At 36.3% G+C, this 54,519-nt stretch overlaps 1 protein-coding gene, 1 long non-coding RNA gene and 1 pseudogene across 2 annotated transcripts; 2 read left to right on the top strand and 1 right to left on the bottom strand.

The window, feature by feature from the left end:
• Positions 1-17,921: 17,921 nt before the first annotated feature.
• On the top strand, positions 17,922-21,296 carry LOC126627670 (uncharacterized). The gene is made up of 2 exons (XM_050297181.1): positions 17,922-20,303; positions 20,488-21,296. The coding sequence occupies exons 1-2, from the start codon at positions 18,401-18,403 to the stop codon at positions 20,634-20,636; spliced, it is 2,052 nt and encodes a 683-aa protein (XP_050153138.1). The 5' UTR covers positions 17,922-18,400; the 3' UTR covers positions 20,637-21,296.
• Positions 21,297-21,555: 259 nt separating this feature from the next.
• Positions 21,556-26,992, bottom strand: LOC126627668 (protein SUPPRESSOR OF PHYA-105 1-like; annotated as a pseudogene).
• Positions 26,993-27,547: 555 nt separating this feature from the next.
• LOC126627730 (uncharacterized) lies at positions 27,548-30,037 on the top strand. Its single transcript, XR_007625120.1, has 4 exons — positions 27,548-27,769; positions 29,192-29,250; positions 29,583-29,674; positions 29,820-30,037. It is a non-coding gene; the product is annotated as an uncharacterized LOC126627730 (long non-coding RNA).
• The last annotated feature ends 24,482 nt before the right edge of the window (positions 30,038-54,519 follow it).

Here is a 54,519-nt window from a genome sequence, read left to right on the forward strand (position 1 = left end):
CATACCGATGAATTTTTCAATTAAAATTGTTTTTCCACGTGGCTTGTTTTTATTGGTTTCCCAAGGATTTGTTCACACGAGAGAACTCCTCCCTGAGTCCCTGCGTAAGAAAGCTCACTTCTCACTCGAAGAAAACTCGTATCTCTGGTTGGTGGTCTCTCTCTCAGTCTTTCTGTGTGTTCATCCACCACTCCTCCTCCTCTACAATCTCTCTCATGGTAAGTCAATCTCTTGAATTTGTTTGCATTTTATAAAATTAGGGTTTCAAATTGGGATTGGAATTGGGGGTTTCTCTAAAATTGTAAGATTATGATGAGGCTTTTGAGTTTGTCCATTGGATTTTGTAGTTTTGATGTAGTTAATCTTTGTTAGTTACATCTTTCATGACTACACTTTTCACAGATTCAATTAGTGAACTGTGTTGGTTGGAATTGGTTAGTGCACTTGCATTTTTCTTGGTTAGTTCTGGATGAGTTCTTGGTTGTTTAGAAATTGGGTTTTCAATTTTTCATATATATGTAATAGGTATAGCTATATACGTATATATATCTAGTAGTAGTTTATAGCTATATGCATATACCTGCCGCTAAGAGGTGCAATATGTTAGCGGCTTTTCCCAATCTTCTCATATGTTGGAAGTAGATACTTCCAACATATATACGTTCAAAGGACTTTGTAATAGGTCCTCTACTTTTGCTTATATGAAATTCTTTTATGGAGTACTTTGATTCTTTGGCAACATTATAGGTTTTTACTTATCTGAAATTAACTGTGCCACAGTTTTTGTTGGAATAGACATACAGACTATAGTCTCTGTTTTCCTCAAATCTTGTGGGAATTAGCTGGATAGGAAAATGTGCTAAATGGTACCCATGTTTAGTTGAACTTATTACGATGTAGAAAAAATGTTTTTTGAACACGAATTAGCACATGCATCATCTCTTTGTGGTGGTAGTTTCTCACAAATTAATTTTCGTCTCTGTTAGTCATGCAGCCTTCAACATTCCCATTAAGTTATTAAGTATCGAATCTATCGATTGATATGCAGGACAAGGTTTTCAAGAATAGACTCATTATATGTGCCATCTCCTTCAGAAATGATATATTTTGAACTACACATTTTAGGGAAATGTTTTGGTTTGGTGTTATATTTATCTTTGGAGCTGCATGGTACAAGTTAATCTCTTATTGTACTTTTGTTTATTCCTTAACTTGTTTATAGCTATATGCATATGATTCCTTAACTTGTTTATTTTTTTTTTGGTTTTTGGTTTTTGTATATCTTTAAAGATCAAACCTTTTAAAAGGTTTCTTATTTATTTCCAACTTGGTGCCCCTTTTTTAACATAAGAAACACAAGAGATATCAACAACTAGTGTCAATTTACTGCCACTCAATGTGCAAAATAGGAAGAACAGGTAAAGGGAGCCCAAAGCTTATTTCTACTCTTCCGTTTCTCTGTGTATGATGAAGGAAAAATTTTGTCCTAGCTAAGAACAAGTATGAACATTTGAATACATATGCATACTATTAACTCATTAATATAGGCATGCATCCAAAAACAATTCAATAAAACCCATGACTTTCAAAGCCTAGTATATGGTGAACCAAAATGAACTCTTTAACAACATTAAAGAGAAAGAAGAATTTAGTGATTCTTTACCCTTGAAGCTCATCCTTGTTTACACAAGGAATTCACCCAAGTGGAGGGCCTTCAAGTCACCTCCAAGCTCCTTGAATCCTTCTTGTGTTTTCTTCCCTTTAGTGCTCCTTTGATGATTTGAGGAAAAAGGATTTGTTCTCCAAAACACCAAAAGCTTGATGTCTCTAAGTCTCTTCACCAAGGTTGTATCTTGTGAAGATGATATGGATGATTAAAAGAAGAAGAGATTGCTAGATGTTTCTTCCTTTAATGGCCGGCCTCTTAGAAGAAATAGAGAGAAAATGTCTCATCAAATTTCAACTTACCAAACCCTAAAGCTATAAAGTTGAATTTATACTTCATTTCTTTGGTGAGTGGCAAACTTGCAATTAAGCAAACTTTGCCCATCCAACCCTAATGGCCGGCCTCCTTGGTGTTATTGGGCTATTTGCCCATTTTGTTTTAGTTGTCATACAACTTAAACATAATGGGCCTTTTGGACCAAAACGCTTTTGGGCCCCGAAACCCAAAACCAACATATAAGCCCAATACGAACCTTTCGTATAATTAATTAACTAATTAATTAATCTTGACCATTCTTCAATTAAACCATTTAATTGCTTATCCATTTCATTTGATTTCTTCACATACATCCTTACTCGGTGTACGATCCATTAGGTTCTAATTAGCGAGACAGTGGGCGATGTTACTTTTAACTATCGATTATGAATTGAAACCACATTTCAATTCTCCCTTTCATTGATTAGTGTTTGCTAACCATTAGGGCTTCCACACACCATGGTTGACGCCTAGCAGCATGTCATGGTTACCCAAGCTAAGTAGAATTGGTTGGAGAACCTATCCAGTTACAACTACAATGCAATACGGTCCTTCTCTAATACAATACTCTTAATCACATTGTTTAAGTGATAGTTTGTTTCATGTCTACTATCCAATGTGATTCTTTCTTATATGATTCCCTTGAATATGATTTGGAACAACCTTCCTTTAGTCATATTCATTTGCTTTGGCCAAAGACTTTAGAATCATATCTTAGAGTATTCTCCCTCCACCATGGAAGGTTAGAGATCCCTTGTTGTACATTCATATGCCTACATGACTAGATAGCTTGACCCCAACAATGCCGTGGACACTCCGAGGGAATGCCGTTGACAGGATCAAAGATCAAGGACCTAACCATTAGACATCTATGATGCCTCAGGTCAAAGGACTACTTTGCATATTGCAACCTTAGAGTTCTTACATGACATGTATGTTCAAACTCTGATTTGATCGTAGTTCAGTGTACTCGATTACTATTTCGAGCACCTATGTGTCTGTCTTAGTGTCCAACACCAAATCACTTGAGACTAGTCATACTCACACTTGAGTCAACATAACACATACTAACCTTAGCGGATTGTCAATGCCCAATTGGCAATCCTATGGCTAGGAACGTTTTAGGAATGAACATAAGAGAAAGGTCTCGATAATCTAACTCACTTAGATCACTTATCTCTTAGAACAAATACATTCCTTGGATTCACTTATTGCTTAAACACATGATACAATAAACAGTGATTAACAATAAGATTTGCCCTCCATTAAACATATAAAAGTTTAACATAATAAGTATTCCAAAAAGCTATTACATCAAATGAGTGGCTTTGTGGGCATACTTCCAACAATCTCCCACTTGCACTCAAAGCCACCTTCCCATGTATCTTATACCCATCTTTTCCATATGACGGTTAAGCTGGATTTGAGACATTGGCTTTGTCAGTGGATCTGCTACGTTATCGGCTGAAGCAACTTTGAGGATGTTTATTTTCCCCTCGGCAGCATATCTTCTAATGATATTAAAGCGTCTGTCAATATGCTTGTTCTTTTGATGTGCCCTGGGTTCCTTGGCTTGAGCTATCGCCCCATTATTATCACAGTACAAAGTTACTGGTGATGTAATGGTTGGAACCACTCCAAGTTCAGTAATGAACTTCATCATCCAGAACGCTTCTTTGCCGGCTTCAGCTGCAGCGACATATTCAGCCTCTGTCGTGGAATCAGCAATTACACTTTGCTTCTTGCTTTTCCAACTGACAGCCCCACCATTCAGAGTGAATACATATCCGGAGTTGGAACTTCTATCATCGACGTCAGATTGGAAATCTGCGTCTGTATAGCCTTCCACTCGCAACTCTGATGCTCCTCCATATACGAGGAACATGTCCTTTGTTCTTCTTAAGTACTTAAGGATCGTCTTGACAGCTATCCAGTGTTCTGATCCTGGGTTAGATTGATATCGACTAGTAATGCTCACAGCATATGCGATATCAGGCCTCGTGCATATCATGGCATACATGAGACTCCATATGGCAGAAGCATAAGGAATATAACTCATTTGCCGTATCTCTTCAGAAGTTTTAGGTTCCATGGATTTAGAAAGGTGAATTCCATGTCCAACAGGAAGAAAACCTTTCTTAGATTGTTCCATTTGGAACCTACTTAGCACCTTATCAATGTACATAGATTGGGATAATCCAATTAATTTTCTGGATCTATCACGATAGAGCTTTATCCCAAGTACATAAGATGCATCTCCCAAATCTTTCATGTGGAAGGTTTTGGACAACCACACTTTTACAGAAGAAAGTACTGCAGTGTCATTCCCGAATAGTAATATGTCATCTACATATAACACTAGGAATACAACTGCATCCCCAACGACCTTTTGATAAACACAATTGTCGTCTTCGTTTTGAGTAAAACCAAACGTTTTGATCTCATTGTCGAAACGAATGTTCCAGCTCCTGGAGGCTTGCTTAAGTCCATAAATGGACCTTTGAAGCTTGCATACCTTAGTCTTTTCAGACTTGGACACGAAACCCTCGGGTTGAGTCATATAGAGCTCTTCCTCTAGGTAGCCGTTCAGAAAGGCCGTCTTCACGTCCATTTGCCATATCTCATAATCATGGTACGCAGCTATCGCAAGCAAAATCCGAATGGACTTAATCATGGCTACAGGAGAGAAAGTTTCTTCATAGTCAATCCCTTCTCTTTGCCTGTAACCCTTGGCTACTAGTCTAGCCTTATAAGTCTCTACGTTCCCATCAACGCCTATCTTCCTCTTGAAGACCCATTTGTTTCCAACAGGTACAATACCTTCTGGAGGGTCTACAAGAGTCCAGACCTGATTTTGATACATGGAATCCATCTCGGATTTCATGGCCTCTTGCCATCTCTTTGAATCAATGTCGGACATTGCTTCAGTGTAGTCTCTAGGGTCCTCCTTTGTTTCATTGTCACCTAGAAGGTACAATTCATCAAAGTCATTGTCTAAGCCATACCTCTTAGGTGGCTTACTAACCCGTTCAGATCTACGTGGAGCTTGGGGTTCAGGAACAGGGTTGTCAATATGTCTAGTGCTTGTTTGTGGTTCATTATTAATCTCATTAATTTCCATCTGTTTGCTTATAGTCCCTTTGAGAACGAATTCGTCCTCTAGAAACTTAGCAGTTCTGGCGACAAAGACTTTCTGGTCGTCAGGATGGTAGAACTCATATCCCATAGTTTCTTTAGGATATCCCACAAAATAGCATCTTACTGATCTCGCTTCAAGCTTAGTAGCTTCAAGCTTCTTGACATATGCTTCACAACCCCAAATCTTAATGTGTTTAAGACTTGGCTTTCTTCCATGCCATATCTCATAGGGCGTTTTTGGAACTGACTTGGAAGGTACTCTATTAAGCAAGTAAGCTGCTGTATATAGAGCGTATCCCCAGAATGTTACTGGTAGATCAGCAGAACTCATCATAGAACGAACCATGTTCATCAAGGTTCGATTTCTCCTTTCAGAAACTCCATTGAGTTGTGGAGTTCCCGGTGGAGTCCACTGTGATATTATTCCACACTCTTTGAGATAATCTAGGAACTCATTACTCAGATATTCACCCCCTCGATCCGATCTTAGAATCTTTATCTGTTTCCCAGTTTGCTTCTCAACTTCATTCTTGAATTCTTTGAACTTTTCAAAGGATTCTGACTTGTACTTCATAAGATACACATAGCCAAACCGAGAGTGATCGTCGGTGAATGTGATATAGTAGGAGAAGCCTCCTCTCGACGTAGTAGACATAGGTCCACATACGTCAGTGTGGATTAACCCTAGAATTTCAGTGGTACGCTCTCCTTTTCCAGTAAATGGAGATTTGGTCATTTTCCCTTTCAAGCAACATTCACAAGTACCCATCTGGTCATTACCCAATGGGTGGATATATCCGTCTTTCGACATCTTGCGAATCTTATCAAGGTTCACATGTCCAAGTTTAAGATGCCACGTCTTTTCTTGGTTAACATCTTCTCTAGCCCTTTTGGGTTTTGAGGTATTCCCGCTTTCAATACAGTGCAACCCACTATTCGTCTCTAGGTGAAAAAGTCCCTCTATCATATTACCATGAGAGATAATACGACCGTTCAAGTATAAAGTGCAACTCAATTTGTCAAACAATACTGAGTGCCCATCTCGTAAAAGCTTAGAGATGGAAATCAAATTCTTTATACATGAAGGAAAATATAAACAATTTTTAAGTTCCAGGACTTCCCCAGAGGGTAGGTTAAGCATGTAGGTGCCTATTGCTTTTGCTGAGATTTTAGTGCCGTTCCCAACTCGCACAATCATCTCCCCATTGCTCAGTGACTTGCTTCCTACTAGTCCCTGCATCGTATTACAGATATGTTGACTAGCGCCTGAATCAAATATCCAGGAATTGGAGCTCACTGTAAAAGCACTCTCTATGACAGAAATAGTCTCTTCAAAAGTTCGTGTCATAAGGCTCGCAATGCGCATCCTGTATTTCTTCTTCCAACGTTCATCATTTCCACAATGAAAGCATGTTCCTTTGGATTTCTTTGCCTTCTTCTTATGCAACATTTTCCTTATGTTTGCATTCTCACTCCCACTGTCCATTTTGAAACCTTTTTCAAATCTACAGCACATGTCAATCATCTCTTTCAAAGAATGATCGAATCTATTCACTTTATAGTTTACAATAAACTTAGTGAAATCATCCGAGAGAGATGCAAGGAAAAAGTCTTGGGCCATTTTCCCATCGATGGAAATTCCTAAACTTTTAAGATTTTTAAATATCTTTTCCATCTTTTGTCCATGTTTATGAACCGATGCCCCCTTTGCCATCTTGGCATTCATTAGACTACAAACATTTGAGAATCGTACATTACTAGTCTCAATGTCATGCATCTTATGCAAACTCTCAACCATGGCACAAGAAGTGTCCATGTGCTTATGTAGCTTCATAAGCTCCTCACTAAGTGAAGTAAGGATTAAGCATTTGGCTTGTAAGTCATCCTCATAGTGTCTAACATAATTTTGACACTCCTCATTTGAAGCTAGTTTCGTAAGAGGTACATGAGGAGGGGATTGCTTAAGCACATACAATATGTCTTTCACCTTTGAGACATTCTCAATATGGCGATACCAAGCAAGGAAACGTTGGCCCTTAAGGCCACTTTTGTCAAGTATAATGGTGGGTATAATTTTAGGCATGTCGATCACTACATAACATAACAGAAATCGTATTAGATTGTTTGTTTAAAACTATTTGATTGGGTCTTTGAATCAAATAGTACCACCCACTATTTTTGGCAAATTCCACATCCCTCAATAGAATTCGAGAGTTATATTGAACTCTTAGCGGGTTATGGGAGACTCACCATTACCAAGCCCACCTCACGATGATACGATGTTTGGCTAGCAAAAATAATGATGAGAGAATAACGCATTATTCATTTACAACTTTTGTAATTACCCATCCGTTTGGCCTCTAGAGAATGTTGCCTCACGATGATACGATGTTGGCACCATTGCACTTAGTTTAAGTTATTCCCACCATGCTTAGTTTGTGAAGGGGTTCAAGAATAGCCTCACGATGATACGATGTTTGGCTACCCTCGTTGCCTACACTAACCTCATCATATGTTTATGGACTCCTCCTAGATGTAAGCACATACTTTGTACTCCCCCATGATAGGGTGAAGCCGGTGTATGAGTCACAAACGCTTGGAGCCCACCACGGTGGAAGGCCTACGAAGAGATATTCTAAACATCTCTCGCTTATCAACTTAAATCTTCATTTTGAGGGAGTAGTTTTGGGCTACATCAAAACATTTTAATCATATTAAAAGAACTTGGGCCTATCAAAACTATTGGTCCAAGTTAATATGAATTAGTAGCATATAATACTCCCACTATTTCGAAGAAATAAGTGAGACTATATGGAACTACTAACGAATGCATTGCATCCTCATATGGACTATATAGTCATATTAGGTCTTAGGATGATTATGAACCGTTCAATTTGATCCAACACGAGCCTTGTGTTGGACCTTGGGTCTAAGGTAGGTAGTTGTTGATTTTAGTTACGTGTTTAATCCAATTAAACCGTTATTTCCTATTGGGCTTTGGACCCAACTATTCCATTTTGCATACATATAAACAAAAGGAATACATGAAATAATAAGAAGGGCTTATGCCCTTTTACAACACAAATCAAATGATGGACTTATGTCCATTTACAACAACTTGAATTAATCAAATTACATTCAAATCTATACTACTAAAACCCAAACATTCATAATGTATATCGGCCAATCACATAGCTCAATTATTGAGGCCTATGGTTCATAATCACCCTTTTCTTAATCAATCACATTAACTAATAAAACAATTTTAAACAATTGGTTTTTGGATCCATAGAATTGATTTAAATGGAACTAAATGAAATGAAAATCCAATTCTCATTAAAGAGACAAAACAATTTTGTTCTCATTCTTTTGGGGTCACTTTGTAAAAACCTAAACTTTTGGGCCAAAATGCAAATACACAAAAGTATCTAAAACTTTATGTAATTGCACAAAAGGCCCCAAAAACATCCACACTTGGGGTGGCCGGCCATTTAATGATGTTTTGAAAAAAAATCTAAAAAATTTTGAAAGTTGTTTTTGGTGGGTGAGGAAAAGGGTGAAAGTGATGATTTGTTTGAAAAATAAAGTCTATGACTAATTATGACAAATATTAAAACCATTCCATCACATCTCACCAATAACCTCAATCATCAAAATTTAAACCAAAACTTTATGAAAAACATAAAACTTTTGAATCAAAAACTTCAAAACTTTATGTTCTTGGCAAGAACTTCAAGAACATTGAAGAACACTCATGAAAACTCATAATAGCTCCATGAATGTTTTCACTTACCAAAACTCATTTTTTTCAACACTCAAAAGAGGGCTAACATCCTAGGGTACTTAGGGGTTCCAAAAGTCACTTTAAAACCATTTTAACAAGACAAACATGAACCCAAAAAATCACCCTTTGGATTTGGCTGAATTTCCCAAAACACATGGCACCAAATTTTAGTTCCAATATTCATGCTTAAATGAAATACATCTACAACATTTGAGATGCTAAATTTTCTAGCAAAATTTATAAATTCAAAAGCAAGAACAAAGCTTGTAACATTTACAACATTTAAATCACAAAATATGAAAGTCACAAAACCCAAAAGGATTCACCATAAACTAGGCCTAGGCTCTGATACCACTTGAAGGAAAAATTTTGTCCTAGCTAAGAACAAGTATGAACATTTGAATACATATGCATACTATTAACTCATTAATATAGGCATGCATCCAAAAACAATTCAATAAAACCCATGACTTTCAAAGCCTAGTATATGGTGAACCAAAATGAACTCTTTAACAACATTAAAGAGAAAGAAGAATTTAGTGATTCTTTACCCTTGAAGCTCATCCTTGTTTACACAAGGGATTCACCCAAGTGGAGGGCCTTCAAGTCACCTCCAAGCTCCTTGAATCCTTCTTGTGTTTTCTTCCCTTTAGTGCTCCTTTGATGATTTGAGGAAAAAGGATTTGTTCTCCAAAACACCAAAAGCTTGATGTCTCTAAGTCTCTTCACCAAGGTTGTATCTTGTGAAGATGATATGGATGATTAAAAGAAGAAGAGATTGCTAGATGTTTCTTCCTTTAATGGCCGGCCTCTTAGAAGAAATAGAGAGAAAATGTCTCATCAAATTTCAACTTACCAAACCCTAAAGCTATAAAGTTGAATTTATACTTCATTTCTTTGGTGAGTGGCAAACTTGCAATTAAGCAAACTTTGCCCATCCAACCCTAATGGCCGGCCTCCTTGGTGTTATTGGGCTATTTGCCCATTTTGTTTTAGTTGTCATACAACTTAAACATAATGGGCCTTTTGGACCAAAACGCTTTTGGGCCCCGAAACCCAAAACCAACATATAAGCCCAATACGAACCTTTCGTATAATTAATTAACTAATTAATTAATCTTGACCATTCTTCAATTAAACCATTTAATTGCTTATCCATTTCATTTGATTTCTTCACATACATCCTTACTCGGTGTACGATCCTTTAGGTTCTAATTAGCGAGGCAGTGGGCGATGTTACTTTTAACTATCGATTATGAATTGAAACCACATTTCAATTCTCCCTTTCATTGATTAGTGTTTGCTAACCATTAGGGCTTCCACAAACCATGGTTGACGCCTAGCAGCATGTCATGGTTACCCAAGCTAAGTAGAATTGGTTGGAGAACCTATCCAGTTACAACTACAATGCAATACGGTCCTTCTCTAATACAATACTCTTAATCACATTGTTTAAGTGATAGTTTGTTTCATGTCTACTATCCAATGTGATTCTTTCTTATATGATTCCCTTGAATATGATTTGGAACAACCTTCCTTTAGTCATATTCATTTGCTTTGGCCAAAGACTTTAGAATCATATCTTAGAGTATTCTCCCTCCACCATGGAAGGTTAGAGATCCCTTGTTGTACATTCATATGCCTACATGACTAGATAGCTTGACCCCAACAATGCCGTGGACACTCCGAGGGAATGCCGTTGACAGGATCAAAGATCAAGGACCTAACCATTAGACATCTATGATGCCTCAGGTCAAAGGACTACTTTGCATATTGCAACCTTAGAGTTCTTACATGACATGTATGTTCAAACTCTGATTTGATCGTAGTTCAGTGTACTCGATTACTATTTCGAGCACCTATGTGTCTGTCTTAGTGTCCAACACCAAATCACTTGAGACTAGTCATACTCACACTTGAGTCAACATAACACATACTAACCTTAGCGGATTGTCAATGCCCAATTGGCAATCCTATGGCTAGGAACGTTTTAGGAATGAACATAAGAGAAAGGTCTCGATAATCTAACTCACTTAGATCACTTATCTCTTAGAACAAATACATTCCTTGGATTCACTTATTGCTTAAACACATGATACAATAAACAGTGATTAACAATAAGATTTGCCCTCCATTAAACATATAAAAGTTTAACATAATAAGTATTCCAAAAAGCTATTACATCAAATGAGTGGCTTTGTGGGCATACTTCCAACATATGAATGGTTGTTGCTGTAAAGTTTGTGTTTTTATGGTTTTGGTTGGGTAATTTGCTGTTGGGGCTTTGATCTTTGATGATTATTAATAGGAGTTTTGCTAGATTGACTTGTAATTGATTGGATGCAGGTTTCAGACCGTGTAGATGATGTAATTAATTTGGAATATGAATTGGGGGGAAGCAAATGTGAGACCGAAAGTGAAGGAGATCAAGATGAGGTAAATGTCTCCCAACTCCTACAAGGTAAACGTAGTAAGGTTTGGGAGCACTTTAGGCCTTATCAAGTTAAGACCCTAGTAAGCCTTAAGGATCGAGAAGGGAATGTTGTAAAAGATGAAAACGATGAACTAGTAATGGTTCCATATGTAAGACTTAAGGCTAAACGTGTCTATTGCCCGGAACATACAAATGATGGTGACTATGCGGCCGATTCAAGCATTAATGGTACATCCGGAATGAGAAAACATCTTAATCGACAATGTAAATATTATCAAGCCAACTTGAGGAAAAAACAAAAACTTCTTTATGAGGAGAAGAAATGGGGTAAAACTTTGGCTAATAGGAAGTTTAACCAATCCGATTGTTTGGAAGCATGTGTAGAGATGATTGTTCTTGATGAGGTACCCTTTAGTACCGTTGAGAAGATAGGGTTCAATAAATTTTGTAGTGTTGCATGTCCATTGTTTCGTGTGCCCTCTAAGAGGACTCTTGTTAGAATTTTCATTAGAATGTATGCCCAATCTAAGGATAGTTTGAAAAAGGAATTGCATGCACATCGAATTTCTCTTACCACTGACACTTGGACAAGCATTCAAAACATCAATTATATGGTCCTCAACGCACACTTTATTGATGATGAATAGAATATGCATAAGAGAATAATTAATTTTTGTCTTATTGCTAACCACTCGGGAGCCACAATAGCTAAGTTGATTGAAACTTGTTTGTTGGAATAGGGCATAGATAAAGTACTCACCATCACGGTGGACAATGCTTTCGCAAATAAAGTTGCATTGGAACAACTTAGGTCAACGATGAATAGGTAGGAAAATTCACAAGCCGTGTTGCATGAGGAGTATTTACATATAAGGTGTATTGCTCACATAACCAATTTAATTGTGGGTCAAGGGATGAAGAGGCTAACCAAATGCCTTTTAGCCATAAGAAATTGTGTGAGATTTGTGAGGAGCTCTCCACAAAGGTTAAAGTATTTCAAGCAAGCCGTGTTTGTGGAGAAGTTAACATGCAAAGCAAGTGTTTGCTTAGATTGCCCCACAAGATGGAATTCCACATTTCATATGTTGGAAGTAGCCACAAAGTTTAAGAAGGCCTTCGCTAGGATGGGGGAGGAAAGTGATACTCCTTTTAGCGTGTACTTCAAAGAATTTGAAGAAGAAAAAGATGAAGATGGAATAGTTGCTATTAAAGGTCAAAGAAGGGTTGGACCACCAACCGAAGAAGATTGGGAAAAGGCGGAGGTGTTTGTTCGGTTTTTACGGGTTTTCTATGAGGTAACTTTGAGGGTGAGTCATTCTTTGATCCTCACGGCTCATACCGCTCTCCATGATGTCATCAAAATAGAGACGGCTACCAAGAATTTGGTTCCCCCACCCAATGTGCAAATTGGTTCACCAATTGAGGTACTTTTGAAGCAAATGGCAACCGACATGAGAGCAAAGTATGACAAATATTTTGGTTCTTACCTTCAATTGAACAATTTGCTACTTGTTGCTCTTATTTTAGATCCAAGGTTCAAGTTAAGGCATGTCACTCATCTCCTTAAAAAACAATTATTGGAAATTGATGTTCATTTGAAAACTAGGGAGATAAGAGATGTGTTGAATGCCCTTTACAAGGAATATGCCCCAAGGGTTGATGGGGGGAAGCACATGAAGGTCCCTACACCTCCTCGAGAGTCTTCTTCTACTTCACATGTTGAATCATTTGAAGATGATTGTGTACATGATTTGATTGATTTTGTAGAAGAGAGTGAGGAGCAACTAGTAGGAAATGAGGTGGATTCATATTTGTTGGATCCTTTGGAGAAGGTGGACAAAGAAACCAAAGGTACTTTTAAAATTCTCTCATGGTGGAAGACTAATGGTTGCAAGTATCCTATATTGGCGGCCATTGCAAAAGACATATTTGCTATTCAAGCATCTACCATGGCTTCGGAGAGTGCTTTTAGTACCGGATGGAGAGTAATTTCGGATGTTAGGAGTTCTTTAACTCCTAAATATGTGGAGGCCTTAATTTGCATGCATAATTGGATGAAGGGTGATGGTATTATCACCTTAGAAGATGATGCACCTTCGTTGGAGCACTTAGAGTTCTACAAAAGTATTGAAGCGAGTAATTTCTTATTTCTCTTCTTAGTTCTTGTTTGTTATAATTTTTTAGATTTTATTCTTTGTGTTTATAACTTGTGTATATTTTTGTATTATGTGGAGTTGTTGACATCAAGCATTTCTTCTCTCTCTATTAATAATCCGGAACAACAAGCCTCATCTTCACAACCTCTTACCCGGCCTTCTCAAGTATCCGCTTCACAAGCTTCTAACCGACCTCCTCGAGCTTCAAAAGGTGCTCAATCAAAGGTCCCTTCAAATCCTCACAAACCTCTAACCACCAAGGATGTCAAGCATAAGGTCCCTAAAGGATAATTGCTTGGCATTTAGTTTGATTACATTTGGATTGTATTAATGCCATATAAGGCTTTGACTTAGAACTTTGATTTTTCATTTTGGTTTGTACTAATGCCATAAGGCATTTACTTAAACTTTGTTGTTGGATTGAATTTGTTTATGTTTAATGTTGTTGGATTGAATTTTTTGATGTTTAATGTTGTCGGATTGAATTGTTGATTGAATTTGTTGATGTTTGATGTCATTGGGATTGAATTCGTTTATAGCTGCTCCTAAACATATCATTGTTTTTTGTATGCTCAGATTAGTCATGTAGCAGAAGCAGGGAGAACTCAAATTTTGTATGCTCAGATAAGCAGGGTGAACTCATTGAGTCGGATTAGTCATGTAGGCTCTGAACCGATTTGGGCTTTGTTATTTTTTTTTTTTTTGGTTGCATCAGTCAGATATGCACAGTGCAGTTTGGTAATTTTGGGCCAAAACTGATTTGATTTCGGCTTATATTTGTTGTATCAAAAATTGATTTGGGCTTTTTTTTTCTTTCACAAAAACTAAAAAACACTAAAACAGGCCTTCTTCCTTGAAGGCCCAGAACCGAACCAAACCAAACCGAACCTAGTAGGTTCGGTACTAAGTTGGTACAACTATTCATATCGTACCGAAATTTTGTTACGGGTTCGGTTTCGGTACTACCTTGGTACCAAACCATACCGAACCGTGCCCAGGCCTATGAAAATGTATTTGTTGATATGCCCAAAGTTATCCCTTTCTTAAACTCCTCTCTCTCAAGGACCCAAAATCAAGCAGCTATGGCGGTCAAGAAAAAGAAAGTGCAGGCTTTAGGTTCTGGCGTTGGCTTCTTCGACAAGCTTTTATCCCACTCTGCCGTCCTTCCCCTTCAACCTCTTTTTACTTGATAAAAACTCCACCTCCAATCCCTCCAGTTCCAATCAGGGCCGGCCCAAAAGGTAGCCCAAGTAGGCACCCGCCTAGGGCCTCCACTTCAGAAAGGCCCTCAAAAAAATTTATATCCTGTAATTAACATATAAATACAAAAAAAAAAGTAAGAAATATCATGATTCATTTGTTAGTACAGTGGAAATGTTGGCTTCATTTTTCTTTGGGGTGTTGAGTTTGAAACACGAAGCTACATTTCAGTCACTAGATTTTTCTTAATTTTTTTTGTTTTTCAAATTTACTGCCAATCCATCTGTCAAACTCCCAATCCTTCTGTCCAAATGCATATAAAGTTATAAAACTCAAATCTCTTTGCAATCTTTTTTCTTTCAACTTCTCATTCTCTCAATTTCTATCAAATATGTTTAAACCAACTTCCTATTCTCTCTATTTCTATTGAATGTTTAAACCAACTATTATATGGTCTTAAATATTGTACTTTAAGGTAATCAAAACTTTGAATTTTATATATTTCTTTTCAGTAACTTTTTATTCAATGGATTATTTTAATATTCAATTCGTTAGCATGATGTTGATTTTAGAAGAAAAAAAACACAAGAAAAATAATTGGCGTTGAATTTATTATACTCGTCAATCAAGTTTTATTATTATTTACTCTCGTGATCATGAAGTTTTATTGTTCTTTACTCTCAATCTTAAACTCTTAACTGCAAACATTTAGTACATTTGTGTCTAAAAATATGAATCGTGCAATGTTTAAATAATGTTTGTATGTTTATCTTCTTTTGATATTATTTTTAATGATATTTGATGTGAAAATAGAACTTTTTATGTATTTAGCGAATTCCTTTTTATATAAATCAATATACAAAGGACCGGAGATCAAAGAAATTTAGGGCCCCACTTCGAAGGCTCACCTAGGGCCCCTAAATTCTCAGGGCTGGCCCTGGTTCCAATCCATATACCTTTCTGCCCCATCATGTCAGATACCAAAAGACACCTTTCTAAAACCCAAATCCAAATTCAGACGAACTCCAAATCTTTCGAACAAAAAGTTGTGAGTTCATGCGTTGGATGATGGAGACAGATCCATAGGGTCTCGTAGGAGAGAAAGAAATCAATTTGAAGCAAAAAAGGGATTGGGTTTGAGGGACGATGGAGATCGGCGAAGCCGTTTCTGGTTTGGTGATTAAAGAAGATGGCAGATGGAGTCGTTTCTGGTTCGAGGGATGATGGAGATCGGTGAAGACATTTCTGGTTCGAGGGTTTTATTGGACTTTAGAAAGTTTCATTAAAGATGCACTGTACCTCCGCGTGCTTTGAAAAAAATTTAGTTTTCAAAGCAGCATTTAGCTGCTTCAGCTTTTCTGATGATTTCAGCTGTTAATCACAACAGCTTCCAAAAAAAGGGAACTTTAACGAAAAGCTCCCAATACTGTTCACTTTAACGAAAAACCACATTTTTACACTAAAAAGTCAATCCTGGTACTATTCACTTTACCCTTTATTTTGTCCTTATCGTTAAAACTCAAAGTTTTCAAACCCTTTTCATTAGTTTTCCTCCAAAATAATCCTTTTTTTTTAGTTTACCAAACACCTTCAACATAAAAACTTTAAAAATAAGCAATTTTTTTTAAGCACCTCAATGCCAAACCAGAGCTTAATACTACGGTTTAGTGATATTTCACCTTACTTGCAAGTGAGAGGCTTTAGGTTCAATTTTTGCCAAAGGCAAATTTGAACCAAATTAAAACCAAATTATTATGGCTAGCCCATTTTGAGGCTCAGCCCACTCCTCCATCCTTTAGTGTAAGATAATATTGTATGTATTAAAAAAGGTACGAAAAACTACCTGACCTTTATGGGGTGATTCCAAATCAGTCTCAACCTTTTAGAGCATTCCAAATAACTACCTAACATTTTAAAAATTAGACATCTATTTGGTCACCGGGGACTTTACCAACATTAAATGATGATGATACTAGAATTACACGATGAGGTGGACAAATACTAAAATTGGTTGGCTTTTTAGCCAAAATAGTCCATGAGATTGACATAACTCAACATTTTAGTTCTTGACAATGAAAATCGATAGAAGTAGTCCCTGAGTTTGTCCACCGAAAATCATTTTAGACCTTATGTGAAAAGTTTGTCAATATCCTCGTTAACTAGAGAAGTTCGCTAGACAAAATACCCTTAAAAGGGGGTCACGTAGTCGTTCACGTGACAATTTAACATGCATATTGACAAATTTTTCATGAAAATACCAAAACGATTTACGGTGGACAAACTCAATGACTACTTCTATCGATTTTCATTTCCAGAGACCAAATTGGCTTTCATTAATTGTCATCTTAAGATCTAATCCCTTAAATTGACCCATTTTAGCCAAGTTAAATTGTAAATTAGCTAAAATGCATCGATTTGGAAATTCAAAGATCCATAAATGACTTGAGAGTTAAAACATGCTTTAATATTTGTCCATATCATTGGTAAACGCTAGTGAACCTAACTGATTCCATTTATATAAGTAGTTATTTGTTGTTAAAAAAAAGTAGTTATTTGAAATGTTTTAAAAGGTTAGATCAAGTGGCGAATTTGAACTACATTATTGCTAGCCGTTGTGAGGCTATACCCACCTCCAGTGGCGGAGCCACATGGAGACCAAGATGGGCACGCCTAAAGTATTAGTTTATATACTTTATCTGTTGGTTTGGTAACTAAAGAATGTGCGGCTTGGTGGTTGAAGGGGTTTTTGTGTTCCTGCATGTCAGGGGTTCGAAACTTGCTGGTGAACCTGCTCCAAGTTCTCTATCAGCAATTCTTTTTTGGTTAGTTGATACGAAACAAGGTTAAATTATGTTGAAGAAAAATCTCATAATAATAGTATTGAGCTATGATTTTAAATTTAAATTGTGGTTTGAAATTAATGTTAACTTTGTTCTTGTTGTATTTAAAGGCCCCTCCTAGTCTAAATTCTGGCTCCGCCACTGCCCATCTCCTCCCTATTAGTTGTTGAAACCAACCCTTATTTTATTTTATTTTATTTCAAAAGGAATTCAGTTAGAACGGTTAACAGACTTCCTAAATTGAGAAAAAAGGAGACATCGAAGCTGGCGGGAACACTTGGAAGGACAACCGCGCACAAACAAAACTAGTGTCATCAACCAACACAATGTTGGTTAGTATTCCCAAAATTCATCACTTTCTAACCAAATCCAATATTTTCCTGGAAAATCCCTTTGTTTTCTTACTGCTTTGCTTTGCTCGATTCAAGTTTTCGCTCTGGGGTACTATTTTTTAACCCCTTTTTTGAGGTTTTAACTATATTCCACGTGCTTTGTACGCTTTTAACTACAAGCCGGATTTGTCTGGAGGAACAACTCAAGTTGGGATGTACCCGGCTTTCGATTCGATTGGTTGCTGAGAAAACCTATATGGGTATGTTTGATTCTGCTGTTTCATCGAGAAGATTTGGCAGAAACCCTCATCGTCTTCGACATCCTTATTCGCAGTTTCGTTCTTGAAGGAGCCACATTTTTTGGGTTGCTTGCGCTGCAAGAAAATACATTTGCATGCCTGGGGGTTCACATTTTCCTTTTCATTATTGCTTCCCTGGTTAGTCACTCAGAACCTCATTGTCATTGTTTTCGTTCTCTTCTTTCCGTGTTAACAAATTTGGTTCCATTTGAAGATCTTCGCGGTCGAGTCCTGAAATGGAACAATTCCGAAGGATTGGGGAGGATGTAGGCAGCTTAAAGGCTTTAATGGTGTTCCAAGACAACATCCAAATCAATCAGCGGCAGTGCTTTTTGCTGCTCGATATCTTCAGCTCAGCATATGAATCAATAGCGGAGGAGATGAGACATAATCTTCGGTTTGATGAGAAGCACATGAAATGGAGGGTTCTCGAGCAGCCTCTGAGAGAGCTCCACAGGATATTCAAAGATGCAGAAGCCTACATTCGACAATGCTTGGATACCAAGGATTGGTGGGCTAAGGCCATCACACTCTATCAGAATTCCGATTGCGTCGAGTTTCACATCCATAACCTACTTGCCTGCGTGCCAATCGTCATCGAAGCAATCGACATTGCTGGAGAAATATCGGGGTTGGATCAGGATGAAATACAGAGGAAGAAAACCATGTTCGCAGACAAGTACAAACAAGACTACAGAGATTGGAAACTTTTCAAGTGGAGATTTGGGAAGCAGTATTTGATTACTCAAGACTTCTGCAATAGGTTTGAATCAGCAGGAAATGAAGATAGATGGACTCTTCTGCATAAAATCAGCGAAAAGAAACTTTCAGGTTCAACAAAGTATGGGAAACGACTCATAGATCTTTTCAAAAGCGCAGACGGATCAGAGTCACAGAATTTGAAAGGGAAGCTCTTACCTAGTTCAGTTCTGGTGGGATCTAAGGACTACCAGGTGAGGCGGCGCCTTGGGGCTGGAAGTCAGTATAAGGAGATCGTATGGTTGGGTGAAACCTTTGCCTCAAGACATTTCTTTGGGGAAATTGAACCCTTGTTGCCGGAGATTTCTTTGTTGTTATCACTTTCCCACCCAAACATAGTGCTCTTCCCTTGTGGCTTTACGGATGAAGAAAAGAAAGAGTGTTTTCTCATAATGGAACTGATGAGTAGAGACCTCTGCAGCTACATCAAAGCGATCTGTGGCCCCCGAAAACGTCTACCATTTTCTCTTCCTGTTGCTATTGATCTGATGCTTCAAATTGCAAGAGGAATGGAATATCTCCACTCAAAAAAAATCTACCACGGAGATTTGGATCCTTCTAACGTACTTGTTAAAGCAAGAGGCATCTCCACAGAAGGTTACTTGCAAGCCAAGGTTTCAGGTTTTGGTTTAGCTTCTGTCAATACCTCCAACCACAAAAACCCTTCAAATCAGAATGGAAGCCTGTCTTTCATCTGGTATGCGCCTGAAGTTCTGGAAGAGCAAGAACAAGGAAAAAGTACAGAGAAAAAGTACGCAGAAAAGTCCGATGTGTATAGCTTTGGAATGGTTTGCTTTGAACTCCTGACAGGGAAAGTCCCTTTTGAGGATAGTCATCTTCAAGGGGACAAGATGAGCCGAAACATAAGGGCCGGGGAGAGGCCGCTGTTTCCGTTCTATTCTCTGAGATATGTGACCAACCTCACAAAGAAATGCTGGCATAGTGACCCCAATCAACGGCCAAGTTTCTCATCCATTTGTAGGATTCTTCGCTACATTAAACGGTTCCTTGCGATGAATCCTGATTACAACAGCCAGCTAGACCCGCCTGTTCCTATGGTAGATTACTGTGAGATTGAGTCTGGGCTTCTGAGAAAGATTCCTTCCTGGGGGAGTTCTGAACCATCACCAATATCACAAATCCCATTCCAAATGTTCGTTTATAGGATCGCAGAGAGAGAAAGAACGTCTTCAAGCCTGAAGGATACTTCAGAATCCGGAAGTGACGGAGCTTCAATCTGTGGCGATGAAATTGTGGTCCCTGCAGATGATCCGTTCTCAACAACACCTGAAAGGAAGAGTTTATCTTCGCCTGATAGTGTGAAAAAGAAACTTCCATTCTTGAAGAAATCGTCGGATGTGAAATCCAACAGACTACCAGGTTGCCGTAATCATACAACTCATTTATGCCCCATTATTTTTTATACACAAATGTATACTTTAAAACTTGTTGGAGTAGTGCAATTTTCAGACATTGTTTTAATAAGATGCTGTATCAATCAGAAAACAGGATTAATTCTTTTACGCAACTGTGCACTGATGCAATCATTCTTTCGGTTACACAGGAACACCAAGAGGACGGTCCAGACCTCCACAGATGACCCCTTGCCGCAGTGTTAGTCTGAGATTGGGTTCAGAAAGCCAGCTGATGGCAATGAGTCCAAGAATACGGAGAACTAAATCCGGACATGCCTCAGATTCTGAGCTCTCCTAGAGTCATACATTGTATCAACATATTATCGAATCTTCCATCTAACTTTCAGTCTGTGGATTGCTCAGACGAACATCAGAGAAGCACGGTTCAAGATAGGAACAGTTTAGCTTGCTCCGAGAAGTAAATTAGGTTCAAGAACACAGTTTAAAAAGTTTCAAAGACAAAAATGTCTGTTGACAGACTCAAATGTACATAAAAAAACTCTATACCAGGAGAGAGACAGAGGACGAAGAAATTGTTTAAAGTCCCGAAAGTGGGGGGCAAGAGTTGCAAGAGCATTGTGATTTCATGTCAGTCTGAACAAGAATTACCATGAATGGGCAGAAACGCGGAGATCCTTTTGCAGTATCTTTACAAACAGTCGGCTACAAACTTACAAGTTGGAGTCATATAGAGCTTACCTTTTGTACATAACATATAAAAATGTGGCAAAACCTTTCGATCATGATAGCTTGAAGGTTTGCACTGTAGAGGAACGATCTATGCAAGGCACTGTCGAGCATAATGCAGGCGAGACTTCAACAGCGATGATCTCTGACAAGATATTACCACTTAGCAAGACAAAAGACAATCGGAAATCATTTCGGCCAGGGGCAAAAGAAGAGTTTGTATATATCTTTGCAAGGCATTCAGAAGTGGCACAACTTTTACCAAGCCATGTAAATAATGAACTAAATTTACATTTTATGTTTTTCTTCTGCATAAATAGTTCCTGCAATGCTTGGATAAATTGTAAAGATTTAGAATTTTTACCATAAGCATCAGGATCAGCGACATCGGTAAACACATACCGCAGAGGTTCAGACACATAAATTGTACAGTACCAAGAAGAAATTACAATAAATTAAACCGTAACTTCTCTAAAATCACAGGAAGACTGCACGCCTCACCCGCATAGATGTACAGTTCTAAAGAGAAATCGCGGTAAATCCCATAAGTTTCTATTAAAATTTAGAGTTCCAAGCATATAGACTGATATCTGTACAATTAATAATTTCTTGATAACGCCTCCAGGGAATGCCCGGGAGTAAATCGGAGGAACCTTTTAGTTAATATACAGTGATCTTCACTCACTCACTCACTCACTCACAACCTCCAGTTTTGGAGGCAGATCAGCTCAAACATCGCTGTTGCACCGGTGATTACATGAATGTCTGTTTTCCATTCTGCTCTGGCATTAATGAAAAATACAAAAATGTCGGTATCAGCAAGTAGATCATTTTCTTCATGAAGTTCACTTGTCGCCATCAGCCAGTTAATTGATAACTTTTATTACAGTCCTACACGCATCCAGGAAGCGAAGGGTTGGCTCCGTTAAATTCCTGTTCACAGTGTAATCTTCAACAGACAGTTTCTGCTTCCAGTTCACATTTTGATTCTAACAAGACGTACAAATAAAAGAATTTTGGGGACAACTCAGATTCTTTAGATAATTGAGGGAGAGAACTTTCAATCACACCATCTGCAATAATTTCAAAGTTCCACTTGAGTTGGCAGCAACAACTATGTTAGACTTTCTTCTCCAACAGACACTCGAGACAAACAGCCCGCTGTAATCACCAACCTCACTTCCAGAAACAGGGTCGATTGATCCAAATTTGTGTGAAGTGATGGGCATCGGTAGACTTCTGTAATAAATATAAACCTGAATAGGGAAAAGCACATAGAGTGGAACGATTATAATTAGTTAAAATCTGAGCAAGCGTTATAACGTGTCTCATTTATCAGGGATTATTCACTTAGGAGCATATCTTTATGAAAAAAAAATCCTACATTACGCAGACCCTTCACCATCACAAGCTCATTCTAATACAACATGACATGTTAAAGGGTATGGCTAGAGGATGCTTCAAACACCAGCCCATTATTGCAAAATATTAATTCATATCCGGAGGACAAAACTTGAAGAAAAACAAATTTATACCTCGTTTGTTTCTGATCCACATGCTATGTATCCATCCGAAACAGACAAACCCACGAAATTCTGAAAAGCCAAGATGTGACGAGTTAGAACTATAGATAAATGATTTACAAAATATGAAAAATGCTGAGAAAGTCGTATCTCCAGAGTAATTAGCCAACCTTCTCATTAGTATGACCACTAAATGTTAAGCTGCAGGCATTGGGAGACAACCCAGTTGAGATAGATTGGTTTAGATCCCAAAGCTTCAGAGTGTTGTCTGTAGATGCAGAAACAAGGGTTTGCGCATCTACAAATTTTACATAGCTAACAGATTTTCCATGACCAGGTAAGGTGCACCAAGGGATTCTAGTATTTCGAAGATCATAGCCATAAATTTTATAATCAGCGGATCCAAAAACCACAAGATTGGAAGAGTAAGCAGAGAACTGAACACAACAAACATTAGCAGCGTTCCAGATTGTGTCTGTTGAATTTTTCTGCACAAATAGATGGAAACTTTCAGAAAGATAATATAGGTAATGAAGATGAAAATATCTTGTATGCTACGGCAATTATATGCGAGCATACCCCATTAGTGCTCCATAGTTTCACTGTACAGTCATCACTTCCACTAGTGAACTTCTTTGGGTCAGCTTGAGAGAAGTCGACACACCAAGCCCTCCCTTGGTGCTCTACATACTGAGAAAATCCTTGACCAGTAGTTGCATCCCACATCTGAATGAAGTCAAATGAATGCGGCATTTTTTATTCATAAAGAAAACAGGATGGTGACTTAAAAGATCACACAGGCAAGCACAATTCGATTTTTGTCTGAGTTTACTTTATGCACAATTGGGTAGAAAAAAATTATTGTAAAAAACACACACCTGTACGACTCCATCATAATCCGATGATGCCAGATGGTTCTTAAAATAGTTGTTCCAGCAAATGCAGCTTAGCTTAGATTCGTTTGGCATTTCAACTACAGGATAATGGATATCCAAAGAATTGTCTGCAAGCGCGTCAAAATCAAAGATCTTGATTTTCTTTGATACTCCAGCCGTAGCAATGTACTCCTCATCACGGTCAAAACTCAAACAGCAAATCACATTGCTAGAGTTTAGAAGATCTTGATTTCTTAATGTCCCACATACTTCAAACTTGCTACAGCGAGAAAACTTGCCTAAACCATCAGAAAAGGCTCCAAGCCGATCACCTGATTTCTCGTTGGTGCTTGAATCCTGACTATCATTTCCCACATGACGCCAACTGCCTCAATTGTTTAACAACTCCTTATTAGAGCGTGCTGCAGGTGCAGTTGCCGTTAGCCCCATCTGGGATCTTGTGGAAGCGTAAGCATCCCCTAACTGGTTGATATTCTTCATCAATTGCATCTCAATCATGTTTGACGCTGAACCCTGTTCTCTGTCGCTATGGAATTCCTTGCGTGACAAGGAAACATATGAGGATATCCCTGATAAGTGCCTCCTCCCACACTTGTTTATAACTTCTTCTAGGCCTCCTAAATCTTCAACTAACTTAGAGGCATGACCTTGCTTCTTGTCTTTTAATGAGCTGAGAAAACTAAGTAATGGCTCTGATTCCGCATCAAAATTATCAGCAGATTTTGAGAAATCATCAGAAGAAGCCGATTCTTGGTTTCCACCTATCAGTTTAGACTGCAGGATCTCTCTGCAGCACACCAGAAAATAAGAACTTCAGAATTTGGCCAATTAAACATAAATAAGGGATAATACCTTCAGGTCAACATGCACTATATGGTTAATATTGCAAATTGCAATGCTACCAAAGCCTCGATTTTTCGTACTTACGACTTTTAATAGAAATAGCAGAAGGCAGTAAATTAGAGAACCGCAGATGATGGTACCTAGTTGTTGGACGAGATAAAGGTTCAGGATGGAGAAGCCAAAAGCAAAAGCCAGCTCCCGATGGATTTTGAGAAAGAAACTTTGGTGGCAGAATCCGATCGTGCAAATCCCACATCACTGCAGAAAGCACCTCCCATGAGTTACAGCGACACAACAACTGTCATAAACAGGCTAAACAAGTCAAATGTATAGACTTTCCACTCCAACCCGGAGGACAGAACATCTGAAGTCAAAAGCAAAAAATAAACAGTTAAAAAAAAAGAACTTGTAGAAACAGTGGAAAATGTATTCTCACCTCAAAAAGAAGGACCCCAAGGGAATATACATTTGATGAAAGTGTGCAACCTCTCTTATTGAACTCCTCCGGACTGGTATACCACTTCTCTTCCAACTGAACAATTACAGAAGTTGATCCTTGCTGTGCTGCAACCAATTTGTTTAGGTAGCATGAGTTCATTTGAAACTGGAGTTCACCAAACCCAAATTCTTTTGGACAAGCTGTGAAATATTCATCCTCGTTACCTTCACTCATTTTTATTTGTTTTCCACCTAAAATACGTTCAGCATGTGCATCCTGCTCGAATTTCCTTTTGTTAATCAAATCTCGGTTCACAATACTTATTGGTTCTTCGATGGCTGATGCACCTGTGTATTTAATATTATTTGATGGAAACAAAATGAAGCACGATGGTCGTAAGTCTTGCAAGGCAACACCCTGAGAGTGTTCAAAATCAACCAACTCCACGATCTGCCTAAATATGAGCAGGCTTTCAGCTATATCTACTTTGTGACTCCCGGGTTTAAGCCACTCCCTCAAGCTGATCCCGTAACTGATAGATTTTGTGCCAGACTGCTTTTGCACATGTGAAGAAAGGCGATCATTGTTGACATTTGCTTTCAACTCTGCATCACTAGCTACCTCAGAACCATAACGGAGTTTTCTATTATTCTGGCCTACAACCTCACTACCAAAGCCACCGTAAGGTTCTGGAAATTTACTGATTGTTTTTCCCTTTGACATTTCCCTTACAAGTAACTGAGAATTGCTATTAGTACACTGGGTCTTCAGTTGCTTCTTGGCAATACTAAGCATATTGTTTGACATAATCTTCCTGTCCTCGGCCCTTAAATATGCAGACAGTTTATCTGGCTCCTGCTCAGAGTGATCGCTTGACAGTGGCTTCAGACTCCGTACGTGAGGAGGCATTTCTCTAAGCTCACCTCTTACTCTCAACAAATTCTGATCATTTCCCTGTGATGTAGACTCACCACGAAAATTCTTACTTCTGAAACCTCGTGCTACTGCCGGATCTGTACCTTGCCAACATTCTTGACTAGAACTAAGCAAAGCTGAGTCTTGTTTTCTATAATGTTTCAAATTTAATTCTTCTACCAGATGTGCCGTGCCATTTGCAGGCCACGGGGGTTTAAACCCAGATGAAGAAGTTACACACCTACTCAAATCCTTTCCCTCCAGTGTGGACACCACCAGCAACTCCAACAGATTTTGACCCTCCAGTTTGTGAAAAGGATCAACATCCTTTGGCTTGAGCTTTTCATTCCTTACTGCTACACCATTTGCAGTCTTGCTATCGGCGAAACTCTCAACACCATCCATTTTCACTCCATTCAATGGTTATAGAAAATTTTGGCCTACTCATGTTGAAAAGAAAAAGAATGAATCACTGATTAGGAACATGGCTGGATGGATTCATAACTAATTAAATCTAAGGGCATCAAATTAAGCATCAATGCAACAATAACTTCTGGTTTCAAAAACTCATCTTTTACATAAGAACATAAACCACATCTGTAATTACCTAAATTAGGAAAAAGTAATACAACAACTAATTCTAGAAAAACAAAGATACCATCTTGGCAACCCCAAAAAGAGAGCATAAATCACAGAAAACCCAAACTTATAATCTCATGAAACAACAGAAAAATATGGGTGAAATCAAGTTTGCAACAGTATAACACGGGTCATTCACAAAAACACATGCATCATCAAAGTAGCAACATAGAATCTAAAAAAGTTAACCAAATTTGAAACTAACTTACAAAAAATTAATCAAAACCCATTGATCTTAGTCAGATTTCAAACCGAAAAAGGGAAGGCATTACCATTGAATCAAGCTCCAGACAATGCACCAATGCCACCACCATGCCCCCCAGCAAGCTCAGAACAGAGACGCATAAGAAACTTCTCTCAAATAATTTAAAAAAAAAAAAGTTTATTTCTTCTAAAAACCACCAAAACTGGAAAATTTATATAAAACTCTAATCTAAAATCTTTTGCCCAACAGGACCTTGATTAAATTTTCTCAAGTTGATTAGAATTTTGATTACTTTCTAGTTAATGTGGTTATTATAACAATTATATTTTTGTGTATTTTCCACTTGAATTTGGAGTTTATGGTACCTTATGTTTTGCTTGTTTTGAATTTCAGAGGGGTTTTTGCAAATTGCAGTCTGTGGCCAGAAAAGGTACAACCACGACAATTCTCTCTCTCCCCAAAATTTGTGAACGAGACTGATTAGCTAAGTAAGTTGTTTTCTGTGGAGATGTGAACACAGAAGTGATATGACGAGATTTTTTGTGCTCACATATAAACAACCGTGGCACTAATTACTGAGTGCTGCAAGTTAGGTTTTTTCCTCCTTTCCCAAATTAGGTATAACCGTCCAAGCATTTGAGAATTTGTTTTTATATCAATGTGGGATGAGATATTCAAAATTGGAACCCTTCATTGATAAAGACGAGGTAGAGTGTAAGTCGTCAAAGCAATGTCTTTATTTAGTTTAGTGTTGATAGCACAACATTTAGAGATATAGGCGTATCACAAGTAATGATGAATGAGATAGGATTTCAACAATTTTATCAGAAAGGAGAGCAATGTAGTACACCAATGTGGGATAAGATATTCAAAATTAGGACCTGTCAACATTAAGAACAAGGTAGTGTAAGTCGTCAAAGCAATCTATCTTTATTCAGTTTAGTGTTGACAACACAACACAGGGGGCGTTTGTTTGGCCTCACTAAGTGGGATTGGACTAGACTAGACTAGACTAAGTATTAGTGTAGTCCCATGTTTGGTAGGTAGAGGGACTGAGTTTAATGGGATAAAACCGGACTCGCTCAGACAAACTCCTTCGCTAATTGTTCTTAGCGAGAACCCCTAAATTTCATGGTACTACTAAGCCCGTCCAGCGAGAGAGAAATTCGTCGCTCGTCGTGCAAGAGAAGACGTCCTACTCCTTCACCCTCGTCCTACTCGCCCCCCTTTGCGTCCTGCACACCCTCCTCTACAACCTGCTCGCCCTCCTCTGCTCCTCGTCAGGTAAATTTCGAATCTGACGATTTTCTTTTGATGATCATGAAAGACCTCGTTGAACGACTTTGATTTTGTCTGGTAAATTATTACTGGGTTATGAACAACTTCGTTGTTTTGGTTCGAAAACTTTTCAGTAATTGATCTGAGCAGTTGAAAATAAATTAGGGTTTTGATTTTTAGGTTCAAATTGATATTAAAATTTGGGGTTTTCAAATTTCAACTTTTCTGTGTTCTCACTATTGTTTCTTCATATGATTGACACCTCCTGATTTCTAATATTTTTGTCATAAAGTGAATTTGATGTAAATTTCATCTGCTAGTTCTCAGAGCTTTTACTGGAGTGGATTTGAGATATATATGAATTTCATCTAATATTTGTTCTGCCATCGTTGAATTTCATCTAATAATTTATTTGTATGTAGTCTATGATTGTATGTGTCTGTATGTATGTATGTATGTACTCTGTGTGCGTGGGTGTGTCCTTCCATATGGGTATGCTGATTTTGGGTGTGTGTGTGTGTGTCGATGTATGCTGATTTTGGGTGCGTGTATAATCAGTGTGTGCGTGTGTAATCTTTGTGTGTGTTGATGTATGCAAATTGTGTGTGTGTGTGTGTGTGTGTGTGTGTGTTGATGTATGCAAGTTATGTGTGTGTGCTGTAAAGGTCGACCCACCGCAGGTCATCATGTTGTTTCTCCAAATAAAGTGGGACACAGAACCTCTTTTTCCCCTTTCTACCTTCTTCTCCCTGTGACGATGGTAAATAATGATTAGAGCCTACATCTTTTCCCATCTTTTTTATTTCTCTCCTTTATTTCTTTGTGTTGATTTGACTGTGAAGTTTGAAAGAAATGCCAGTTGGTCAAGAACCTTGGGTGGGGATTTCGACCTCATCAATTGTGGGGTGTGTGTGTGTCGATGTATGTTGATTTTGGGTGCGTGTATAATCTCTGTGTGTGTTGATGTACGCAAGTTGTGTGTGTGTGTGTGTGTTGATGTACGCAAGTTGTGTGTGTCAATTGGTGGTATAATGCGATTTAGTTAAGGTTTACGTGTTAGAGTTTGTCAATTGATGGATTAATGGTTAATATTAGTTAAGATTCCGTAATTAAACTCTTCTGTTTTGAGGCACCAGTTGCATACTATGTGTGTAATGCAGCGTTGCCTGTATGCTTCAGTGCTCTGCCTATTTGGGTTGTTCTTCACATTAGAACACTACTGTTTTGCAGGTCAATGTGTGAATTTATGAAAGTAAAACCAAACATGTTTACCAACCTCTTTTCAGGTCATTTGCTTGAATTATGGATATGGAACATGTTAGATAGTGAAGTCAATGGCTTATGAACTTGGTATCTTTGCATAAATGTGGCAACCTCTGTTCTGATTGTGTGTTTAATCTCCCTATATCATTGTCTAAATGTTTCCAGTGATAAAAAAATGGAGGAAAGAAGCATTCTTTTCAGAGTTGGGCAAAACATCTTCGAAGGTTACTTACTTTTTCCTTTATTAGTTCCTTGCATTCTCCCACAACATTTTTACCATCTTGATGTTCCTTACTGGTGGAAGGAATGGTTGTAGACATTCTAGTTTCTTATTTTCAAAGATTTGAACAATCATATATTACCATTGCTCCAAAATTTGTTTGGAGGATCGATATCAGATGTAGAAGGTCTTTTTCTGAAAGATAGTTATCTTCCTACCACCTGGTTCCATAATATTGTTGGTAGTGCCAAATTGCCAACGTATATCTTCTTAATTATTTTTTTTGTGAGTTTTATATGTGAGGATGATTTAACATGCAAGCTCATACGTCTAAAGGTGCAGTGGATGGTAAATGGCCAGCCTGGGCTCTCTTAAGAGATAATTACATTCTCACAAATCCCAAATTGAAAGACTGGAATATGATGCCAGTAAGGATCTTTAATCACATCTTGTTAAGTGTTTCACCTATCAAAGACACTCGCGTGCTCTCACTTAAACACGTGCGCGCATACACAATGCACTTCTAGTTGCTATTATGTATTCTGGTGACACATTGTTGTAATTTGCATACAGGACACCGTTGTGGAAGATGACATTGGAAGGGTGGCTGGATATAGTTACGATGACGATTGATGTTGTGGAACTGCACAAATGGCTATGTGCTGATTATTTCCTAGGCATACTTTTTGTAAACATGACATGTTATCCTTGTTGCTACTGCACAGGAGGAATTTTGTTTTCGATTTCCATTAATGTTATAAATGAGTGCTCTATGATACAATTAGCGAAAATATCCTGTTTTTCTTGCTCATTATGTCCAAAATTTTCTTTTACCTTCATAAGATTTTGGAGAAGCAGCTCGCAGAAACAATGAATTTATACCTGCAGTTTGCGAGCGAAGCGGAATGTGTATTCGTGTAGATTACAATAATGTACAACAAAACACCGGATTTCTTTTTCTTTTTTTTTTTGGGAAAGAAACACCGGATTTCTTAGCATTCAAAAGGCGTAACCTGTAATCCGAAGGAAACTACATTTTATCCTACAACCGAAAGGACGGTGCAAAATTTAAGGAACTGAGACAAAATTTATTTTTCCATATATTCATTTTGATATTTTAAAAAAATAAATTAAAATATAATAATAATAATAATTTATTGTTAGTCCAGCTTCTTAGTTCGACACTACACCAAACGCTTCACTAAGTTAGTTCAGCTTAGTCTAGTCTAAGTCAGTCCAGCTTAGTCCCTGAAGTTAGTCCAGTCCAAGACAGTCCGGTGCAACAAACGCACCCTTAAAGGTATAGGTGTACCACAAATAAGGATGAATGAGATTTCAACAACATATAGAAAAAGAGAGCAATGTAATACACCAATGTGGGATGAGGTATTCAAAACTGGAATATTTCAACACTAAGAACAAGGTAGAGTGTAAGTCATAAAAAAAGTCTACCTTTATTTAGTTTAGTGTTGACAGCACAACACTAAGAGGGCATAGCATAAGTAAGGATAAATGAGTTAAGAATTCAGCAGCATATAGGAAATGAGAGCAATGTAGTAAACCAATGTGGGATGAGGTATTCAAAATTGGAACCTTTCAACACTACGAACAAGGTAAAGTGTAAGTCATCAAAACAATATGTTTTTATTTAGTTTAGTGTTAACAGCAAAACACTAGATATAGACATAGCACAAGTAATGATGAATGAGATAAGAATTCGATAGTATATAGGAAAGGAAAGCAATGTAGTACCAATGTGGGTCGAGGTATTCAAAATTGAAACCTTTCGATACTAAGAATGAGATATAGTGTAAGTCTGTCTTTACTAGTTTAGTGTTGATAACACCACACTTAGAGATATAGGTATAGCACAAGTAAGGATGAACGAGATAGGAATTCAACATAGAGCAATGTAGTACACTGAGATATAGAGTAAGTCTGTCTTTACTAGTTTAGTGTTGATAGCACCACACTTAGAGATATAGGTATAGCACAAGGGTGAACGAGATAGGAATTCGACATAGAGCATTGTATTACACTATTGTTGTAGCTCAAACGACATGCTTTCCTACTACACTACAGTATCGTACTTTTTATACAGGAATCAATACGACTAAATATTTTTATGTATCATGAAAAATAAATATCATTTGATGAAAAGCAATTAGTTTTATAACGTTACTGAAAACAGTGTCAGGAAATGTGAGTAAGTACTATGTATAGTACATTTTCTAACGTACGCCTTATAGATGAAGCCAATTTGCATAGTGTGAGGGGTTTATTTGCATTATCATAAGATTTACTATTGAAAGAGGGAAATCAGCTTTGTTTAGACTTTTTTTTTTGTGTTTTTAACAAACGATATTTTTATAGGTGAGCTTAGCCTTACAATATGTTAGTAATAATGTGGTTCAAATTCGTCTTTAGTGAGTATCAAACCTAAATAAGCTAATTTAGATTTTTTTTTTTTGAACAAATGATATTTTTATGGGTGCGCTTAGCCTCACAATGGGCTAGCAATAATATAGTTCAAATTCGTCTTTAATGAATATCGAATCTAAGACCTCTCACTCACATATGAAGAAAAATATCATTGAATCGTAATAGTAAATGATGTTAGATTTTAAACTAGTAACATGATCAAACCAAATAAGAAGTTACCAATTTAGTCGGTTGTTTTCTTTAATATTTCAACTTCATGTATTTTAATATCAATTTTACATGACAGTCTTACCAAGCTTTTCTCCTTCACACTAAACAATCATTAGGATGGTACCCCCGACAGTTCTAAACGCAGTCACTACTCTCCTCTCTCAGCTCTCTGTCTACCAAACTTCGAGAACCCCAAAACCCTTGTGTATGATCAGTTGTACTGAAATTAGTGAACCAAAGTCCAATCAAACTCCCATCACACAAAATTAAAAAAAAAAAAAACCAAATAACCGTCGTGAGTGGCATGTGATGTACAATGAGAAAACGAAAAAAAATAGTAACATCCCGTTGCTGACAATTCTACTTTGGACTCGTCCTCATCACTAATATCGTCAATCTGGTTAAAGGAGAAAACGAAAAAACAAATTCCTCTAGAGAGAATATAGAAGGAAAAAAAAAAGAACTTGAAGAAAGGGCATGGAAATTAGAAAGGTTTTACGGCGCATCCTGCTGACTTTGACATTAAAAAGTCTCCAACCATTTCTATTTCCTAACCCTACCAAAACGTTTGCTAAATAGATAAATCATATTATAAAAATTAATTTTTGCAAACTTGTATATTTTTGTCCTGTGATTCTCCTCTCATTTGACAAAGAAAGCTTATATTTCTATATATCTATTGTATGATTTGAAGATTGTAATATCTCAGTAATAATGGGTACATGGATATGGACATTGATACATACTAATACCATACCATCAACTAAAAATCTTATGTACACATTTGTGCATATTAGTATTTACACTTGACATAGATTAATCGTCAAACTATCATTTGGGTTTTCCACAATATACATATAATAAAGCACAAAATAGCTAGTGGGCGTATTTTTGTTTAAAAATAATTTGTTAGCATATAAAAATGGAGTTTCATGATCAGAAAATGAAAGTGACCTAATTCAACTGAGTTCCCCATATATGCATATTAGAAATGTACTCTTGGTTATCTAGATTCTTTGAAATGGTTTGGTACGAGTTTCGAATTCACTTTGTCGGTTTAGAGTTTAGGGTTTAAGAGTTAAGTTTTCATACTTCTCAATGCTATTTTTGCTTAAAATATCACCATAGTGCTGCTTTCAATGTAACAAAAAAAATTCATAATTTGGGATTGATCTATAATAATTTTGACACAATTTTTTTATCCACATATAGTCGGCTTAGAGTTTATGGTTCATGGTAAGTTTTGATACATCCCGTTGATATGAAGGGACAGATAAGTGAATGACTTCTATTATTTTAGTTGACATTAAAATCAACAGTAATTGATCGTGCATCTTAGATATCAGACTAAGAAAACTAGATCTTTACATAAATTTTTCTTGTAACAAATGACAATCTCAACTCAGCAACTCCATATACATCAAAGTAGCAAATTAGCAAATATAATATGTCATATCTATATATATATATATATATATATATTGTTCCACATGCGTTATGGAAAATTAAGATGAATGTGATCCATCTAAAAGATAACATATATTATATACGTTGACGTATAGGATAAAGAGTTCAGTAGAAGATGTATTTAGAAACGAATGTTGATAACAGTAAGTTGCTTAAGTTCGAAGAAAGTTGTATTTAGAAACGAGTGTTGATAACAATCAATTGACATTCTAACAATCTCATTGGGCACTCCTCATAAGTGTACTTTTCTTTCTAAATATAAAAACTTTGGAGTGCAAAATAAGAATTTTAGAGTGTAAAAAACAATTCCCTAATTTTTTGTTAGATTATGGAAATTCAGTATTTGTCTTCATCCGAAAAAGAAAGCTAGGAGGGGTTTGTTGCCTTGTCAAGTAAGTTGCTCGGATTCATTGTTAGCAAAAGATAAATCAACATCGACATGTATAAAGCAAACCTACTACCGACATGTTAGTATTAACGATTGTAAGAAATCTGAGCTTTTTTAGTAGACGACAATACATCAACAAATTCATACTCAGCCCACACCTCTACATGAGCCGCTCTTCTAATCGATGAACCTCAACATGTTCCTAGTTATGCTGACGTTTAGCAAATTGGTTGGGCCGCCCATATCCATTAATGTTCAAAATTGGCACAAGCACTATGACGACTGAACACAATTTTAAAAAGAGTAATAATTGCATTACATGGAGCCTAAACATATAGATTACATGGAGCCTAAAGTGGTCGCCTGTTATAATTTGCGTGAACTTATATATCAATGCCGACATGTTAACATTGCACTTGTGGTGATGCTTTCTTTAAAAGTAAGAAGTGCAAAAATACTAACGATGAGTAAGAGTACCACCTAGATAAGATTTAGGAGAGTTGATGGTATCTTGGTTTTCTAAGGAGAGGTTGACATGTGATACACAGGGTCCCAGTTTGAGTTGTTAAAGGCATGTGCACAGCTTTTTATTTTTTCCATCCCGAAGTTTTGTGTTAAGTGATTTTCTTCGGAAATGTTTTTTTACCGAAGCTTATTGCATTAGGGATCTACTCCGAAGTTTGTTCCGAATAGGCGTGCATTAATTTTTCAAGTTATTTTTTAAGAAATGTGTTTTATTTTTATTTTATTTTTGTAACATGTGATTATTTTTCAACAATGAGTCTTTTAAAATTATGCCTTTGTTCTTGATTTACCTGTTTAGCTTTAAATGGTTTTTTAGCTATTCATTATACTTTTCATGTACTGTGTTACCTTGTTTTGTTAAGACACCTTATTTCTATAATAAAAAAGGAAAACTAATGAAAAAGGCTTGAAAACTTTGAGTTTTAATGATAAGGACAAAATAAAGGGTAAAGTGAATAGTACCAGGATTGACTTTTTAGTGTAAAAATGTGGTTTTTCGTTAAAGTGAACAGTACCGGGTGCTTTTCGTTAAAGTTCCCTAATAAAAAAGGAGAGTAAAAATACCACCTTCTATATTATTATACACACCTTGTGGGCTTTAGATTTTCCTTATTACTTATGGTCCCCTTCTCTCATGTATTTCAAATTAAATCCCTCTTAGCAACTTGGGTTTTAACTTTTAAAAGATCAACCATTTCCACTTACAGTAAAACTTCCGTATAGTTATAATGTTGAAACTAAACCAATTTTATTATTATAAGAAAGTTATTACGTAATAAGGTGTAGTGACAAAAAAAAAATTGACTTAAATATCCTTAATGAAAGTTCTAGGGATACAAAGTACTATGTTAATACTGGAGTATAGGGTTTCAAAATGATTTAATTAAAGGAACTCTGACTAATTGATGCCACTGTGATTAGCTCAAGTCAAAGATTGAACAAGAAGTTTTCTGTGGAGGGGTACTACAGATTTGTCCTCTATTGTTATAACAAGACTTGCATACGCCAAGTCAATAAGGTTTTGCAGAAGAGAATCCAAAACGTCTATATATATAGAAATTTAAGATGAATGTGATCCTTCTAGAAGATTTATACATACATTGAAGTATAGGAGAAGGACTTAAGCAAAAATTATATTTGGAAACGGATATTGATAACCAATATGCCATATATTATATATATTGACCTACAACATAATGACTTGAGCATAAGTTGGGATTTAGAGACAGATATTGATAACCAATATGTCATATCTTATTCTATATGCATTAAAGAAATTTAAGATGAATATGATCTATTTAGAAGATAACATATATAATATATTGGTGTATAGGAGAATGACTTGAGCAGAAACTGAATTTAGAAACTGATATTGATAACCAATATTGTTCTATATGCGTTAAAGAAATTTAGGATGAATGTGAACCATTTACAAGATAACAAATATTATACATTGAAGTATAGGAGAAAAACTTGATTAGAAATTGTATTTAGAAACTGATATTGATAATAGCCAATTGCTTAAGTAGGAAGAAAGTTGTTTTTAGATACAATGTTGATAACAATCAGTTACTCGATCAATTAAGCAGAAGTTGTATTTAGAAATGAACTTTGATAACAAACAGTTGCCCAAATAGACAAAAGTTGGTTTGAGAAATAAGTGTCGAAAACAATTAGTTGTTTACATAGGCATGTGCGAGTTTTGATCACATGCAAAAATCATCCATACAAGTCCACATTTGATCAACCATCAGAAATCAGTCACACTTATGTATGTGACTAACTGTCGCACAACTCCAAAACGTTATCATAGTGAGACTAACATTACGCACATGGTGTTAGGAGTTACACCACCTCACGCTTATAATCTAACCTACTATGGTTTAGGGGACAATGTGGGGAAAATGATAAAGGGCTGACATAGTTTTCTATGAAAAAATATACAATGAATTTTTTAATTTTACAATAAGTAATGCTAATGGGATGGCAGAAAATCTGAGGCCTTCTTAAGTTGGGGGCCATATGCAAGTGTACCTTTGGAACACTTGAAGAGCCGCCTTTGTATTAGAGTGAACTCAATAGGTGTTCTAAATTCAATTGTCAAAAAGTATTTGTAGGAGAGAAATTATGATGATGTCAATTCTTCACATGATCGCATAAATGAAAGTATCATTATTTTTTGACAGATTACGAAAATTAAGTATTCGTCTTCATCTGAAAAAGTAAACTGGGAGGGGGTTTGTTGATTTGTTAGGTAAGTTGCTCAGGTTCATTGACGTCAAAATATAAAGGGAAAACTATCCAAAACATCCCAGAAAAGTTCCGTTTAACCATAAGGACATTCAATTTTGAAAATACCAAGGTTACCCTTGAAAGCCTTTAGACACAATTGAATAAGGAGATAAAACATGCAGTAGCCAGGACAATATGTAGAAAATTTCACATGAATCCACATGGCCTTCATTAAAAAGCAAAAGGAAAAGACAAGTTTGGCAGATGCAAAAACAGTATCAGCAATTTCAGAAACAATATGGCAGATGCAGAAACAATATCAACAATTTCAGAAACAGTGCACTATTCAAAAAAGTTGTTTGTCGTTTAGAACTTTGGTTTTGTATATAAGGGAGTTTTTCCTCCCATACACAACACACCTAAATATATCAACACAGCATAGACACACCTCTATACCTCTCAATCTCTCAACATCTCAACACCTAAACATCATACTCTCACTCACACCATCTTCACCCGTAGCCTTCATAGTATCCTTGTAAACACTTTTGTGTAAACAATTATCTTTGTAAACATTTTATATATCAATAAAAGTTCAAGTGTACATATTCAAGCAATTTTCAAGTCTTAAGTAAGTTTTCTTTTCTTTCTTTAGTGTGTTTGTTTAATTAGACTTCTAGTCCAAAACAGAGAAACATTATTGTAGTTATATTATTAACCTAAACTGACAATCATACTTTGTTTGAGTACTCTATTATAGTTGAATGTTTTCCATACAAATAATTGGACATTAACCAGGGTACTTCTGAGTTCTTTGTACCTCTGAGTTTAACCGTTAAGACCTTATACTTGTACTGTGAAACATGTCGAGTTCCATGTGCAATGTTTTATGTCTAGTTGTTATAATGGTCATCCGACTATTTAACTGGGCCTGCTATGGGAATCTGGTATCAGAGCCAAATTTAGCATTTTAATAGTATAATTATAATAGTAAAGTACCTTGAGGACGGAAGTCATTAACACATCTGATATCACACTTGTTTATTTTGTATGAACAACATATACTATTGTCCTTGTAGACCTTGTCAACCACAACTACCAGGCATTTATTGTCCCAGACACCCAACTATAAATAGCATAAAGAGAAGATTATCATATATATCCAAAAGAATTAGAAGGATTTTGAAGAAGCAAAAATTTTATCTTGGTTATCTTGAACATCATTCATTTATTAGTAAATATAATAACACAAAAGTGTAGCATAAAATTTTAGATGCAAAAAGAGCAACATATCAAGTTTTAGAGACCTTGAGAGAAGAAAGAGAGTTTCTAAGAAACTAGTTAGCCGTAACTTTAGAGAAAGGTAGACCGTAGTTTATGATAGATTACCTTAATTTAGAAATTAGTAAACCTCAAAAAAAGAAAAATAACCTTAAACCAAAATATTTGTTATTTTCCATTGAGAAAACATAATCATAGTTTGCATAGTGAAGAAAATTCACAAGCTAATAAGTATTGTAGATCTTATTTTTAGTCAAGCAGAAAATATAAAATTAAAAAATAATAAGCATAATCATTTGTTAAACTAGTTAAACTAGTTGTTAGAGCATTTTCAGAAAAATTCCATAAAAACAATTAGACAAAATTTATATTATATTACATCTCAATTAGAAGATAATAATAAAAATACTCAAAGGTTTCCTAGCAAAAGAGAGATAAAAGAGCTTGTTGACTTCATAGATAGTAAGTTGAAGCAAGTAGAACTTAGATCACTAGAAATAGTTGAGCAATTAAAATTAGAAGTTCAAAAAAATTCAATTAGTGCAAAAAGAGTTGAGTGAACAAATAGATAAGTTGCATAATAAAATAAATAAATTATTAGTTTAATGACTGATTCTAGAACTAGCTGAAAATATATCCAAACTTTAAAAGAAATTAGTAAGTTAGATAAAAAACCAATAGGTTTAACAGATTTTTCAACACAAGTAGCTAGTAGTAATATTCCCATTAGGCAAAATAATTTAATTATTCAATTAGTTTTAATTTTGGCTGAAAAATTAGATCAAGTTGAAGAACAAATAGCAGAAACAAACCAAGTTTTACATAACGCATCTTCATCATTTCCACCATCTTTGCTAGATAAATTAGAAAATTTAACTTTAAGTGCAAATAATAATATTAGAATATCTAAGCAAGTCCTTTTGATAATAGAAAATGGAACTCATTTGGAGAAAAGGAAAAGAAGTAGTTAGAGTTAAAGATATTTATACAAATGAAGAAGAAGCACAAGAATTTATTAGAAGAGGTTTTGAGAGAACACAAAAAAATAAATATAATTTATATCAATAAGGTTTATTTGAAAATAGAAGCAGAATTGTAAGTAGCATCAATCAACATGAAGTTAGCTGTATTGATAAAAAAAAGAGTATTCATATGGCTTTTGATAATTTAGATATTAATTTAGTTGAGCAAAATTTTGATCATATTGTAGATAAGCTTATAGAAGATATTGATCATTTAGATGAAGAACAATATTTAGAAAAATATAAGACATATGATTTAGGACTACATAAAATTTTAGATGAAAAGATGAAAATTTTAATTTTAGAAATAAGAGTAGAACATATTTTAGGATCAAAAGAATATAATAATTTATTAGAATTGAAAGCAAAATGCAATCCAGCAGAAAAAAGTAGCACATCAGGAGTAGAAAATCCAAATCCAGGATACACAGGTAGAATTGACCAACAATTCTTGAGACCAACAAATAAACAATATAATGAAAAAGCAAGAGTAGACTACCTAGAAGAAAGTATGATAAAACCATCTAGAAAAAATAGGATTCCATATTTGAGATGGTTAGAACAAATTAATATAGCAGGAAATATATTAAACTTAGATAACGTAGATCCACAAGATTGAGAGAGAACAATTGAAATATGGGAAAAAGGTTACGAACATGCGGCATTAATGTTAGATTTTAGTAATTCACAAAACATGTTAGATTATTTTGAGCATACTTTGGATGGTTTAATTTTTTATTATTTCCATTTATGGAAAGTCCAAAATTCAGAACAACATCAGGCAGTTAAAACACATTTTAATATTGATGGTTTTGTTACTTTGATTAAACAAGAATTTTTAGATCATAATAAGTTAAATGGCAGAAGCGAACAAGAACAAATAAGAGCAATTAGAAATTTAGGACAATTACAAATTTGTGATTTACAATATATAGCTGAGTATACCACAAATTTCTTTAAATATTTAGAAAGAACGGATAGAATTAGTGATATTAATTTATTAGATACTTATATAACAAAAATAAAAGGACCAATATGAGAAGAGATTTGGAATGAATGGCAAAAGCATCCAAAGAAAAATGATATTGCACTATGACCTAGAATTCAACATGTATATAATATACTTAGACAAGAGTGTAGCCAAATAAAGTTAAGAGACAAATTAGAAAACAATTTTACATGAGTTGTAAAAATATATATTTACCACAATAGTATGATTGTCATAAGAAAAATAAGCATAAAAAAATATACAAAAAGAAATATAAGTCATATAAATCCTACAAACAACATAAGAATTTCAGCATAAGACCTTCAAGAACATATAAGAAGAGAAAATATATTCCAAAACAATTTAGAAAAAAAAGTGGTAGACCTTGGATTAGAAAATATAAAGCACCAAAAGATAAGAGTAATTGTAAATGTTATTCATGTGAAGAAGTTGGACATATCAGACCTAAATGTCCAAAATTAGGTAGACAATCGAAAGAAAACGCACATTTGATGGAGTTGTTTAAGTCAGAAGAATATGAAGATATTCAGTCAATATACAGTCTAGATGATTTAAGTGATAATAAGAGTATTGATATTATAGAAAGTATAAATATGATAGATTTAGACCCGGAACATTCAAGTAGCACAAATAATGATTTAAAAGAGTATATGTGTGCATTTATAGAAGAACAACATGAAGAAGAATATAAGTACATTAATCTAGGTTGGCTAGAAAAATGTCATAAGTGTAGTAAAATTAGTTCCAAATAAGTACTTTACTACATATTCAATATTATGTGAAAAATGTTATAGTAATAGGTTATTAGAAGTTAATTCAGCAGAATCACAAGAAAGTACTAAAATATATAGGAAATACTGTTTATAGTATAGAAAAGCCAAAAACTAGTTTTTTAATTACCATAAATTGCGAAATAGGATTAGTAAAAGAACATAAGATACAAACAACAGCTATGATAGATACAGGCAGTGACGAATCCAGGAAATAATATTAGGGAGTCGGTAAGAATAGCGCGCGTAGTGCGCAAATTTTTTTTATACCATAAATAGCATGCATATTGTCATTTCATCGAGTATTGGTAGACCTGAAGTCATTTGAATATGCATACTACACACCTGTTAATATATGCAAGGGGCAGCATCCAAGGTATTCATGGACAGTCATCAGGTTTTGGTAGGCCTGAAGTCGGTTGGAGGGCATGTATGAAGCCAACTCTAATCTTTAAAAGGTTAGCACTCAAGGTATCCATGGACATTCATCGAAGTTCGGAGGGTTAGCACCTAAGGTATCTATGGACGTTCATCCAAGTTCGACTCCCCTTGCCCCTTAATGGATCCGCCAGTGGATACTGGAAACACAAAGAATGTCATAAGAGAAGAACTAGTACCAGAAAAATATAGACAAAAATTAGCAAAATCAGTGAGAATAACACAGTTTGATGAGAGACCAGTTTATTTAACACATTGTATTAATAATATGTCTATTAAAGTAGAAAAACAACAATTTAATTTACCATTAACATTTGTTTCGCCAATAGGATCATACTCATTCATTTTAGGTTTAAATTTTTTAAATAGTTTGCAAGGCTTTTTATTTATGAATCATAACATAACATTTTTCAAAAAAGGTATCATAATAACTAACCAAAGTAATATTGTAGAAGCACACAAAAGTATAAGTATAATAGAATCTAGTAGTCAAGTAGTTATTGTGGATGCAAATTTCCATCTTCTTCTTCTTGGACAAAATTGCAAAACAATTAACACCTTAGATCAAGGCCAAGAGCCTCATGCGCCCAAGATGAATGGGGGGTGCTTTGACCGAAGAACCTCCAATGCCAAAGTTAGAATTTAGAGAAAAAAAGTAGTTGGAGAGTTTTTGGGAGTTTTGCAAGAGTGTGGACTTAGTCTTTCAAAGAAAATGGAATCCTATTTATAGAGCATTGGGGTGTAATGGTGATTAATTTGGTGAATTAATCCATTAATTAGCCTAATTAATTTAATTTATATGGAAGGTTTTGAAGGTTATGGAATGAGTAGAGGATATGGAGTAAAAATAGATGAGATAAATTTGAACTTGTTACCTATTTTGGGCTCTCTTGACTCGGTTGATGGATGATTCTCCGCTGCTCGCGTGGAGGAAACCCGGTGTGTCTCGAGGGTAATTTTGTCCTCTTCACCTAAAAATCCACGTGCCGCCTCTTGATTATTTTTTGGCTCCACAAATGCCCCACACCTGCTGGGCTGCTCGTAGGAAAAGGCAGCAGGTGTAGATATCTTCTTGCTCTAGGAAACTTAAGACTGATTCCTATTTTGATGTAGATTCCCTTTTTAATATGAAATTAGATCTTTCTAAGAAAGAGAAATAAATTTCTCTCAAAGTCTATTTAAGTCCACCTTAAGTGGGTTGTTAAATCAACTTTGTAGAGCGATTTATTCTACCCTACAAGAGAGAGAAAGCTTAGAGGATATTTGTTCCCCCTCCCCTATCAATCTTCTACACTTGTCCTTGTAAAGGATCGTCTTTCATTGATTTCTTCATCTTCTCTGCGCTGCACCGATGTAAGGAAAACTTAATTCTCCTTGTCTTCTTCTTAGGAGGTGCTGCCACGAGGCAGCTATCGGGATGGTGCGGCACGTCGGCTGGCAGGGGCCAGGAGTCGGCTTGACATGGGCCAAGAAGGTGATGTGGCAGAGGCTATTACTTGAGCAGCTCGGCTTGATTGAAATCAAGGATTGGTTCGGCATGGGCTGAGGAAGTGGCGTGGAATAGGTAATTGTTTGGGTTGCCACGTCTGGGCTGCCTGCTGAAAATGAGGAAACTGCTTGAGTTTGATTTTTCAACTGCCATAGATGGAGTAGTCAACGATGAAAATGCCAAGATCAGATTTGCTGAAGATGAAGTGTCGGATGAGCGAACTGTTAAGTGTAAAAGTAGCTGCTGCCCTCTAACCAATTGTTGCTTAATTGATCTTCAAGCATTCGATCTTTTGAATTATATGGCCTTCTCGCACTGGATAGCTTATCCAGATGGGTGTCGGGGAATTAGTTTATCCTATCGCACTAGAGAGCAATTAGTTTATCCTCTCGCACTGGAGAGCAATTAGTTTACCCTATCGCGCTGGAGAGCAATTAGTTTACCCTCTCACACTGGAAAGCAATTAGTTTATCCTCTCGCACTAGAGAGCAAACCCATATAGGTGTCGGGGAATTGGTTTACCCTATCTCACTGGAAAACAATTAGTTTATCCTCTCATATTGGAGAGCATACCCTTTTGGGTGTCGGGGAATTGGTTTACCCTTTCATACTGGAGAGCAATTAGTTTATCCTCTCGCATTGGAGAGCAGACCCATATGGGTATTGGGGAATTGGTTTACCCTCTCACACTGGAGAGCAATTAGTTTATCCTCTCGTACTGGAGAGCATGGAAGTCGTCGTGAGTGCAGCTGAGGAAAGCTGGACTGCTAGACAACTGAAATAATCCTCATGCTGCAAGGTCTTGTTTGGTTAACTACTTGAGATTTCGAACTGATTGTGGAACCCACGTAAGGGTGAAAGCGCAGAGAGCTACTCCCTATATTATTGCGCCATCATTAGGTGCTTCATTTTGTGCCATTTTAAGGCTTGGTTGGAGCGAGAAATTGCACAATCGCTTGGTCATGAGCCTTTCTACTTCTTCCTAAATTTTCCTTTGTTGGGGTGGCAGAGCTCTCGACTGCCCTCAATCGTGATGTGCTGGTTTAAGCTGTTCTTCCACATGTTTGGCTCTTCTATGTCGTGGTTGCGGTGGGTGTGGTATGTTCCTAGCAGGCGAGCGTGTAACTCACATGCTGCTGGTTGAATTTGAGCTGAATTGAGTGACCGTTTCTTTTCGTCTACTGTGCTATCTGCTTCGATGTGACGTAGAGGATACTCCTTGCGGGCCTAGCCGTAAATGAATACTTCGCTTGGGAGGCTACTCATGTTGATTATTGAAGTGCGTCGTTAATCGTGAGTGTATGCTCGTTCGTGGGCCTAGTCGATAGTACACGCTCCTCCACACGCTAAGACGAGAGTATATGCTATCTCAGGGGCCCAATCGGGAGTGTATTCTGCCTAAACGCTCGGTTCGTGGATGGTCGAGTGGCTGCTTACCGGGATGTTGCTGGAAAGGTTCTTCATCTGCCCTTGTCCTACTTTAGGACACCTCGTTTGAGGCACGTTGCATCTTGGTGCGCTGCAAGAGCTGGTTCACCAAGGTCGTCTGTTGTGCTAAGACACTTGTCAACTCTATGACTTGTTGAGACAAGTGTTGTTCGCCATTTGGATTGGAAGAGCTTGGAAGGAATGTGCCTCCTTAAGCAGTGGAAGGGTGGTAGACTTCGGGCGTGAGATTTGAGTTGGGAAATGTCAAATCCGCGGAGAAATGTGGTGAAAATGCCCCTAGCTCAATGGTAGGTCCGGATGGTTGAGATAGTTTTGGGTCGACTTGGGCTGCTTGGAAGGCCACGAGAGCAGGCTGGGCCACGAGAGAGTAGGTTGTGCTGCAAGAGTGGGCTGCTTTGCGGGAACAGGTTGGGCCATGAGAGCAGACTGTTTAGCAGGAGCAAGCTGGGCTGCTCGGCGGGAGTAGGCTAGGCCACGGGAGTAGGGTACTCGACATGTGACGCACGCAGTGTGAGGTTTGAGCTCTACTTGGCAACGCGTTGAGCTTGGAATGACATGGCTTGGGTCATGGCCTTGGTGTCGTGGGCTTTGGATGACACGGCTTGGGCTTGCTTTGGTGGCACGGCTCGAGCCATGGTAGTGGTGCCATAGACCTCACCGCGGGTGGCCACCATAATGGCCATCACGGTGGTTCCTGTGGTGGTGGTGCCGCTCTCCTTAGGATCACATTTAGTCTAGTGGATCGCCGCGGTCCCATTTCTTGAATATTGGAATTTTCACTCATGGAGTTTTCTAAATTTCTAGCCATTGTATTTCTCTTTTTCATTTTATCAAAGAATCTTTACAAATAAAAATTTCTAATAATAAGAACGTATGAAAAATACAAGTGGACTAGAAAATAGAGAAAAACCTTTTTATGCAAGAGTTTTCTACGAGTGTGAATTTCAACTCTCAATGAAAGCACCAATTTGTGGAAGCAAATTTTCATCTTCTTCTTCTTGGATAAAATTGCACCTACAAAACAATTAATACCTTATGTCAAGGCCAAGAGCCTCATGCGCTCACGATGAATGGGGCGGTGCTTTGGCCGAAGAACCTCCGATGCCAAAGTTAGAATTTAGAGAGAAAAATATTTGGAGAGTTTTTAGGAGTTTTGCAAGAGTGTGGACTGTCTTTCAAAGAAAATGGAGTCCTATTTATAGAGCATTGGGGTGTAATGGTGATTAATTTGGTGATTAATGGATTAATTAGGAATTAGCCTAATTAATTTAATTTATATGGAAGGTTTTGAAGGTTATGGAATGATTTCCTTGTAGAGGATATGGAGTAAAGATGGAGGAGATAAATTTGAACTTGTTACCTATTTTGGGCTCTCTTGACTCGGTTGATGGATGATTCTCCACTGCTCTCGTGTAGGAAACCCGATGTGTCTCGAGGGTAATTTTGTCATCTTCACCTAAAAATCCACGTGTCGCCTCTTGATTATTTTTTGGCTCCACATTTATTATTTAGAAATTCAAAAGAAAATGATGAGCATAATAATATAGAAGAGTTTGATGAAGAAATATTTAAACATGAGTATCCGAATTTTGAAGAAGGAACCCCTATAGAAATATTACAGTTAGATAAACCAAAGAGTTTAGAAGAATTATTACAATTAGCAGAACAAACTAGAATCATAGGAGAAGACCCACAGTTACATTGGAGTAAAAATAAAATATTAGCAAAATTAGATATAATTAATCCATATTTAACCATTAAGACAGCTGATATGCCTTGTAGTTTAATAGACAAACAAGAATTTGAGCAGCAAATAAAAGAGTTGTTAAATTTAAAAGTCATTAGACCCTCTAAGTCTAGACATAGATCAACAGCCTTTATTGTGAGAAAAAATTCAAAGCTTAAGAAAGGTAAGGTTAGAATAGTTTATAATTACAAGAGATTAAATGATAATACATGTGAAGATAGTTATAAGTTATCAAATAAGGATGAGCTCATAAATAAAATTCAAGAGAGTAAATATTTTAGTAAATTTGATTGTAAATCAAGATTTTAGCAAATACGATTAGCAGAAGAATCAATTGAGTGGATAGCTTTTACATGTCCAGAAGGACATTTTGAGTGGCTTGTTATGCCATTTGGACTTAAAAATGCTCCATCGATCTTTCAAAGAACAACGGACCAAATTTTCAAGAAATATGATAAATTTTGTAGGGTTTATGTAGATGATATTTTAGTACATAGTAAAAATAGAAATGAATATAGGAAACACTTAGAGATAGTTTTACAAGAATTTATCAATAATGGAATTGCGATTAGCAAAAATAAAATAGCATTAGAAAAACAAGATATAGAATTTTTAGGAATGTATATCAAGTCAGGTACAATACAATTACAAGATCATATAGCTAAAATGGTTTTAGAATTTCCAGATAAGTTAGAAGATAAAAAACAGTTACAAGCATTTTTAGGATTGTTAAATTATGCAAGAAATTTTATCCCTGGTTTAGGAAGAAAAATAACAGTATTACATAGTAAAACTAGCAAAACATGACAAAAGTATTTTAATAGTGAAGATATTAAATTAGTTCAAAATAAAAGGAAGAAATTACTCAACTTAAGCCATTAATATTACCATTAGATGATAGTTACAAAATAGTTGAAATAGATGCTTCATCACTAGGATGGGCATATATATTATACCAGAAAAAGCATAAGGAGTCATTAAAGTCTGACAAACAAGTTTGTAGATATTCATCAAGAAAATTTAGTGATGTACAGTCAAGATTGCCATCAACAAATTTAGAAATTTTAGGAATAATTAACTCACTTGAAGCATTTTATTTATTCTTACACAATGAAGTATTTACGATTAGAACATATTGTCAAAATATAGTTTCTCATTATAACAAGATATATGCTAATAAACAGGAAGCCCGAAGATGGGTTAATTTTGTTGATTCAATTACTGGAAATGGTTTTAAACCAATTTTTGAACATATAAAAGGTAATGATAATACATTAGCCGATATCTTATCAAGATTAATTTGATGAACAGGAATGGAATATCGTGGACCATCATCTTCAAATAGCACAAGACCACAAGGCAGAAGAGTACATTTCAATAGCATAATGATGCACCATGGACCTCCACCATTCAATGGATTAAAAAATAGCATAAGCAAACCAGTATCATCACCAGTGCCAACTTTCAACTTTAATAGCAATATTGTTGAAGGAATCAGAAATCCAACTCTGAAATATAGGTCAAGAGTATCAGGGCTTTTTGATAGGCAGCAGGTTCTCCTAGATAATTATTGGATTATCCAAATCAAACAACCAAGCATAAGGCTAGGTCATGAAAAATTAATTAGAGCCTTAGAACAAGAGTTTGATAGTTTTAATTTTAATTTCCATCAAAGCCAGCAACATATTCATTCTCTTGAGTACAACCTTCAAGTCATCTTTAGAGACCATTAGTCATGACTTGGTAAGTTTACCAAAATGAACCAAGAACTCCAATCTCTTATAATGCAGCAGAATGCAAGTGACACCCTAAAAACAGAATTGAAAATAGGTTTGGAAATTGATCAACATAAGAATAAAGGAAAAGAGGTTATTAAACTCATAGAACAAGAGACTAGTGAGCCCATAAAAGAGATTAAGATTGAGCTATTAGATGAAGACATTGAAATGGAGCAGCATCAAAATAATGAGCAGCATCAGCATCTGAGTGATAAAGAAAAACAAGAAAGATATGAAAATTTTCTTAGAAATATATCTTTAGACTTAATAATAAATGATATCCTATTAGAAGAAATTTCAAAAGCAAAATTAAGGATAATGCTACCAGATATGCAAAATGAAATCTTGAGCCGAACATCACAGTCCATGAAAGAGTTACAATTACAATTACAATGTGCTTTGTATCAATCCATCTTTGATCCAAAACTAGGGATGGATGTTATTACAAAGATGTATCCACCATATTTTTGTGATAGTACAGAGAGTTGTATTTGTAAACCAGAAGTTAGCATAGCTGTGGTCAGGATTAACATGAGAGATTTTAGACCATGGTATTTTAGTTATGAGCATCAGAAAAAACATAATGTGATAGAAATTACTCCAACCTTACTATTAGAGTTTGACTATCTGGATAAAATATTCATTAACCGTATTTCCCAACTAGAATAATTTCCTGAAAAGCTTATAAAAGTAACAGAACATTATCTAGAAAAGTGGAAAGAAATTTACATAAGTTTTATTAATAGTCATCCAGATTGGTATGTACATATGCATAAGGAGAAAGTTAGGCATATAACCATGATTAATGAAGAGTCCTTTAGACTATCCCTTATCTCCTCACATAGGTGGACTCCTTCATACAAAAATATTCTAAAATTATGAGGAATCCAAATGTTTGCCTTAGATGAGTTTGAAGATTTTAGGTATGATATGATATTAGTAGCAGAAGAAGAAGAAATGCATATTTTGTAACATCCCACATTGCTCAGGGGAGTGGATCATGTAAGCCTTATATGTATATTCTCATCTCTACCTAGCACAAGGCCTTTTGGGAGCTCATTGGCTTTGGGTTCCATCAGAACTCTGAAGTTAAGCGAGTTCGCGCGAGAGCAATCCCATAATGGGTGACCCACTAGGAAGTTCTCGTGTGAATTCCCATAAACAAAATCGTGAAGGTGTGATCGAGGCCCAAAACAGACAATATATTGCTATGGCGGAGTCGAGCCCTGGATGTGGTGGGGCCCGGGCTAAAATGTGACAATTTGGTATCAAAGCTAATCCTTGGCCGGAAGTGTGCCGACAAGGACGTCGGGCCCCTAAGGGGAGTGGATTGTAACATCCCACATCGCCCAGGGGAATGGATCATGTAAGCCTTATATGTATATTTTCATTTCTACCTAGCACGAGGCCTTTTGGGAGCTCACTGGCTTCAGGTTCCATCAGAACTCTGAAGTTAAGCGAGTTCGCGCGAGAGAAATCCCATGATGGGTGACCCATTGGGAAGTTCTCATGTGAGTTCCCAGAAACAAAACCGTGAGGGTGTGATCGAGGCCCAAAGCGGCCAATATCGTGCTACTGCGAAGTCGAGACCAAGATGTGGTGGGGGTCCGGGCCGGGATGTGACAATTTTATTGTAACATTCCACATCGCCCAAGGGAGTGGATCATGTAAGCCTTATATGTATATTCATATCTCTACCTAGCACGAGGCTTTTTGGGAGCTCACTGGTTTCGGGTTCCATCGGAACTTCGAAGTTAAGCGAGTTTACATGATAGCAATTCCATGATGGGTGACCTATTGGGAAGTTTTCATGTGAGTTCCCAGAAACAAAATCGTGAGGGCGTGGTTGGGGCCCAAAGCCAACAATATTGTGCTACGACGGAATCGAACCCGGGATGTGACAATTTTATTGTAACATTCCATATCGCCCAGGAGAGTGGATCATGTAAGCCTTATATGTATATTCATATCTCTACCTAGCACGAGGCCTTTTGGGAGCTCACTAGTTTCGGGTTCCATCGGAACTTCGAAGTTAAGCGAGTTTACATGATAGCAATTCCATGATGAGTGACCTATTGGGAAGTTTTCATGTGAGTTCCCAGAAACAAAATCGTGAGGGCGTGGTTGGGGCCCAAAGCCAACAATATTGTGCTACGACGGAATCGAACCCGGGATGTGACAATTTTATTGTAACATTCCATATCGCCCAGGAGAGTGGATCATGTAAGCCTTATATGTATATTCATATCTCTACCTAGCACGAGGCCTTTTGGGAGCTCACTGGTTTCGGTATCCATCGGAACTCCGAAGTTAAGCAAGTTCACATGATAGTAATTCTATGATGGGTGACCCATTGGGAAGTTCTCATGTGAGTTCCCAGAAACAAAATCGTGAGGGCGTGGTTGGGGCCCAAAGCAGACAATATTGTGTTATGGCGAAATCGAACCCGGGATGTGGTGGGAGCCCAGGTCGAGATGTGACAATTTGGTATCAGAGCCAATCCCTGGCCGGAAGTGTGCCGACGAGGAAGTCGGGCCCCTAAGGGGGGTAGATTGTAACATCCCACATCGCCCAGGGGAGTGGATCTTGTAAGCCTTATATGTATATTCACATCTCTACCTAGCACGAGACATTTTAGGAGCTCACTGACTTCGGGTTCCGTAGAAACTTCGAAGTTAAGCGAGTAGCGCATGAGAGCAATCTTAAGATGGGTGACCCATTGGGAAGTTCTCATGTGAGTTCCTAGAAACAAAACTGTGAGGGCATGGTCGGGGCCCAAAGTGGACAATATCGTTTTACGGTGGAGGCGGGGCCCGGGATATGGTGGAGCACGGGTCGGGATGTGACATATTTACAACAAGTCAAAAGCCCGCTATCAACCATACTTGAAACCCCAAAATTTCAAATGAGAAACAGAAGATATGTATTACAAGGTGAAAAAAGATAGAGAAAGAGATGCAGAACTTGTAGTAGGTGATGAACAGTACTGAAACAATTTGACAGAAGAAAAGCTGCATAACATCGACAATATGATGGAAGCATGAAGAGTTGGCAACAAATTAGCAAAAGTAGCATAAGATGAATAGCATCATCAAAATAATGTATTGTAATCAGACAAAAATATCAACATCATTGTGAACCCCGCTATAATAATGAAATAATGGCATAAGAGTAAATAAAGAAAATAACTTGACCCATTGTAGACTTTTCATACATAAAATGTCATTTTGATTAAGAATGAACAATGAAAAGCCTTTTTTATTAGAACTCCTAAATATAAATTGATGTCGACCTACATAAAGCAACTTTGGACATGTTAGTTACTAAACGACATAAAGAAATCTAAACGTTTTTAGCAGGCTATATTACTTTGGCAAATTCATTGCCTAGCCCACACTAGGCCTGGCAAACGGGTCGTGTCAGTCGTGTTCGTGTTGTTTTCGTGTAACACCTGTTATCTTAACGGGTCGTGTCGTGTCACACCCGTTATCTTAACGGGTCCTTAACAGGTCGTGTCACTTTACCCAACGGGTAAAATGACCCGACCCGTTATGACCCGTTAAGAAAAATATATATTTTTTCTTAAATTTGCACATACCACACATTGCCACATAAATATTACTTCAAAACATTAAAACACATTTGTCGTTTAAGTACTACATCTACACTCGAAAATAAGAGCCTAATAAAAAAATAATACATACACTACTAATCTATTACAAATTTTAAATGTGCAAAGATATGCAAAATGAAACAGTTTTTGTTTTCAAGGTTGTGAAATCTTTCTCAAAAGTTTAAACCTCAATTTACAAAATCCTCGATTTACATCGATCATCATGAAATTGCATTGGAACTTTGGCTTGATCTATTGTCTTCAAGAGTTATGTTGATGATGTTTTCAGTAAGGTTTTCCACGTCATAACTATCTTCTGCATAAACTAAGCATAGAAAAATCAACCATTAAAAATCATTCAAATTATGAAAAGTTTACCAAAATAATTATGAAAAAAAATAAAACAATAGTATTATACCATACTTTTATTAAGTATAAACATAAGATTTTGTGGTATCCACTAGTGTAAATATTTTAAATTGAAGATCGAATTCAATCATTGTATTCATATAAGTAGGCCTGGCATTTTGGACCCAACTCGTTAACCCGACTCGACCCAACCCGTTAATATTTGTATTTGGGTGGATGCTTAACGGGTCGGGTCGCTAACGGGTGAACCCGTTAACAACCCGTTAAATAACGGGTCACTTTGGGTCAACCCGTTAGACCCGTTAGGACCCGTTAACACCCGTTAGTTGAGGATATTTTAGTAATTTTAGTAAAGTTTTAATAACAAAAAATAAACTTTATGCAAAAAAAAAAAATAATAATTGTTAACGGGTGTTAACGGGTGAAACGGGTGACCCGTTAGCTTAACGGGTCGGGTTCGGGTGACCCGTTAGCTTAACGGGTTGGGTTCGGGTGACCCGTTAACTTAACGGGTCGGGTTCAACCCGACCCAAACCCAATAAACCCGACCCGTTTACAGGTCTACATATAAGGTCAAGGAGTGTAGTAAAAAATCATCAAAATCGGAGTTAAATTAACCATTAAATCGTGATTTTTCGTTTATAACCGTCGAAAAGTTTTGTCCCGTTACGTGCTCTCTGAATGTTTGTTTTTTGCAATTTTTGGCGTATGCGATCTCAAAATATATACAAACATGTTTGACGGTTGGATCTTTGAAACTAGTTTCGTATAATGAGTATCCCATCAAAACAATAGATTCACTAATACTTGAGAGTTTATTCATACTTTTATTAAGTATAACATAAGATTTTGTGGTTTCCACTAGTGTAAATATTTTAAATTGAAGATCGAATTCAATCATTGTATTCATATAGGGTCAAGCAGTGTAGTTGTAAAAAATCATCAAAATCGAAGTTAAAATGACCGTTAAATCGTGATTTTCGTTTATAACCGTCGAAAAGTTTTGTCCCGTTACTTGATCTCTGAATGTTTGTTTTTTGCAATTTTTGGCGTATGCAATCTCGAAGTATATATAAACATGTTTGACGGTTGGATCATTGAAACTAGTTTCGTAGAATGAGTATCCCATCAAAACAATAGATTCATTAATACTTAATAGTTTATTCATACTTTTATTAAGTATAGTATAAGATTTTGTGGTATCCACTAGTGTAAATATTTTAAATTGAAGATCGAATTCAATCATTGTATTCATATAGGGTTAAGGAGTGTGGTTGTAAAAAACCATCAAAATCGGAGTTAAAATGACCGTTAAATTGTGATTTTTCGTTTATAATCGTCGAAAAGTTTTGTCCCGTTACTTGATCTCTGAATGTTTGTTTTTCGTAATTTTTGACGTATGCGATCTTGAAGTATATACAAACATGTTTGACGGTTAGATCTTTGAAACTAGTTTCGTATAATGAGTATCCCATCAAAACAATAGATTCACTAATAAGTAATAGTTTATTCATACTTTTATTAAGTATAATATAAGATTTTGTGGTTTCCACTAGTGTAAATATTTTAAATTGAAGATCGAATTCAATCATTGTATTCATATAAGGTCAAGAAGTGTAGCTGCAAAAAATCATCAAAATCAGAGTTAAAATGACCGTTAAATCGTGATTTTTCTTTTTATAACCGTCGAAAAGTTTTGTCCCGTTAATTGATCTCTGAATGTTTGTTTTTTGTAATTTTTGACGTATGCGATCTCGAAGTATATACAAACATGTTTGACGGTTGGATCTTTGAAACTAGTTTCGTAGAATGAGTATCCCATTAAAACAATAGATTCACTAATACTTAATAGTTTATTCATACTTTTATTAAGTATAACATAAGATTTTGTGGTATCCACTAGTGTAAATATTTTAAATTGAAGATCGAATTCAATCATTGTATTCATATAAGGTCAAGGAGTGTAGTTGTAATAAATCATCAAAAGCGGAGTTAAATTAACCGTTAAATCGTGATTTTTCGTTTATAACCGTCGAAAAGTTTTGTCCCGTTACTTGCTCTCTGAATGTTTTTTTTTTTGCAATTTTTGGCGTATGCGATCTCGAAATATATACAAACATGTTTGACGGTTGGATCATTGAAACTAGTTTCGTAGAATGAGTATCCCATTAAAACAATATATTCACTAATACTTAAGAGTTTATTCATACTTTTATTAAGTATAACATAAGATTTTGTGGTATCCACTAGTGTAAATATTTTAAATTGAAGATCGAATTTAATCATTGTATTCATATAAGGTCAAGGAGTGTAGTTGTAAAAAATCATCAAAATCGGAGTTAAATTAACCGTTAAATCGTGATTTTTCGTTTATAACCGTCGAAAAGTTTTGTCCCGTTACTTGCTCTCTGAATGTTTGTTTTTTGCAATTTTTGGTGTATGCGATCTCGAAATATATAAAAACATGTTTGACGGTTGGATCATTGAAACTAGTTTCGTAGAATGAGTATTCCATCAAAACAATAGATTCACTAATACTTAAGAGTTTATTCATACTTTTATTAAGTATAACATAAGATTTTGTGGTATCCACTATTTTAAATTGAAGATCGAATTCAATCATTGTATTCATATAGGGTCAAGGAGTGTAGTTGTAAAAAATCATCAAAAGCGGAGTTAAATTAACCGTTAAATCGTGATTTTTCGTTTATAACCGTCGAAAAGTTTTGTCCCGTTACTTGATCTCTGAGTGTTTGTTTTTTGCAATTTTTGGCGTATGCGATCTCGAAGTATATATAAACATGTTTGACGGTTGGATCATTGAAACTAGTTTCGTAGAATGAGTATCCCATCAAAACAATAGATTCACTAATACTTAATAGTTTATTCATACTTTTATTAAGTATAATATAAGATTTTGTGGTATCCACTAGTGTGAATATTTTAAATTGAAGATCGAATTCAATCATTGTATTCATATAAGGTCAAGGAGTGTAGCTGCAAAAAATCATCAAAATCAGAGTTAAAATGACCGTTAAATCGTG

The sequence above is a fragment of the Malus sylvestris genome, chromosome 7 (genome assembly GCF_916048215.2).
Source record: "Malus sylvestris chromosome 7, drMalSylv7.2, whole genome shotgun sequence".
Lineage (NCBI taxonomy): Eukaryota > Viridiplantae > Streptophyta > Magnoliopsida > Rosales > Rosaceae > Malus > Malus sylvestris.

Coding starts and splice junctions, on each gene's coding strand:
- LOC126627670 (XM_050297181.1), top strand. CDS start 18,401: ATGGAACAATTCCGAAGGATTGGGGAGGATGTAGGCAGCTTAAAGGCT. Junction 20,304..20,487: donor GAAATCCAACAGACTACCAG/GTTGCCGTAATC, acceptor TCGGTTACACAG/GAACACCAAGAGGACGGTCC.